This window comes from Macaca nemestrina, chromosome 20 (assembly GCF_043159975.1).
Source record: "Macaca nemestrina isolate mMacNem1 chromosome 20, mMacNem.hap1, whole genome shotgun sequence".
Classification (NCBI taxonomy): Eukaryota; Metazoa; Chordata; class Mammalia; order Primates; family Cercopithecidae; genus Macaca; species Macaca nemestrina.
This window is the reverse complement of record NC_092144.1, coordinates 25,796,392-25,868,480: the sequence shown is the minus strand read 5'-3', so window position 1 is coordinate 25,868,480 and position 72,089 is coordinate 25,796,392.

Below are 72,089 nucleotides of genomic sequence, written 5' to 3'. Positions count from 1 at the left end.
CTCAGATTCCACAGAAATAAGTCTAGCAAAGAGATCCACGAAATACAGATGTAACTCTGTGAGATGAATTAACAGAACACAGCAATTTCTCAGAAAGCTTCTTTCCAGATTTCATCTGGGGATATTTCCTTTTTCACCATAGCCCTCTATGGGCTTCCAAATATCACTTTGCCAATTCCACAAGAACTGTCTTAGCGAAAGGCTTCTTGAGGGGAGAGCTCTAACTCTGTGAGATGATTTCACAGAACACAAAGAAGTTTCTCAGAAAACTTCTTTCTCTTTGTTATCGGACATTATTTCGCTTGGCCCTATAGTCTTCAATGAGATCCGAAATATCTGTTCTCAGATTCCACAGAAATAAGGCTAGCAAAGAGATCCACGAAATACAGATGTAACTCTGTGAGATGAATTAACAGAACACTAAGCAGTTTCTCAGAAAGCTTCTTTCCAGATTTCATCTGAGGATATTTCCTTTTTCATCATAGCCCTCTATGGGCTTCCAAATATCACTTTGCCAATTCCACAGGAACTGTCTTAGCGAAAGGCTTCTTGAGGGGAAAGCTGTAACTCTGTGAGATGATTTCACAGAACACAAAGAAGTTTCTCAGAAAGCTTCTTTCTCTTTTTTATCGGAGGATATTTCCTTTGGCCCTATAGTCTTCAATGGGATCCGAAATATCTGTTCTCAGATTCCACAGAAATAAGGCCAGCAAAGAGATCCACGAAATACAGATGTAACTCTGTGAGATGAATTAACAGAACACTAAGCAGTTTCTCAGAAAGTTTCTTTCCAGATTTCATCTGAGGATATTTCATTTTTCACCATAGCCCTCTATGGGCTTCCAAATATCACTTTGCCAATTCCACAAGAACTGTCTTAGCGAAAGGCTTCTTGAGGGGAAAGCTGTAACTCTGTGAGATGATTTCACAGAACACAAAGAAGTTTCTCAGAAAGCTTCTTTCTCTTTGTTATCGGAGGATATTTCCTTTGGCCCTATAGTCTTCAATGGGATCCGAAATATCTGTTCTCAGATTCCAAAGAAATAAGGCTAGCAAAGAGATCCACGAAATAACCATGTAACTCTGTGAGATGAATTAACAGAACACTAAGCAGTTTCTCAGAAAGCTTCTTTCCGGATTTCATCTGAGGATATTTCCTTTTTCACCATAGCCCTCTATGGGCTTCCAAATATCACTTGGCCAATTCCACAAGAACTGTCTTAGCGAACGGCTTCTTGAGGGGAAAGCTGTAACTCTGTGAGATGATTTCACAGAACACAAAGAAGTTTCTCAGAAAGCTTCTTTCTCTTTGTTATCGGAGGATATTTCCTTTGGCCCTATAGTCTTCAAAGGGATCCGAAATATCTGTTCTCAGATTCCACAGTAATAAGTCTAGCAAAGAGATCCACAAAATACAGATGTAACTCTGTGAGATGATTTAACAGAACACTCAGCAGTTTCTCAGAAAGCTTCCTTCCAGATTTCATCTGAGGATATTTCCTTTTTCACCATAGCCCTCTATGGGCTTCCAAATATCACTTTGCCAATTCCACAAGAACTGTCTTAGCGAAAGGCTTCTTGAGGGGAAAGCTGTAACTCTGTGAGATGATTTCACAGAACACAAAGAAGTTTCTCAGAAAGCTTCTTTCTCTTTGTTATGGGAGGATATTTCCTTTGGCCCTATAGTCCTCAATGGGATCCGAAATATCTGTTCTCAGATTCCAAAGAAATAAGGCTAGCAAAGAGATCCACGAAATACAGATTTAACTCTGTGAGATGAATTAACAGAACACTAAGCAGTTTCTCAGAAAGCTTCTTTCCAGATTTCATCTGAGGATATTTCCTTTTTCACCATAGTCCTCTAAGGGCTTCCAAATATCACTTTGCGAATTCGACAAGAACTGTCTTTGCGAAAGGCTTCTTGAGGGGAAAGCTGTAACTCTGTGAGATGATTTCACAGAACACAAAGAAGTTTCTCAGAAAGCTTCTTTCTATTTGTCATCGGAGGATATTTCCTTTGGCCCTATAGTCTTCAATGGGATCCGAAATATCTGTTCTCAGATTCCACAGAAATAAGGCTAGCAAAGAGATCCACGAAATACAGATGTAATTCTGTGAGATGAATTAACAGAACACTCAGCAGTTTCTCAGAAAGCTTCCTTCCAGATTTCATCTGAGGATATTTCCTTTTTCACCATAGCCCTCTATGGGCTTCGAAATATCACGTTGCCAATTCCACAAGAACTGTCGTAGTGAAAGGCTTCTTGAGGGGAAAGCTGTAACTCTGTGAGATGATTTCACAGAACACAAAGAAGTTTCTCAGAAAGCTTCTTTCTCTTTGTTATCGGAGGATATTTCCTTTGGCCCTATAGTCTTCAATGGGATCCGAAATATCTGTTCTCAGATTCAACAGAAATAAGGCTAGCAAAGAGATCCACGAAATACAGATGTAACTCTGTGAGTTGAATTAACAGAACACTAAGCAGTTTCTCAGAAAGCTTCTTTCCAGAATTCATCTGAGGATATTTTCTTTTTCACTGTAGCCCTCTAAGGGCTTCCAAATATCACTTTGCCAATTCCACAAGAACTGTCTTAGCGAAAGGCTTCTTGAGGGGAAAGCTGTAACTCTGTGAGATGATTTCACAGAACACAAAGAAGTTTCTCAGAAAGCTTCTTTCTCTTTGTTATCGGAGGATATTATCTTTGGCCCTATAGTCTTCAATGGGATCCGAAATATCTGTTCTCAGGTTCCACAGAAATAAGGCTAGCAAAGAGATCCACGAAATACAGATGTAACTCTGTGAGATGAATTAACAGAACACTCAGCAGTTTCTCAGAAAGCTTCTTTCCAGATTTCATCTGAGGATACTTCCTTTTTCACCATAACCCTCTATGGGCTTCCAAATATCACTTTGCCAATTCCACAAGAACTGTCTTAGCGAAAGGCTTCTTGAGGGGAAAGCTGTAACTCTGTGAGATGATTTCACAGAACACAAAGAAGTTTCTCAGAAAGCTTCTTTCTCTTTGTTATGGGAGGATATTTCCTTTGGCCCTATAGTCTTCAAAGGGATCCGAAATATCTGTTCTCAGATTCCACAGTAATAAGTCTAGCAAAGAGATCCACGAAATACAGATGTAACTCTGTGAGATGAATTAACAGAACACTCAGCAGTTTCTCAGAAAACTTCCTTCCAGATTTCATCTGAGGATATTTCCTTTTTCACCTTAGCCCTCTATGGGCTTCCAAATATCACTTTGCCAATTCCACAAGAACTGTCTTAGCGAAAGGCTTCTTGAGGGGAAAGCTGTAACTCTGTGAGATGATTTCACAGAACACAAAGAAGTTTCTCAGAAAGCTTCTTTCTCTTTGTTATGGGAGGATATTTCCTTTGGCCCTATAGTCCTCAATGGGATCCGAAATATCTGTTCTCAGATTCCAAAGAAATAAGGCTAGCAAAGAGATCCACGAAATACAGATTTAACTCTGTGAGATGAATTAACAGAACACTAAACAGTTTCTCAGAAAGCTTCTTTCCAGATTTCATCTGAGGATATTTCCTTTTTCACCATAGCCCTCTAAGGGCTTCCAAATATCACTTTGCCAATTCGACAAGAACTGTCTTTGCGAAAGGCTTCTTGAGGGGAAAGCTGTAACTCTGTGAGATGATTTCACAGAACACAAAGAAGTTTCTCAGAAAGCTTCTTTCTCTTTGTTATCGGAGGATATTTCCTTTGGCCCTATAGTCTTCAATGGGATCCGAAATATCTGTTCTCAGATTCCACAGAAATAAGGCTAGCAAAGAGATCCACGAAATACAGATGTAATTCTGTGAGATGAATTAACAGAACACTCAGCAGTTTCTCAGAAAGCTTCTTTCCAGATTTCATCTGAGGATATTTCCTTTTTCACCATAGCCCTCTATGGGCTTCGAAATATCACGTTGCCAATTCCACAAGAACTGTCGTAGCGAAAGGCTTCTTGAGGGGAAAGCTGTAACTCTGTGAGATGATTTCACAGAACACAAAGAAGTTTCTCAGAAAGCTTCTTTCTCTTTGTTATCGGAGGATATTTCCTTTGGCCCTATAGTCTTCAATGGAATCCGAAATATCTGTTCTCAGATTCAACAGAAATAAGGCTAGCAAAGAGATCCACGAAATACAGATGTAACTCTGTGAGTTGAATTAACAGAACACTAAGCAGTTTCTCAGAAAGCTTCTTTCCAGAATTCATCTGAGGATATTTCCTTTTTCACTGTAGCCCTCTAAGGGCTTCCAAATTTCACTTTGCCAATTCCACAAGAACTGTCTTAGCGAAAGGCTTCTTGAGGGGAAAGCTGTAACTCTGTGAGATGATTTCACAGAACACAAAGAAGTTTCTCAGAAAGCTTCTTTCTCTTTGTTATCGGAGGATATTATCTTTGGCCCTATAGTCTTCAATGGGATCCGAAATATCTGTTCTCAGGTTCCACAGAAATAAGGCTAGCAAAGAGATCCACGAAATACAGATGTAACTCTGTGAGATGAATTAACAGAACACTCAGCAGTTTCTCAGAAAGCTTCTTTCCAGATTTCATCTGAGTATACTTCCTTTTTCACCATAACCCTCTATGGGATTCCAAATATCACTTTGCCAATTCCACAAGAACTGTCTTAGCGAAAGGCTTCTTGAGGGGAAAGCTGTAACTCTGTGAGATGATTTCACAGAACACAAAGAAGTTTCTCAGTAATCTTCTTTCTCTTTGTTATCGGAAGATATTTCCTTTGGCCCTATAGTCTTCAATGGGATCCGAAATATCTGTTCTCAGATTCCAAAGAAATAAGGCCAGCAAAGAGATCCACGAAATACACATGTAACACTGTGAGATGAATTAACAGAACACTAAGCAGTTTCTCTGAAAGCTTCTTTCCAGATTTCATCTGAGGATATTTCCTTCTTCACCATAGCCCTCTAAGGGCTTCCAAATATCACTTTGCCAATTCCACAAGAACTGACTTAGCGAAAGGCTTCTTGAGGGGAAAGCTGTAACTCTGTGAGATGATTTCACAGAACACAAAGAAGTTTCTCAGAAAGCTTCTTTCTCTTTGTTATCGGAGGATATATCCTTTGACCCTATAGTCTTCAAAGGGATCCGAAATATCTGTTCTCAGATTCCACAGAAATAAGTCTAGCAAAGAGATCCACGAAATACAGATGTAACTCTGTGAGATGAATTAACAGAACACAGCAATTTCTCAGAAAGCTTCTTTCCAGATTTCATCTGGGGATATATCCTTTTTCACCATAGCCCTCTATGGGCTTCCAAATATCACTTTGCCAATTCCACAAGAACTGTCTTAGCGAAAGTCTTCTTGAGGGGAGAGCTCTAACTCTGTGAGATGATTTCACCGAACACAAAGAAGTTTCTCAGAAAACTTCTTTCTCTTTGTTATCGGACATTATTTCCTTTGGCCCTATAGTCTTTAATGGGATCCGAAATATCTGTTCTCAGATTCCACAGAAATAAGGCTAGCAAAGAGATCCACGAAATACAGATGTAACTCTGTGAGATGAATTAACAGAACACTCAGCAGTTTCTCAGAAAGCTTCTTTCCAGATTTCATCTGAGGATATTTCCTTTTTCACCATAGCGCTCTATGGGCTTCCAAATATCACTTTGCCAATTCCACAGGAACTGTCTTAGCGAAAGGCTTCTTGAGGGGAAAGCTGTAACTCTGTGAGATGATTTCACAGAACACAAAGAAGTTTCTCAGTAAGCTTCTTTCTCTTTGTTATCGGAGGATATTTCCTTTGGCCCTATAGTCTTCAAAGGGATCCGAAATATCTGTTCTCAGATTCCACAGAAATAAGTCTAGCAAAGAGATCCACGAAATACAGATGTAACTCTGTGAGATGAATTAACAGAACACTAAGCAGTTTCACAGAAAGCTTCTTTCCAGATTTCATCTGAGGATATTTCCTTTTTCACCATAGTCCTCTATGGGCTTCCAAATATCACTTTGCCAATTCCACAAGAACTGTCTTAGCGAAAGGCTTCTTGAGGGGAAAGCTGTAACTCTGTGAGATGATTTCACAGAACACAAAGAAGTTTCTCAGAAAGCTTCTTTCTCTTTTTTATCGGAGGATATTTCCTTTGGCCCTATAGTCTTCAATGGGATCCGAAATATCTGTTCTCAGATTCCACAGAAATAAGGCCAGCAAAGAGATCCACGAAATACATATGTAACTCTGTGAGATGAATTAACAGAACACTCAGCAGTTTCTCAGAAAGCTTCTTTCCAGATTTCATCTGAGGATATTTCCTTTTTCACCATAGCCCTCTATGGGCTTCCAAATATCACTTTGCCAATTCCACAAGAACTGTCTTAGCGAAAGGCTTCTTGAGGGGAAAGCTGTAACTCTGTGGGATGATTTCACAGAACACAAAGAAGTTTCTCAGAAAGCTTCTTTCTCTTTGTTATGGGAGGATATTTCCTTTGGCCCTATAGTCTTCAATGGGATCCGAAATATCTGTTCTCAGATTCCACAGAAATAAGGCTAGCAAAGAGATCCACGAAATACAGATGTAACTCTGTGAGATGAATTAACAGAACACTAAGCAGTTTCTCAGAAAGCTTCTTTCCAGATTTCATCTGAGGATATTTCCTTTTTCACCGTAGCCCTCTATGGGCTTCCAAATATCGCTTTGCCAATTCCACAAGAACTGTCTTAGCGAAAGGCTTCTTGAGGGGAAAGCTGTAACTCTGTGAGATGATTTCACAGAACACAAAGAAGTTTCTCAGAAAGCTTCTTTCTCTTTGTTATCGGAGGATATTTCCTTTGGCCCTACCGTCTTCAATGGGATCCGAAATATCTGTTCTCAGATACCACAGGAATAAGGCTAGCAAAGAGATCCAAGAAATACAGATGTAACTCTGTGAGATGAATTAACAGAACACTCAGCAGTTTCTCAGAAAGCTTCCTTCCAGGTTTCATCTGAGGATATTTCCTTTTTCACCATAGCCCTCTATGGGCTTCCAAATATCACCTTGCCAATTCCAAAGGAACTGTCTTAGCGAAAGGCTTCTTGAGGGGAAAACTGTAACTCTGTGAGATGATTTCACAGAACACAAAGAAGTTTCTCAGAAAGCTTCTTTCTCTTTGTTATCGGAGGATATTTCCTTTGGCCCTATAGTCTTCAAAGGGATCCGAAATATCTGTTCTCAGATTCCACAGAAATAAGGCTAGCAAAGAGATCCACGAAATACAGATGTAACTCTGTGAGATGAATTAACAGAACACTAAGCAGTTTCACAGAAAGCTTCTTTCCAGATTTCATCTGAGGATATTTCCTTTTTCACCATAGCCCTCTATGGGCTTCCAAATATCACTTTTCCAATTTCACAAGAACTGTCTTAGCGAAAGGCTTCTTGAGGGGAAAACTGTAACTCTGTGAGATGATTTCACAGAACACAAAGAAGTTTCTCAGAAAGCTTCTTTCTCTTTTTTATCGGAGGATATTTCCTTTGGCCCTATAGTCTTCAATGGGATCCGAAATATCTGTTCTCAGATTCCACAGAAATAAGGCCAGCAAAGAGATCCACGAAATACAGATGTAACTCTGTGAGATGAATTAACAGAACACTCAGCAGTTTCTCAGAAAGCTTCTTTCCAGATTTCATCTGAGGATATTTCCTTTTTCACCATAGCCCTCTATGGGCTTCAAATATCACTTTGCCAATTCCACAAGAACTGTCTTAGCGAAAGGCTTCTTGAGGGGAAAGCTGTAACTCTGTGAGATGATTTCACAGAACACAAAGAAGTTTCTCAGAAAGCTTCTTTCTCTTTGTTATCGGAGGATATTTCCTTTGGCCCTATAGTCCTCAATGGGATCCGAAATATCTGTTCTCAGATTCCAAAGAAATAAGGCTAGCAAAGAGATCCACGAAATACAGATTTAACACTGTGAGTTGAATTAACAGAACACTAAGCAGTTTCTCAGAAAGCTTCTTTCCAGATTTCATCTGAGGATATTTCCTTTTTCACCATAGCCCTATAAGGGCTTCCAAATATCACTTTGCCAATTCGACAAGAACTGTCTTTGCGAAAGGCTTCTTGAGGGGAAAGCTGTAACTCTGTGAGATGATTTCACAGAACACAAAGAAGTTTCTCAGAAAGCTTCTTTCTCTTTGTTATCGGAGGATATTTCCTTTGGCCCTATAGTCTTCAATGGGATCCGAAATATCTGTTCTCAGATTCCACAGAAATAAGGCTAGCAAAGAGATCCACGAAATACAGATGTAATTCTGTGAGATGAATTAACAGAACACTCAGCAGTTTCTCAGAAAGCTTCCTTCCAGATTTCATCTGAGGATATTTCCTTTTTCACCATAGCCCTCTATGGGCTTCGAAATATCACGTTGCCAATTCCACAAGAACTGTCGTAGCGAAAGTCTTCTTGAGGGGAAAGCTGTAACTCTGTGAGATGATTTCACAGAACACAAAGAAGTTTCTCAGAAAGCTTCTTTCTGTTTGATATAGGAGGATATTTCCTTTGGCCCTGTAGTCTTCAATGGGATCCGAAATATCTGTTCTCAGATTCAACAGAAATAAGGCTAGCAAAGAGATCCACGAAATACAGATGTAACTCTGTGAGATGAATTAACAGAACACTAAGCAGTTTCTCAGAAAGCTTCTTTCCAGAATTCATCTGAGGATATTTCCTTTTTCACTGTAGCCCTCTATGGGCTTCCAAATATCACTTTGCCAATTCCACAAGAACTGTCTTAGCGAAAGGCTTCTTGAGGGGAATGCTGTAACTCTGTGATCTGATTTCACAGAACACAAAGAAGTTTCTCAGAAAGCTTCTTTCTCTTTGTTATTGGAGGATATTTCCTTTGGCCCTGTAGTCTTCAATGGGATCCGAAATATCTGTTCTCAGATTCCAAAGAAATAAGGCCAGCAAAGAGATCCACGAAATACACATGTAACTCTGTGAGATGAATTAACAGAACACTAAGCAGTTTCTCTGAAAGCTTCTTTCCAGATTTCATCTGAGGATATTTCCTTCTTCACCATAGCCCTCTAAGGGCTTCCAAATATCACTTTGCCAATTCCACAAGAACTGACTTAGCGAAAGGCTTCTTGAGGGGAAAGCTGTAACTCTGTGAGATGATTTCACAGAACACAAAGAAGTTTCTCAGAAAGCTTCTTTCTCTTTGTTATCGGAGGATATTTCCTTTGACCCTATAGTCTTCAAAGGGATCCGAAATATCTGTTCTCAGATTCCACAGAAATAAGTCTAGCAAAGAGATCCACGAAATACAGATGTAACTCTGTGAGATGAATTAACAGAACACAGCAATTTCTCAGAAAGCTTCTTTCCAGATTTCATCTGGGGATATTTCCTTTTTCACCATAGCCCTCTATGGGCTTCCAAATATCACTTTGCCAATTCCACAAGAACTGTCTTAGCGAAAGGCTTCTTGAGGGGAGAGCTCTAACTCTGTGAGATGATTTCACAGAACACAAAGAAGTTTCTCAGAAAACTTCTTTCTCTTTGTTATCGGACATTATTTCGCTTGGCCCTATAGTCTTCAATGAGATCCGAAATATCTGTTCTCAGATTCCACAGAAATAAGGCTAGCAAAGAGATCCACGAAATACAGATGTAACTCTGTGAGATGAATTAACAGAACACTAAGCAGTTTCTCAGAAAGCTTCTTTCCAGATTTCATCTGAGGATATTTCCTTTTTCATCATAGCCCTCTATGGGCTTCCAAATATCACTTTGCCAATTCCACAGGAACTGTCTTAGCGAAAGGCTTCTTGAGGGGAAAGCTGTAACTCTGTGAGATGATTTCACAGAACACAAAGAAGTTTCTCAGAAAGCTTCTTTCTCTTTGTTATCGGAGGATATTTCCTTTGGCCCTATAGTCTTCAAAGGGATCCGAAATATCTGTTCTCAGATTCCACAGAAATAAGTCTAGCAAAGAGATCCACGAAATACAGATGTAACTCTGTGAGATGAATTAACAGAACACTAAGCAGTTTCACACAAAGCTTCTTTCCAGATTTCATCTGAGGATATTTCCTTTTTCACCATAGCCCTCTAAGGGCTTCCAAATATCACTTTGCCAATTCCACAAGAACTGTCTTAGCGAAAGTCTTCTTGAGGGCAAAGCTGTAACTCTGTGAGATGATTTCACAGAACACAAAGAAGTTTCTCAGAAAGCTTCTTTCTCTTTTTTATCGGAGGATATTTCCTTTGGCCCTATAGTCTTCAATGGGATCCGAAATATCTGTTCTCAGATTCCACAGAAATAAGGCCAGCAAACAGATCCACGAAATACAGATGTAACTCTGTGAGATGAATTAACAGAACACTCAGCAGTTTCTCAGAAAGCTTCTTTCCAGATTTCATCTGAGGATATTTCCTTTTTCACCATAGCCCTCTATGGGCTTCCAAATATCACTTTGCCAATTCCACAAGAACTGTCTTAGCGAAAGGCTTCTTGAGGGGAAAGCTGTAACTCTTTGAGATGATTTCACAGAATACAAAGAAGTTCCTCAGAAAGCTTCTTTCTCTTTGTTATGGGAGGATATTTCCTTTGGCCCTATAGTCTTCAAAGGGATCCGAAATATCTGTTCTCAGATTCCAAAGAAATAAGGCTAGCAAAGAGATCCACGAAATACGGATGTAACTCTGTGAGATGAATTAACAGAACACTAAGCAGTTTCTCAGAAAGCTTCTTTCCAGATTTCATCTGAGGATATTTCCTTTTTCACCATAGCCCTCTATGGGCTTCCAAATATCACCTTGCCAATTCCAAAGGAACTGTCTTAGCGAAAGGCTTCTTGAGGGGAAAACTGTAACTCTGTGAGATGATTTCACAGAACACAAAGAAGTTTCTCAGAAAGCTTCTTTCTCTTTGTTATCGGAGGATATTTCCTTTGGCCCTATAGTCTTCAATGGGATCCGAAATATCTGTTCACAGATTCCACAGAAATAAGGCTAGCAAAGAGATCCACGAAATACAGATGTAACTCTGTGAGATGAATTAACAGAACACTCAGCAGTTTCTCAGAAAGCTTCTTTCCAGATTTCATCTGAGGATATTTCCTTTTTCACCATAGCCCTCTATGGGCTTCCAAATATCACTTTGCCAATTCCACAAGAACTGTCTTAGCGAAAGGCTTCTTGAGGGGAAAGCTGTAACTCTGTGAGATGATTTCACAGAACACAAAGAAGTTTCTCAGAAAGCTTCTTTCTCTTTGTTATAGGAGGATATTTCCTTTGGCCCTATAGTCTTCATAGGAATGCGAAATATCTGTTCTCAGATTCCACAGAAATAAGGCTAGCAAAGAGATCCACGAAATACAGATGTAACTCTGTGAGATGAATTAACAGAACACTAAACAGTTTCTCAGAAAGCTTCTTTCCAGATTTCATCTGAGGATATTTCCTTTTTCACCATAGCCCTCTATGGGCTTCCAAATATCACTTTGCCAATTCCACAAGAACTGTCTTAGCGAAAGGATTCTTGAGGGGAAAGCTGTAACTCTGTGAGATGATTTCACAGAACACAAAGAAGTTTCTCAGAAAGCTTCTTTCTCTTTGTTATCGGACATTATTTCCTTTGGCCCTATAGTCTTCAATGGGATCCGAAATATCTGTTCTCAGATTCCAAAGAAATAAGGCTAGCAAAGAGATCCACGAAATACAGATGTAACTCTGTGAGATGAATTAACAGAACACTCAGCAGTTTCTCAGAAAGCTTCTTTCCAGATTTCATCTGAGGATATTTCCTTTTTCACCATAGCCCTCTATGGGCTTCCAAATACCGCTTTGCCAATTCCACAAGAACTGTCTTAGCGAAAGGCTTCTTGAGGGGTAAGCTGTAACTCTGTGGGATGATTTCACAGAACACAAAGAAGTTTCTCAGAAAGCTTCTTTCTCTTTGTTATCGGAGGATATTTCCTTTGACCCTATAGTCTTCAAAGGGATCCGAAATATCTGTTCTCAGATTCCACAGAAATAAGTCTAGCAAACAGATCCACGAAATACAGATGTAACTCTGTGAGATGAATTAACAAAACACTAAGCAGTTTCACACAAAGCTTCTTTCCAGATTTCATCTGAGGATATTTCCTTTTTCACCATAGCCCTCTAAGGGCTTCCAAATATCACTTTGCCAATTCCACAAGAACTGTCTTAGCGAAAGTCTTCTTGAGGGGAAAGCTGTAACTCTGTGAGATGATTTCACAGAACACAAAGAAGTTTCTCAGAAAGCTTCTTTCTCTTTTTTATCGGAGGATATTTCCTTTGGCCCTATAGTCTTCAATGGGATCCGAAATATCTGTTCTCAGATTCCACAGAAATAAGGCCAGCAAAGAGATCCACGAAATACAGATGTAACTCTGTGAGATGAATTAACAGAACACTCAGCAGTTTCTCAGAAAGCTTCTTTCCAGATTTCATCTGAGGATATTTCCTTTTTCACCATAGCCCTCTATGGGCTTCCAAATATCACTTGGCCAATTCCACAAGAACTGTCTTAGCGAAAGGCTTCTTGAGGGGAAAGCTGTAACTCTTTGAGATGATTTCACAGAATACAAAGAAGTTTCTCAGAAAGCTTCTTTCTCTTTGTTATGGGAGGATATTTCCTTTGGCCCTATAGTCTTCAATGGGATCCGAAATATCTGTTCTCAGATTCCAAAGAAATAAGGCTAGCAAAGAGATCCACGAAATACGGATGTAACTCTGTGAGATGAATTAACAGAACACTAAGCAGTTTCTCAGAAAGCTTCTTTCCAGATTTCATCTGAGGATATTTCCTTTTTCACCATAGCCCTCTATGGGCTTCCAAATATCGCTTTGCCAATTCCACAAGAACTGTCTTAGCGAAAGGCTTCTTGAGGGGAAAGCTGTAACTCTGTGAGATGATTTCACAGAACACAAAGAAGTTTCTCAGAAAGCTTCTTTCTCTTTGTTATCGGAGGATATTTCCTTTGGCCCTATAGTCTTCAATGGGATCCGAAATATCTGTTCTCAGATTCCACAGGAATAAGGCTAGCAAAGAGATCCAAGACATACAGATGTAACTCTGTGAGATGAATTAACAGAACACTCAGCAGTTTCTCAGAAAGCTTCCTTCCAGATTTCATCTGAGGATATTTCCTTTTTCACCATAGCCCTCTATGGTCTTCCAAATATCACCTTGCCAATTCCAAAGGAACTGTCTTAGCGAAAGGCTTCTTGAGGGGAAAACTGTAACTCTGTGAGATGATTTCACAGAACACAAAGTAGTTTCTCAGAAAGCTTCTTTCTCTTTGTTATCGGAGGATATTTCCTTTGGCCCTATAGTCTTCAATGGGATCCGAAATATCTGTTCTCAGATTCCACAGAAATAAGACTAGCAAAGAGATCCACGAAATACAGATGTAACTCTGTGAGATGAATTAACAGAACACTCAGCAGTTTCTCAAAAAGCTTCTTTCCAGATTTCATCTGAGGATATTTCCTTTTTCACCATAGCCCTCTATGGGCTTCCAAATACCACTTTGCCAATTCCACAAGAACTGTCTTAGCGAAAGGCTTCTTGAGGGGAAAGCTGTAACTCTGTGAGATGATTTCACAGAACACAAAGAAGTTTCTCAGAAAGCTTCTTTCTCTTTGTTATAGGAGGATATTTCCTTTGGCCCTATAGTCTTCATAGGAATGCGAAATATCTGTTCTCAGATTCCAAAGAAATAAGGCTAGCAAAGAGATCCACGAAATACAGATGTAACTCTGTGAGATGAATTAACAGAACACTAAACAGTTTCTCAGAAAGCTTCTTTCCAGATTTCATCTGAGAATATTTCCTTTTTCACCATAGCCCTCTATGGGCTTCCAAATATCAGTTTGCCAATTCCACAAGAACTGTCTTAGCGAAAGGCTTCTTGAGGGGAAAGCTGTAACTCTGTGAGATGATTTCACAGAACACAAAGAAGTTTCTCAGAAAGCTTCTTTCTCTTTGTTATCGGACATTATTTCCTTTGGCCCTATAGTCTTCAATGGGATCCGAAATATCTGTTCTCAGATTCCAAAGAAATAAGGCTAGCAAAGAGATCCACGAAATACAGATGTAACTCTGTGAGATGAATTAACAGAACACTCAGCAGTTTCTCAGAAAGCTTCTTTCCAGATTTCATCTGAGGATATTTCCTTTTTCACCATAGCCCTCTATGGGCTTCCAAATACCGCTTTGCCAATTCCACAAGAACTGTCTTAGCGAAAGGCTTCTTGAGGGGAAAGCTGTAACTCTGTGGGATGATTTCACAGAACACAAAGAAGTTTCTCAGAAAGCTTCTTTCTCTTTGTTATCGGAGGATATTTCCTTTGACCCTATAGTCTTCAAAGGGATCCGAAATATCTGTTCTCAGATTCCACAGAAATAAGTCTAGCAAACAGATCCACGAAATACAGATGTAACTCTGTGAGATGAATTAACAAAACACTAAGCAGTTTCACACAAAGCTTCTTTCCAGATTTCATCTGAGGATATTTCCTTTTTCACCATAGCCCTCTAAGGGCTTCCAAATATCACTTTGCCAATTCCACAAGAACTGTCTTAGCGAAAGTCTTCTTGAGGGGAAAGCTGTAACTCTGTGACATGATTTCACAGAACACAAAGAAGTTTCTCAGAAAGCTTCTTTCTCTTTTTTATCGGAGGATATTTCCTTTGGCCCTATAGTCTTCAATGGGATCCGAAATATCTGTTCTCAGATTCCACAGAAATAAGGCCAGCAAAGAGATCCACGAAATACAGATGTAACTCTGTGAGATGAATTAACAGAACACTCAGCAGTTTCTCAGAAAGCTTCTTTCCAGATTTCATCTGAGGATATTTCCTTTTTCACCATAGCCCTCTATGGGCTTCCAAATATCACTTGGCCAATTCCACAAGAACTGTCTTAGCGAAAGGCTTCTTGAGGGGAAAGCTGTAACTCTTTGAGATGATTTCACAGAATACAAAGAAGTTTCTCAGAAAGCTTCTTTCTTTTTGTTATGGGAGGATATTTCCTTTGGCCCTATAGTCTTCAATGGGATCCGAAATATCTGTTCTCAGATTCCAAAGAAATAAGGCTAGCAAAGAGATCCACGAAATACGGATGTAACTCTGTGAGATGAATTAACAGAACACTAAGCAGTTTCTCAGAAAGCTTCTTTCCAGATTTCATCTGAGGATATTTCCTTTTTCACCATAGCCCTCTATGGGCTTCCAAATATCGCTTTGCCAATTCCACAAGAACTGTCTTAGCGAAAGGCTTCTTGAGGGGAAAGCTGTAACTCGGTGAGATGATTTCACAGAACACAAAGAAGTTTCTCAGAAAGCTTCTTTCTCTTTGTTATCGGAGGATATTTCCTTTGGCCCTATAGTCTTCAATGGGATCCGAAATATCTGTTCTCAGATTCCACAGGAATAAGGCTAGCAAAGAGATCCAAGACATACAGATGTAACTCTGTGAGATGAATTAACAGAACACTCAGCAGTTTCTCAGAAAGCTTCCTTCCAGATTTCATCTGAGGATATTTCCTTTTTCACCATAGCCCTCTATGGTCTTCCAAATATCACCTTGCCAATTCCAAAGGAACTGTCTTAGCGAAAGGCTTCTTGAGGGGAAAACTGTAACTCTGTGAGATGATTTCACAGAACACAAAGTAGTTTCTCAGAAAGCTTCTTTCTCTTTGTTATCGGAGGATATTTCCTTTGGCCCTATAGTCTTCAATGGGATCCGAAATATCTGTTCTCAGATTCCACAGAAATAAGGCTAGCAAAGAGATCCACGAAATACAGATGTAACTCTGTGAGATGAATTAACAGAACACTCAGCAGTTTCTCAGAAAGCTTCTTTCCAGATTTCATCTGAGGATATTTCCTTTTTCACCATAGCCCTCTATGGGCTTCCAAATATCACTTTGCCAATTCCACAAGAACTGTCTTAGCGAAAGGCTTCTTGAGGGGAAAGCTGTAACTCTGTGAGATGATTTCACAGAACACAAAGAAGTTTCTCAGAAAGCTTCTTTCTCTTTGTTATAGGAGGATATTTCCTTTGGCCCTATAGTCTTCATAGGAATGCGAAATATCTGTTCTCAGATTCCACAGAAATAAGGCTAGCAAAGAGATCCACGAAATACAGATGTAACTCTGTGAGATGAATTAACAGAACACTAAACAGTTTCTCAGAAAGCTTCTTTCCAGATTTCATCTGAGGATATTTCCTTTTTCACCATAGCCCTCTATGGGCTTCCAAATATCACTTTGCCAATTCCACAAGAACTGTCTTAGCGAAAGGATTCTTGAGGGGAAAGCTGTAACTCTGTGAGATGATTTCACAGAACACAAAGAAGTTTCTCAGAAAGCTTCTTTCTCTTTGTTATCGGACATTATTTCCTTTGGCCCTATAGTCTTCAATGGGATCCGAAATATCTGTTCTCAGATTCCAAAGAAATAAGGCTAGCAAAGAGATCCACGAAATACAGATGTAACTCTGTGAGATGAATTAACAGAACACTCAGCAGTTTCTCAGAAAGCTTCTTTCCAGATTTCATCTGAGGATATTTCCTTTTTCACCATAGCCCTCTATGGGCTTCCAAATACCGCTTTGCCAATTCCACAAGAACTGTCTTAGCGAAAGGCTTCTTGAGGGGTAAGCTGTAACTCTGTGGGATGATTTCACAGAACACAAAGAAGTTTCTCAGAAAGCTTCTTTCTCTTTGTTATCGGAGGATATTTCCTTTGACCCTATAGTCTTCAAAGGGATCCGAAATATCTGTTCTCAGATTCCACAGAAATAAGTCTAGCAAACAGATCCACGAAATACAGATGTAACTCTGTGAGATGAATTAACAAAACACTAAGCAGTTTCACACAAAGCTTCTTTCCAGATTTCATCTGAGGATATTTCCTTTTTCACCATAGCCCTCTAAGGGCTTCCAAATATCACTTTGCCAATTCCACAAGAACTGTCTTAGCGAAAGTCTTCTTGAGGGGAAAGCTGTAACTCTGTGAGATGATTTCACAGAACACAAAGAAGTTTCTCAGAAAGCTTCTTTCTCTTTTTTATCGGAGGATATTTCCTTTGGCCCTATAGTCTTCAATGGGATCCGAAATATCTGTTCTCAGATTCCACAGAAATAAGGCCAGCAAAGAGATCCACGAAATACAGATGTAACTCTGTGAGATGAATTAACAGAACACTCAGCAGTTTCTCAGAAAGCTTCTTTCCAGATTTCATCTGAGGATATTTCCTTTTTCACCATAGCCCTCTATGGGCTTCCAAATATCACTTGGCCAATTCCACAAGAACTGTCTTAGCGAAAGGCTTCTTGAGGGGAAAGCTGTAACTCTTTGAGATGATTTCACAGAATACAAAGAAGTTTCTCAGAAAGCTTCTTTCTCTTTGTTATGGGAGGATATTTCCTTTGGCCCTATAGTCTTCAATGGGATCCGAAATATCTGTTCTCAGATTCCAAAGAAATAAGGCTAGCAAAGAGATCCACGAAATACGGATGTAACTCTGTGAGATGAATTAACAGAACACTAAGCAGTTTCTCAGAAAGCTTCTTTCCAGATTTCATCTGAGGATATTTCCTTTTTCACCATAGCCCTCTATGGGCTTCCAAATATCGCTTTGCCAATTCCACAAGAACTGTCTTAGCGAAAGGCTTCTTGAGGGGAAAGCTGTAACTCTGTGAGATGATTTCACAGAACACAAAGAAGTTTCTCAGAAAGCTTCTTTCTCTTTGTTATCGGAGGATATTTCCTTTGGCCCTATAGTCTTCAATGGGATCCGAAATATCTGTTCTCAGATTCCACAGGAATAAGGCTAGCAAAGAGATCCAAGACATACAGATGTAACTCTGTGAGATGAATTAACAGAACACTCAGCAGTTTCTCAGAAAGCTTCCTTCCAGATTTCATCTGAGGATATTTCCTTTTTCACCATAGCCCTCTATGGTCTTCCAAATATCACCTTGCCAATTCCAAAGGAACTGTCTTAGCGAAAGGCTTCTTGAGGGGAAAACTGTAACTCTGTGAGATGATTTCACAGAACACAAAGTAGTTTCTCAGAAAGCTTCTTTCTCTTTGTTATCGGAGGATATTTCCTTTGGCCCTATAGTCTTCAATGGGATCCGAAATATCTGTTCTCAGATTCCACAGAAATAAGACTAGCAAAGAGATCCACGAAATACAGATGTAACTCTGTGAGATGAATTAACAGAACACTCAGCAGTTTCTCAAAAAGCTTCTTTCCAGATTTCATCTGAGGATATTTCCTTTTTCACCATAGCCCTCTATGGGCTTCCAAATACCACTTTGCCAATTCCACAAGAACTGTCTTAGCGAAAGGCTTCTTGAGGGGAAAGCTGTAACTCTGTGAGATGATTTCACAGAACACAAAGAAGTTTCTCAGAAAGCTTCTTTCTCTTTGTTATAGGAGGATATTTCCTTTGGCCCTATAGTCTTCATAGGAATGCGAAATATCTGTTCTCAGATTCCAAAGAAATAAGGCTAGCAAAGAGATCCACGAAATACAGATGTAACTCTGTGAGATGAATTAACAGAACACTAAACAGTTTCTCAGAAAGCTTCTTTCCAGATTTCATCTGAGAATATTTCCTTTTTCACCATAGCCCTCTATGGGCTTCCAAATATCAGTTTGCCAATTCCACAAGAACTGTCTTAGCGAAAGGCTTCTTGAGGGGAAAGCTGTAACTCTGTGAGATGATTTCACAGAACACAAAGAAGTTTCTCAGAAAGCTTCTTTCTCTTTGTTATCGGACATTATTTCCTTTGGCCCTATAGTCTTCAATGGGATCCGAAATATCTGTTCTCAGATTCCAAAGAAATAAGGCTAGCAAAGAGATCCACGAAATACAGATGTAACTCTGTGAGATGAATTAACAGAACACTCAGCAGTTTCTCAGAAAGCTTCTTTCCAGATTTCATCTGAGGATATTTCCTTTTTCACCATAGCCCTCTATGGGCTTCCAAATACCGCTTTGCCAATTCCACAAGAACTGTCTTAGCGAAAGGCTTCTTGAGGGGAAAGCTGTAACTCTGTGGGATGATTTCACAGAACACAAAGAAGTTTCTCAGAAAGCTTCTTTCTCTTTGTTATCGGAGGATATTTCCTTTGACCCTATAGTCTTCAAAGGGATCCGAAATATCTGTTCTCAGATTCCACAGAAATAAGTCTAGCAAACAGATCCACGAAATACAGATGTAACTCTGTGAGATGAATTAACAAAACACTAAGCAGTTTCACACAAAGCTTCTTTCCAGATTTCATCTGAGGATATTTCCTTTTTCACCATAGCCCTCTAAGGGCTTCCAAATATCACTTTGCCAATTCCACAAGAACTGTCTTAGCGAAAGTCTTCTTGAGGGGAAAGCTGTAACTCTGTGACATGATTTCACAGAACACAAAGAAGTTTCTCAGAAAGCTTCTTTCTCTTTTTTATCGGAGGATATTTCCTTTGGCCCTATAGTCTTCAATGGGATCCGAAATATCTGTTCTCAGATTCCACAGAAATAAGGCCAGCAAAGAGATCCACGAAATACAGATGTAACTCTGTGAGATGAATTAACAGAACACTCAGCAGTTTCTCAGAAAGCTTCTTTCCAGATTTCATCTGAGGATATTTCCTTTTTCACCATAGCCCTCTATGGGCTTCCAAATATCACTTGGCCAATTCCACAAGAACTGTCTTAGCGAAAGGCTTCTTGAGGGGAAAGCTGTAACTCTTTGAGATGATTTCACAGAATACAAAGAAGTTTCTCAGAAAGCTTCTTTCTTTTTGTTATGGGAGGATATTTCCTTTGGCCCTATAGTCTTCAATGGGATCCGAAATATCTGTTCTCAGATTCCAAAGAAATAAGGCTAGCAAAGAGATCCACGAAATACGGATGTAACTCTGTGAGATGAATTAACAGAACACTAAGCAGTTTCTCAGAAAGCTTCTTTCCAGATTTCATCTGAGGATATTTCCTTTTTCACCATAGCCCTCTATGGGCTTCCAAATATCGCTTTGCCAATTCCACAAGAACTGTCTTAGCGAAAGGCTTCTTGAGGGGAAAGCTGTAACTCGGTGAGATGATTTCACAGAACACAAAGAAGTTTCTCAGAAAGCTTCTTTCTCTTTGTTATCGGAGGATATTTCCTTTGGCCCTATAGTCTTCAATGGGATCCGAAATATCTGTTCTCAGATTCCACAGGAATAAGGCTAGCAAAGAGATCCAAGACATACAGATGTAACTCTGTGAGATGAATTAACAGAACACTCAGCAGTTTCTCAGAAAGCTTCCTTCCAGATTTCATCTGAGGATATTTCCTTTTTCACCATAGCCCTCTATGGTCTTCCAAATATCACCTTGCCAATTCCAAAGGAACTGTCTTAGCGAAAGGCTTCTTGAGGGGAAAACTGTAACTCTGTGAGATGATTTCACAGAACACAAAGTAGTTTCTCAGAAAGCTTCTTTCTCTTTGTTATCGGAGGATATTTCCTTTGGCCCTATAGTCTTCAATGGGATCCGAAATATCTGTTCTCAGATTCCAAAGAAATAAGGCTAGCAAAGAGATCCACGAAATACGGATGTAACTCTGTGAGATGAATTAACAGAACACTAAGCAGTTTCTCAGAAAGCTTCTTTCCAGATTTCATCTGAGGATATTTCCTTTTTCACCATAGCCCTCTATGGGCTTCCAAATATCGCTTTGCCAATTCCACAAGAACTGTCTTAGCGAAAGGCTTCTTGAGGGGAAAGCTGTAACTCTGTGAGATGATTTCACAGAACACAAAGAAGTTTCTCAGAAAGCTTCTTTCTCTTTGTTATCGGAGGATATTTCCTTTGGCCCTATAGTCTTCAATGGGATCCGAAATATCTGTTCTCAGATTCCACAGGAATAAGGCTAGCAAAGAGATCCAAGACATACAGATGTAACTCTGTGAGATGAATTAACAGAACACTCAGCAGTTTCTCAGAAAGCTTCCTTCCAGATTTCATCTGAGGATATTTCCTTTTTCACCATAGCCCTCTATGGTCTTCCAAATATCACCTTGCCAATTCCAAAGGAACTGTCTTAGCGAAAGGCTTCTTGAGGGGAAAACTGTAACTCTGTGAGATGATTTCACAGAACACAAAGAAGTTTCTCAGAAAGCTTCTTTCTCTTTGTTATAGGAGGATATTTCCTTTGGCCCTATAGTCTTCATAGGAATGCGAAATATCTGTTCTCAGATTCCAAAGAAATAAGGCTAGCAAAGAGATCCACGAAATACAGATGTAACTCTGTGAGATGAATTAACAGAACACTAAACAGTTTCTCAGAAAGCTTCTTTCCAGATTTCATCTGAGGATATTTCCTTTTTCACCATAGCCCTCTATGGGCTTCCAAATATCAGTTTGCCAATTCCACAAGAACTGTCTTAGCGAAAGGCTTCTTGAGGGGAAAGCTGTAACTCTGTGAGATGATTTCACAGAACACAAAGAAGTTTCTCAGAAAGCTTCTTTCTCATTGTTATCGGACATTATTTCCTTTGGCCCTATAGTCTTCAATGGGATCCGAAATATCTGTTCTCAGATTCCAAAGAAATAAGGCTAGCAAAGAGATCCACGAAATACAGATGTAACTCTGTGAGATGAATTAACAGAACACTCAGCAGTTTCTCAGAAAGCTTCTTTCCAGATTTCATCTGAGGATATTTCCTTTTTCACCATAGCCCTCTATGGGCTTCCAAATACCGCTTTGCCAATTCCACAAGAACTGTCTTAGCGAAAGGCTTCTTGAGGGGAAAGCTGTAACTCTGTGGGGTGATTTCACAGAACACAAAGAAGTTTCTCAGAAAGCTTCTTTCTCTTTGTTATCGGAGGATATTTCCTTTGACCCTATAGTCTTCAAAGGGATCCGAAATATCTGTTCTCAGATTCCACAGAAATAAGTCTAGCAAACAGATCCACGAAATACAGATGTAACTCTGTGAGATGAATTAACAAAACACTAAGCAGTTTCACACAAAGCTTCTTTCCAGATTTCATCTGAGGATATTTCCTTTTTCACCATAGCCCTCTAAGGGCTTCCAAATATCACTTTGCCAATTCCACAAGAACTGTCTTAGCGAAAGTCTTCTTGAGAGGAAAGCTGTAACTCTGTGACATGATTTCACAGAACACAAAGAAGTTTCTCAGAAAGCTTCTTTCTCTTTTTTATCGGAGGATATTTCCTTTGGCCCTATAGTCTTCAATGGGATCCGAAATATCTGTTCTCAGATTCCACAGAAATAAGGCCAGCAAAGAGATCCACGAAATACAGATGTAACTCTGTGAGATGAATTAACAGAACACTCAGCAGTTTCTCAGAAAGCTTCTTTCCAGATTTCATCTGAGGATATTTCCTTTTTCACCATAGCCCTCTATGGGCTTCCAAATATCACTTGGCCAATTCCACAAGAACTGTCTTAGCGAAAGTCTTCTTGAGGGGAAAGCTGTAACTCTTTGAGATGATTTCACAGAATACAAAGAAGTTTCTCAGAAAGCTTCTTTCTCTTTGTTATGGGAGGATATTTCCTTTGGCCCTATAGTCTTCAATGGGATCCGAAATATCTGTTCTCAGATTCCAAAGAAATAAGGCTAGCAAAGAGATCCACGAAATACGGATGTAACTCTGTGAGATGAATTAACAGAACACTAAGCAGTTTCTCAGAAAGCTTCTTTCCAGATTTCATCTGAGGATATTTCCTTTTTCACCATAGCCCTCTATGGGCTTCCAAATATCGCTTTGCCAATTCCACAAGAACTGTCTTAGCGAAAGGCTTCTTGAGGGGAAAGCTGTAACTCTGTGAGATGATTTCACAGAACACAAAGAAGTTTCTCAGAAAGCTTCTTTCTCTTTGTTATCGGAGGATATTTCCTTTGGCCCTATAGTCTTCAATGGGATCCGAAATATCTGTTCTCAGATTCCACAGGAATAAGGCTAGCAAAGAGATCCAAGACATACAGATGTAACTCTGTTGGATGAATTAACAGAACACTCAGCAGTTTCTCAGAAAGCTTCCTTCCAGATTTCATCTGAGGATATTTCCTTTTTCACCATAGCCCTCTATGGTCTTCCAAATATCACCTTGCCAATTCCAAAGGAACTGTCTTAGCGAAAGGCTTCTTGAGGAGAAAACTGTAACTCTGTGAGATGATTTCACAGAACACAAAGAAGTTTCTCAGAAAGCTTCTTTCTCTTTGTTATAGGAGGATATTTCCTTTGTCCCTATAGTCTTCATAGGAATGCGAAATATCTGTTCTCAGATTCCAAAGAAATAAGGCTAGCAAAGAGATCCACGAAATACAGATGTAACTCTGTTTGATGAATTAACAGAACACTAAACAGTTTCTCAGAAAGCTTCTTTCCAGATTTCATCTGAGGATATTTCCTTTTTCACCATAGCCCTCTATGGGCTTCCAAATATCAGTTTGCCAATTCCACAAGAACTGTCTTAGCGAAAGGCTTCTTGAGGGGAAAGCTGTAACTCTGTGAGATGATTTCACAGAACACAAATAAGTTTCTCAGAAAGCTTCTTTCTCTTTGTTATCGGACATTATTTCCTTTGGCCCTATAGTCTTCAATGGGATCCGAAATATCTCTTCTCAGATTCCAAAGAAATAAGGCTAGCAAAGAGATCCACGAAATACAGATGTAACTCTGTGAGATGAATTAACAGAACACTCAGCAGTTTCTCAGAAAGCTTCTTTCCAGATTTCATCTGAGGATATTTCCTTTTTCACCATAGCCCTCTATGGGCTTCCAAATACCGCTTTGCCAATTCCACAAGAACTGTCTTAGCGAAAGGCTTCCTGAGGGGAAAGCTGTAACTCTGTGGGATGATTTCACAGAACACAAAGAAGTTTCTCAGAAAGCTTCTTTCTCTTTGTTATCGGAGGATATTTCCTTTGACCCTATAGTCTTCAAAGGGATCCGAAATATCTGTTCTCAGATTCCACAGAAATAAGTCTAGCAAACAGATCCACGAAATACAGATGTAACTCTGTGAGATGTATTAACAGAACACAGCAATTTTTCAGAAAGCTTCTTTCCAGATTTCATCTGAGGATATATCCTTTTTCACCATAGTCTTCTAAGGGCTTCCAAATATCACTTTTCCAATTCCACAAGAACTGTCTTAGCGAAAGGCTTCTTGAGGGGAGAGCTCTAACTCTGTGAGATGATTTCACAGAACACAAAGAAGTTTCTCAGAAGGCTTCTTTCTCTTTGTTATCGGACATTATTTCCTTTGGCCCTATAGTCTTCAAAGGGATATGAAATATCTGTTCTCAGATTCCACAGAAATAAGGCTAGCAAAGAGATCCACGAAATACAGATGTAACTCTGTGAGATGAATTAACAGAACACTAAGCAGTTTCTCAGAAAGCTTCTTTCCAGATTTCTTCTGAGGATATTTCCTTTTTCACCATAGCCCTCTATGGGCTTTCAAATATCGCTTTGCCAATTCCACAAGAACTGTCTTAACGAAAGGCTTCTTGAGGGGAAAGCTGTAACTCTGTGAGATGATTTCACAGAACCCAAAGAAGTTTCTCAGAAAGCTTCTTTCTCTTTGTTATCGGAGGATATTTCCTTTGGCCCTATAGTCTTCAATGGGATCCGAAATATCTGTTCTCAGATTCCACAGGAATAAGGCTAGCAAAGAGATCCAAGAAATACAGATGTAACTCTGTGAGATGAATTAACAGAACACTCAGCAGTTTCTCAGAAAGCTTCCTTCCAGATTTCATCTGAGGATATTTCCTTTTTCACCATAGCCCTCTATGGGCTTCCAAATATCACCTTGCCAATTCCAAAGGAACTGTCTTAGCGAAAGGCTTCTTGAGGGGAAAACTGTAACTCTGTGAGATGATTTCACAGAACACAAAGAAGTTTCTCAAAAAGCTTCTTTCTCTTTGTTATCGGAGGATATTTCCTTTGTCCCTATAGTCTTCAATGAGATCCGAAATATCTGTTCTCAGATTCCACAGAAATAAGGCTAGCAAAGAGATCCACTAAATACAGATGTAACTCTGTGAGATGAATTAACAGAACACTAAGCAGTTTCTCAGAAAGCTTCTTTCCAGATTTCATCTGAGGATATTTCCTTTTTCACCATAGCCCTCTATGGGCTTCCAAATATCACTTTGCCAATTCCACAAGAACTGTCTTAGCGAAAGGCTTCTTGAGGGGAAAGCTGTAACTCTGTGAGATGATATCACAGAACACAAAGAAGTTTCTCAGAAAGCTTCTTTCTCTTTGTTATCGGAGGATATTTCCTTTGGCCCTATAGTCTTCAATGGGATCCGAAATATCTGTTCTCAGATTCCACAGGAATAAGGCTAGCAAAGAGATCCAAGAAATACAGATGTAACTCTGTGAGATGAATTAACAGAACACTCAGCAGTTTCTCAGAAAGCTTCCTTCCAGATTTCATCTGAGGATATTTCCTTTTTCACCATAGCCCTCTATGGGCTTCCAAATATCACCTTGCCAATTCCAAAGGAACTGTCTTAGCGAAAGGCTTCTTGAGGGGAAAACTGTAACTCTGTGAGATGATTTCACAGAACACAAAGAAGTTTCTCAAAAAGCTTCTTTCTCTTTGTTATCGGAGGATATTTCCTTTGTCCCTATAGTCTTCAATGAGATCCGAAATATCTGTTCTCAGATTCCACAGAAATAAGGCTAGCAAAGAGATCCACTAAATACAGATGTAACTCTGTGAGATGAATTAACAGAACACTAAGCAGTTTCTCAGAAAGCTTCTTTCCAGATTTCATCTGAGGATATTTCCTTTTTCACCATAGCCCTCTATGGGCTTCCAAATATCACTTTGCCAATTCCACAAGAACTGTCTTAGCGAAAGGCTTCTTGAGGGGAAAGCTGTAACTCTGTGAGATGATATCACAGAACACAAAGAAGTTTCTCAGAAAGCTTCTTTCTCTTTGTTATCGGAGGATATTTCCTTTGGCCCTATAGTCTTCAATGGGATCCGAAATATCTGTTCTCAGATTCCACAGAAATAAGGCTAGCAAAGAGATCCACGAAATACAGATGTAACTCTGTGAGATGAATTAACAGAACACTCAGCAGTTTCTCAGAAAGCTTCTTTCCAGATTTCATCTGAGGATATTTCCTTTTTCACCATAGCCCTCTATGGGCTTCCAAATATCACTTTGCCAATTCCACAAGAACTGTCTTAGCGAAAGGCTTCTTGAGGGGAAAGCTGTAACTCTGTGAGATGATTTCACAGAACACAAAGAAGTTTCTCAGAAAGCTTCTTTCTCTTTGTTATCGGAGGATATTTCCTTTGGCCCTATAGTCTTCATAGGAATGCGAAATATCTGTTCTCAGATTCCAAAGAAATAAGGCTAGCAAAGAGATCCACGAAATACAGATGTAACTCTGTGAGATGAATTAACAGAACACTAAACAGTTTCTCAGAAAGCTTCTTTCCAGATTTCATCTGAGGATATTTCCTTTTTCACCATAGCCCTCCATGGGCTACCAAATATCACTTTGCCAATTCCACAAGAACTGTCTTAGCGAAAGGCTTCTTGAGGGGAAAGCTGTAACTCTGTGAGATGATTTCACAGAACACAAAGAAGTTTCTCAGAAAGCTTCTTTCTCTTTGTTATCGGACATTATTTCCTTTGGCCCTATAGTCTTCAATGGGATCCGAAATATCTGTTCTCAGACTCCAAAGAAATAATGCTAGCAAAGAGATCCACGAAATACAGATGTAACTCTGTGAGATGAATTAACAGAACACTCAGCAGTTTCTCAGAAAGCTTCTTTCCAGATTTCATCTGAGGATATTTCCTTTTTCACCATAGCCCTCTATGGGCTTCCAAATATCGCTTTGCCAATTCCACAAGAACTGTCGTAGCGAAAGGCTTCTTGAGGGGAAAGCTATAACTCTGTGGGATGATTTCACAGAACACAAAGAATTTCTCAGAAAGCTTCTTTCTCTTTGTTATCGGAGGATATTTCCTTTGACCCTATAGTCTTCAAAGGGATCCGAAATATCTGTTCTCAGATTCCACAGAAATAATCTAGCAAAGAGATCCACGAAATACAGATGTAACTCTGTGAGATGTATTAACAGAACACAGCAATTTTTCAGAAAGCTTCTTTCCAGATTTCATCTGAGGATATATCCTTTTTCACCATAGTCTTCTTAGGGCTTCCAAATATTACTTTGCCAATTCCACAAGAACTATCTTAGCGAAAGGCTTCTTGAGGGGAGAGCTCTAACTCTGTGAGGTGATTTCACAGAACACAAAGAATTTTCTCAGAAGGCTTCTTTCTCTTTGTTATCGGACATTATTTCCTTTGGCCCTATAGTCTTCAAAGGGATCCGAAATATCTGTTCTCAGATTCCACAGAAATAAGGCTAGCAAAGAGATCCACGAAATACAGATGTAACTCTGTGAGATGAATTAACAGAACACTAAGCAGTTTCACAGAAAGCTTCTTTCCAGATTTCATCTGAGGATATTTCCTTTTTCACCATAGCCCTCTATGGCCTTCCAAATATCACTTTGCCAATTCCACAACAACTGTCTTAGCGAAAGGCTTCTTGAGGAGAAAGCTCTAACTCTGTGAGATGATTTCACAGAACACAAAGAAGTTTCTCAGAAAGCTTCTTTCTCTTTGTTATCGGAGGATATTTCCTTTGGCCCTATAGTCTTCAATGGGATCCGAAATATCTGTTCTCAGATTCCAAAGAAATAAGGCTAGCAAAGAGATCCACGAAATGCAGATGTAACTCTGTGAGATGAATTAACAGAACACTAAGCAGTTTCTCAGAAAGCTTCTTTCCAGATTTCATCTGAGGATATTTCCTTTTTCACCATAGCCCTCTATGGGCTTCCAAATATCGCCTTGCCAATTCCACAAGAACTGTCTTAGAGAAAGGCTTCTTGAGGGGAAAGCTGTAACTCTGTGAGATGATTTCACAGAACACAAAGGAGTTTCTCAGAAAGCTTCTTTCTCTTTGTTATCGGAGGATATTTCCTTTGGCCCTATAGTCTTCAATGGGATCCGAAATATCTGTTCTCAGATTCCACAGAAATAAGGCTAGCAAAGAGATCCACGAAATACAGATGTAACTCTGTGAGATGAATTAACAGAACACTAAGCAGTTTCTCAGAAAGCTTCTTTCCAGAATTCATCTGAGGATATTTCCTTTTTCACCGTAGCCCTCTAAGGGCTTCCAAATATCACTTTGCCAATTCCACAAGAACTGTCTTAGCGAAAGGCTTCTTGAGGGGAAAGCTGTAACTCTGTGAGATGATTTCACAGAACACAAAGAAGTTTCTCAGAAAGCTTCTTTCTCTTTGTTATCGGACATTATTTCCTTTGGCCCTATAGTCTTCAATGGGATCCGAAATATCTGTTCTCAGATTCCAAAGAAATAAGGCTAGCAAAGAGATCCACGAAATACAGATGTAACTCTGTGAGATGAATTAACAGAACACTCAGCAGTTTCTCAGAAAGCTTCTTTCCAGATTTCATCTGAGGATATTTCCTTTTTCACCATTGCCCTCTATGGGCTTCCAAATATCGCTTTGCCAATTCCACAAGAACTGTCTTAGCGAAAGGCTTCTTGAGGGGAAAGCTGTAACTCTGTGGGATGATTTCACAGAACACAAAGAATTTCTCAGAAAGCTTCTTTCTCTTTGTTATCGGAGGATATTTCCTTTGACCCTATAGTCTTCAAAGGGATCCGAAATATCTGTTCTCAGATTCCACAGAAATAATCTAGCAAAGAGATTCACGAAATACAGATGTAACTCTGTGAGATGTATTAACAGAACACCGCAATTTTTCAGAAAGCTTCTTTCCAGATTTCATCTGAGGATATATCCTTTTTCACCATAGTCTTCTTAGGGCTTCCAAATATCACTTTGCCAATTCCACAAGAACTGTCTTAGCGAAAGGCTTCTTGAGGGGAGAGCTCTAACTCTGTGAGATGATTTCACAGAACACAAAGAAGTTTCTCAGAAGGCTTCTTTCTCTTTGTTATCGGACATTATTTCCTTTGGCCCTATAGTCTTCAAAGGGATCCGAAATATCTGTTCTCAGATTCCACAGAAATAAGGCTAGCAAAGAGATCCACGAAATACACATGTAACTCTGTGAGATGAATTAACAGAACACTAAGCAGTTTCTCAGAAAGCTTCTTTCCAGATTTCATCTGAGGATATTTCCTTTTTCACCATAGCTCTCTATGGGCTTCCAAATATCACTTTGCCAATTCCACAGGAACTGTCTTAGCGAAAGGCTTCTTGAGGGGAAAGCTGTAACTCTGTGAGATGATTTCACAGAACACAAAGAAGTTTCTCAGAAAGCTTCTTTCTCTTTGTTATCGGAGGATATTTCCTTTGGCCCTAAAGTCTTCAAAGGGATCCAAAATATCTGTTCTCAGATTCCACAGAAATAAGTCTAGCAAAGAGATCCACGAAATGCAGATGTAACTCTGTGAGATGAATTAACAGAACACTAAGCAGTTTCACAGAAAGCTTCTTTCCAGATTTCATCTGAGGATATTTCCTTTTTCACCATAGCCCTCTATGGGCTTTCAAATATCTCTTTGCCAATTCCACAAGAACTGTCTTAGCGAAAGGCTTCTTGAGGGGAAAGCTGTAACTCTGTGACATGATTTCAGAGAACACAAAGAAGTTTCTCAGAAAGCTTCTTTCTCTTTTTTATCGGAGGATATTTCCTTTGGCCCTATAGTCTTCAATGGGATCCGAAATATCTGGTCTCAGATTCCACAGAAATAAGGCTAGCAAAGAGATCCATGAAATACAGATGTAACTCTGTGAGATGAATTAACAGAACACTAAGCAGTTTCACAGAAAGCTTCTTTCCAGATTTCATCTGAGGATATTTCCTTTTTCACCATAGCCCTCTATGGCCTTCCAAATATCACTTTGCCAATTCCACAAGAACTGTCTTAGCGAAAGGCTTCTTGAGGAGAAAGCTGTAACTCTGTGAGATGATTTCACAGAACACAAAGAAGTTTCTCAGAACGCTTCTTTCTCTTTGTTATCGGAGGATATTTCCTTTGGCCCTATAGTCTTCAATGGGATCCGAAATATCTGTTCTCAGATTCCAAAGAAATAAGGCTAGCAAAGAGATCCACGAAATGCAGATGTAACTCTGTGAGATGAATTAACAGAACACTAAGCAGTTTCTCAGAAAGCTTCTTTCCAGATTTCATCTGAGGATATTTCCTTTTTCACCATAGCCCTCTATTGGCTTCCAAATATCGCTTTGCCAATTCCTCAAGAACTGTCTTAGCGAAAGGCTTCTTGAGGGAAAGATGTAACTCTGTGAGATGATTTCACAGAACACAAAGAAGTTTCTCAGAAAGCTTCTGTCTCTTTGTTATTGGGTGATATTTCCTTTGGCCCTATAGTCTTCAATGGGATCCGAAATATCTGTTCTCAGATTCCACAGGAATAAGGCTAGCAAAGAGATCCACGAAATACAGATGTAACTCTGTGAGATGAATTAACAGAACACTCAGCAGTTTCTCAGAAAGCTTCCTTCCAGATTTCATCTGAGGATATTTCCTTTTTCACCATAGCCCTCTATGGGCTTCCAAATATCACTTTGCCAATTCCACAAGAACTGTCTTAGCGAAAGGCTTCTTGAGGGGAAAGCTGTAACTCTGTGAGATGATTTCACAGAACACAAAGAAGTTTCTCAGAAAGCTTCTTTCTCTTTGTTATAGGAGGATATTTTCTTTGGCCCTATAGTCTTCATAGGAATGCGAAATATCTGTTCTCAGATTCCAAAGAAATAAGGCTAGCAAAGAGATCCACGAAATACAGATGTAACTCTGTGAGATGAATTAACAGAACACTAAACAGTTTCTCAGAAAGCTTCTTTCCAGATTTCATCTGAGGATATTTCCTTTTTCACCATAGCCCTCTATGGGCTTCCAAATATCACTTTGCCAATTCCACAAGAACTGTCTTAGCGAAAGGCTTCTTGAGGGGAAAGCTGTAACTCTGTGAGATGATTTCACAGAACACAAAGAAGTTTCTCAGAAAGCTTCTTTCTCTTTGTTATCGGACATTATTTCCTTTGGCCCTATAGTCTTCAATGGGATCCGAAATATCTGTTCTCAGATTCCAAAGAAATAAGGCTAGCAAAGAGATCCACGAAATACAGATGTAACTCTGTGAGATGAATTAACAGAACACTCAGCAGTTTCTCAGAAAGCTTCTTTCCAGATTTCATCTGAGGATATTTCCTTTTTCACCATAGCCCTCTATGGGCTTCCAAATACCGCTTTGCCAATTCCACAAGAACTGTCTTAGCGAAAGGCTTCTTGAGGGGAAAGCTGTAACTCTGTGGGATGATTTCACAGAACACAAAGAAGTTTCTCAGAAGACTTCTTTCTCTTTATTATCGGACATTATTTCCTTTGGCCCTATAGTCTTCAAAGGGATATGAAATATCTGTTCTCAGATTCCACAGAAATAAGGCTAGCAAGAGATCCAAGAAATACAGATGTAACTCTGTGAGATGAATTAACAGAACACTCAGCAGTTTCTCAGAAAGCTTCCTTCCAGATTTCATCTGAGGATATATCCTTTTTCACCATAGCCCTCTATGGGCTTCCAAATATCACCTTGCCAATTCCAAAGGAACTGTCTTAGCGAAAGGCTTCTTGAGGGGAAAGCTGTAACTCTGTGAGATGATATCACAGAACACAAAGAAGTTTCTCAAAAAGCTTCTTTCTCTTTGTTATCGGAGGATATTTCCTTTGTCCCTATATTCTTCAATGGGATCCGAAATATCTGTTCTCAGATTCCACAGAAATAAGGCTAGCAAAGAGATCCACTAAATACAGATGTAACTCTGTGAGATGAATTAACAGAACACTAAGCAGTTTCTCAGAAAGCTTCTTTCCAGATTTCATCTGAGGATATTTCCTTTTTCACCATAGCCCTCTATGGGCTTCCAAATATCACTTGGCCAATTCCACAAGAACTGTCTTAGCGAAAGGCTTCTTGAGGGGAAAGCTGTAACTCTGTGAGATGATTTCACAGAACACAAAGAAGTTTCTCAGAAAGCTTCTTTCTCTTTGTTATCGGAGGATATTTCCTTTGGCCCTATAGTCTTCAATGGGATCCGAAATATCTGTTCTCAGATTCCACAGGAATAAGGCTAGCAAAGAGATCCACGAAATACAGATGTAACTCTGTGAGATGAATTAACAGAACACTCAGCAGTTTCTCAGAAAGCTTCCTTCCAGATTTCATCTGAGGATATTTCCTTTTTCACCATAGCCCTCTATGGGCTTCCAAATATCACTTTGCCAATTCCACAAGAACTGTCTTAGCGAAAGGCTTCTTGAGGGGAAAGCTGTAACTCTGTGAGATGATTTCACAGAACACAAAGAAGTTTCTCAGAAAGCTTCTTTCTCTTTGTTATAGGAGGATATTTTCTTTGGCCCTATAGTCTTCATAGGAATGCGAAATATCTGTTCTCAGATTCCAAAGAAATAAGGCTAGCAAAGAGATCCACGAAATACAGATGTAACTCTGTGAGATGAATTAACAGAACACTAAACAGTTTCTCAGAAAGCTTCTTTCCAGATTTCATCTGAGGATATTTCCTTTTTCACCATAGCCCTCTATGGGCTTCCAAATATCACTTTGCCAATTCCACAAGAACTGTCTTAGCGAAAGGCTTCTTGAGGGGAAAGCTGTAACTCTGTGAGATGATTTCACAGAACACAAAGAAGTTTCTCAGAAAGCTTCTTTCTCTTTGTTATCGGACATTATTTCCTTTGGCCCTATAGTCTTCAATGGGATCCGAAATATCTGTTCTCAGATTCCAAAGAAATAAGGCTAGCAAAGAGATCCACGAAATACAGATGTAACTCTGTGAGATGAATTAACAGAACACTCAGCAGTTTCTCAGAAAGCTTCTTTCCAGATTTCATCTGAGGATATTTCCTTTTTCACCATAGCCCTCTATGGGCTTCCAAATACCGCTTTGCCAATTCCACAAGAACTGTCTTAGCGAAAGGCTTCTTGAGGGGAAAGCTGTAACTCTGTGGGATGATTTCACAGAACACAAAGAAGTTTCTCAAAAGACTTCTTTCTCTTTATTATCGGACATTATTTCCTTTGGCCCTATAGTCTTCAAAGGGATATGAAATATCTGTTCTCAGATTCCACAGAAATAAGGCTAGCAAGAGATCCAAGAAATACAGATGTAACTCTGTGAGATGAATTAACAGAACACTCAGCAGTTTCTCAGAAAGCTTCCTTCCAGATTTCATCTGAGGATATATCCTTTTTCACCATAGCCCTCTATGGGCTTCCAAATATCACCTTGCCAATTCCAAAGGAACTGTCTTAGCGAAAGGCTTCTTGAGGGGAAAACTGTAACTCTGTGAGATGATATCACAGAACACAAAGAAGTTTCTCAAAAAGCTTCTTTCTCTTTGTTATCGGAGGATATTTCCTTTGTCCCTATATTCTTCAATGGGATCCGAAATATCTGTTCTCAGATTCCACAGAAATAAGGCTAGCAAAGAGATCCACTAAATACAGATGTAACTCTGTGAGATGAATTAACAGAACACTAAGCAGTTTCTCAGAAAGCTTCTTTCCAGATTTCATCTGAGGATATTTCCTTTTTCACCATAGCCCTCTATGGGCTTCCAAATATCACTTGGCCAATTCCACAAGAACTGTCTTAGCGAAAGGCTTCTTGAGGGGAAAGCTGTAACTCTGTGAGATGATTTCACAGAACACAAAGAAGTTTCTCAGAAAGCTTCTTTCTCTTTGTTATCGGAGGATATTTCCTTTGGCCCTATAGTCTTCAATGGGATCCGAAATATCTGTTCTCAGATTCCACAGAAATAAGGCTAGCAAAGAGATCCACGAAACACAGCTGTAACTCTGTGAGATGAATTAACAGAACACTCAGCAGTTTCTCAGAAAGCTTCTTTCCAGATTTCATCTGAGGATATTTCCTTTTTCACCATAGCCCTCTATGGGCTTCCAAATATCACTTTGCCAATTCCACAAGAACTGTCTTAGCGAAAGGCTTCTTGAGGGGAAAGCTGTAACTCTGTGAGATGATTTCACAGAACACAAAGAAGTTTCTCAGAAAGCTTCTTTCTCTTTGTTATCGGAGGATATTTCCTTTGGCCCTATAGTCTTCATAGGAATGCGAAATATCTGTTCTCAGATTCCAAAGAAATAAGGCTAGCAAAGAGATCCACGAAATACAGATGTAACTCTGTGAGATGAATTAACAGAACACTAAACAGTTTCTCAGAAAGCTTCTTTCCAGATTTCATCTGAGGATATTTCCTTTTTCACCATAGCCCTCCATGGGCTACCAAATATCACTTTGGCAATTGCACAAGAAGTGTCTTAGCGAAAGGCTTCTTGAGGGGAAAGCTGTAACTCTGTGACATGATTTCACAGAACACAAAGAAGTTTCTCAGAAAGCTTCTTTCTCTTTGTTATCGGACATTATTTCCTTTGGCCCTATAGTCTTCAATGGGATCCGAAATATCTGTTCTCAGATTCCAAAGAAATAAGGCTAGCAAAGAGATCCACGAAATACAGATGTAACTCTGTGAGATGAATTAACAGAACACTCAGCAGTTTCTCAGAAAGCTTCTTTCCAGATTTCATCTGAGGATATTTCCTTTTTCACCATAGCCCTCTATGGGCTTCCAAATATCGCTTTGCCAATTCCACAAGAACTGTCTTAGCGAAAGGCTTCTTGAGGGGAAAGCTGTAACTTTGTGGGATGATTTCACAGAACATAAAGAATTTCTCAGAAAGCTTGTTTCTCTTTGTTATCGGAGGATATTTCCTTTGACCCTATAGTCTTCAAAGGGATCCGAAATATCTGTTCTCAGATTCCACAGAAATAATCTAGTAAAGAGATCCACGAAATACAGATGTAACTCTGTGAGATGTATTAACAGAACACAGCAATTTTTCAGAAAGCTTCTTTCCAGATTTCATCTGAGGATATATCCTTTTTCACCATAGTCTTCTTAGGGCTTCCAAATATAACTTTGCCAATTCCACAAGAACTGTCTTAGCGATAGGCTTCTTGAGGGGAAAGCTGTAACTCTGTGAGATGATTTCACAGAACACAAAGAAGTTTCTCAGAAAGCTTCTTTCTCTTTGTTATCGGAGGATATTTCCTTTGGCCCTAAAGTCTTCAAAGGGATCCGAAATATCTGTTCTCAGATTCCACAGAAATAAGTCTAGCAAAGAGATCCACGAAATGCAGATGTAACTCTGTGAGATGAATTAACAGAACACTAAGCAGTTTCACAGAAAGCTTCTTTCCAGATTTCCTCTGAGGATATTTCCTTTTTCACCATAGCCCTCTATGGGCTTCCAAATATCGCTTTGCCAATTCCACAAGAACTGTCTTAGCGAAAGGCTTCTTGAGGGGAAAGCTGTAACTTTGTGGGATGATTTCACAGAACATAAAGAATTTCTCAGAAAGCTTGTTTCTCTTTGTTATCGGAGGATATTTCCTTTGACCCTATAGTCTTCAAAGGGATCCGAAATATCTGTTCTCAGATTCCACAGAAATAATCTAGTAAAGAGATCCACGAAATACAGATGTAACTCTGTGAGATGTATTAACAGAACACAGCAATTTTTCAGAAAGCTTCTTTCCAGATTTCATCTGAGGATATATCCTTTTTCACCATAGTCTTCTTAGGGCTTCCAAATATAACTTTGCCAATTCCACAAGAACTGTCTTAGCGATAGGCTTCTTGAGGGGAAAGCTGTAACTCTGTGAGATGATTTCACAGAACACAAAGAAGTTTCTCAGAAAGCTTCTTTCTCTTTGTTATCGGAGGATATTTCCTTTGGCCCTAAAGTCTTCAAAGGGATCCGAAATATCTGTTCTCAGATTCCACAGAAATAAGTCTAGCAAAGAGATCCACGAAATGCAGATGTAACTCTGTGAGATGAATTAACAGAACACTAAGCAGTTTCACAGAAAGCTTCTTTCCAGATTTCATCTGAGGATATTTCCTTTTTCACCATAACCCTCTATGGGCTTCCAAATATCTCTTTGCCAATTCCACAAGAACTGTCTTAGCGAAAGGCTTCTTGAGGGGAAAGCTGTAACTCTGTGACATGATTTCACAGAACACAAAGAAGTTTCTCAGAAAGCATCTTTCTCTTTTTTATCGGAGGATATTTCCTTTGGCCCTATAGTCTTCAATGGGATCCGAAATATCTGGTCTCAGATTCCACAGAAATAAGGCTAGCAAAGAGATCCATGAAATACAGATGTAACTCTGTGAGATGAATTAACAGAACACTAAGCAGTTTCACAGAAAGTTTCTTTCCAGATTTCATCTGAGGATATTTCCTTTTTCACCATAGCCCTCTATGGCCTTCCAAATATCACTTTGCCAATTCCACAACAACTGTCTTAGCGAAAGGCTTCTTGAGGGGAAAGCTGTAACTCTGTGAGATGATTTCACAGAACACAAAGAAGTTTCTCAGAAAGCTTCTTTCTCTTTGTTATCGGAGGATATTTCCTTTGGCCCTGTAGTCTTCAATGGGATCCGAAATATCTGTTCTCAGATTCCAAAGAAATAAGGCTAGCAAAGAGATCCACGAAATGCAGATGTAACTCTGTGGGATGAATTAACAGAACACTAAGCAGTTTCTCAGAAAGCTTCTTTCCAGATTTCATCTGAGGATATTTCCTTTTTCACCATAGCCCTCTATGGGCTTCCAAATATCGCCTTGCCAATTCCACAAGAACTGTCTTAGCGAAAGGCTTCTTGAGGGGAAAGCTGTAACTCTGTGAGATGATTTCACAGAACACAAAGAAGTTTCTCAGAAAGCTTCTGTCTCTTTGTTATTGGAGGATATTTCCTTTGGCCCTATATTCTTCAAAGGGATCCGAAATATCTGTTCTCAGATTCCACAGGAATAAGGCTAGCAAAGAGATCCACGAAATACAGTTGTAACTCTGTGAGATGAATTAACAGAACACTCAGCAGTTTCTCAGAAAGCTTCCTTCCAGATTTCATCTGAGGATATTTCCTTTTTCACCATAGCCCTCTAAGGGCTTCCAAATATCACTTTGCCAATTCCACAAGAACTGTCTTAGCGAAAGGCTTCTTGAGGGGAAAGCTGTAACTCTGTGAGATGATTTCACAGAACACAAAGAAGTTTCTCAGAAAGCTTCTTTCTCTTTGTTATCGGAGGATATTTCCTTTGGCCCTATAGTCTTAAATGGGATCCGAAATATCTGTTCTCAGATTCCACAGAAATAAGGCTAGCAAAGAGATCCACGAAATACAGATGTAACTCTGTGAGATGAATTAACAGAACACTAAGCAGTTTCTCAGAAAGCTTCTTTCCAGAATTCATCTGAGGATATTTCCTTTTTCACCGTAGCCCTCTAAGGGCTTCCAAATATCACTTTGCCAATTCCACAAGAACTGTCTTAGCGAAAGGCTTCTTGAGGGGAAAGCTGTAACTCTGTGAGATGATTTCACAGAACACAAAGAAGTTTCTCAGAAAGCTTCTTTCTCTTTGTTATCGGACATTATTTCCTTTGGCCCTATAGTCTTCAATGGGATCCGAAATATCTGTTCTCAGATTCCAAAGAAATAAGGCTAGCAAAGAGATCCACGAAATACAGATGTAACTCTGTGAGATGAATTAACAGAACACTCAGCAGTTTCTCAGAAAGCTTCTTTCCAGATTTCATCTGAGGATATTTCCTTTTTCACCATAGCCCTCTATGGGCTTCCAAATATCGCTTTGCCAATTCCACAAGAACTGTCTTAGCGAAAGGCTTCTTGAGGGGAAAGCTGTAACTCTGTGGGATGATTTCACAGAACACAAAGAATTTCTCAGAAAGCTTCTTGCTCTTTGTTATCGGAGGATATTTCCTTTGACCCTATAGTCTTCAAAGGGATCCGAAATATCTGTTCTCAGATTCCACAGAAAAAATCTAGCAAAGAGATCCACGAAATTCAGATGTAACTCTGTGAGATGTATTAACAGAACACAGCAATTTTTCAGAAAGCTTCTTTCCAGATTTCATCTGAGGATATATCCTTTTTCACCATAGTCTTCTTAGGGCTTCCAAATATCACTTTGCCAATTCCACAAGAACTGTCTTAGCGAAAGGCTTCTTGAGGGGAGAGCTCTAACTCTGTGAGATGATTTCACAGAACACAAAGAAGTTTCTCAGAAGGCTTCTTTCTCTTTGTTATCGGACATTATTTCCTTTGGCCCTATAGTCTTCAAAGGGATCCGAAATATCTGTTCTCAGATTCCACAGAAATAAGGCTAGCAAAGAGATACACGAAATACAGATGTAACTCTGTGAGATGAATTAACAGAACACTAAGCAGTTTCTCAGAAAGCTTCTTTCCAGATTTCATCTGAGGATATTTCCTTTTTCACCATAGCTCTCTATGGGCTTCCAAATATCACTTTGCCAATTCCACAGGAACTGTCTTAGCGAAAGGCTTCTTGAGGGGAAAGCTGTAACTCTGTGAGATGATTTCACAGAACACAAAGAAGTTTCTCAGAAAGCTTCTTTCTCTTTGTTATCGGAGGATATTTCCTTTGGCCCTAAAGTCTTCAAAGGGATCCGAAATATCTGTTCTCAGATTCCACAGAAATAAGTCTAGCAAAGAGATCCACGAAATGCAGATGTAACTCTGTGAGATGAATTAACAGAACACTAAGCAGTTTCACAGAAAGCTTCTTTCCAGATTTCATCTGAGGATATTTCCTTTTTCACCATAGCCCTCTATGGGCTTCCAAATATCTCTTTGCCAATTCCACAAGAACTGTCTTAGCGAAAGGCTTCTTGAGGGGAAAGCTGTAACTCTGTGACATGATTTCACAGAACACAAAGAAGTTTCTCAGAAAGCTTCTTTCTCTTTTTTATCGGAGGATATTTCCTTTGGCCCTATAGTCTTCAATGGGATCCGAAATATCTGGTCTCAGATTCCACAGAAATAAGGCTAGCAAAGAGATCCATGAAATACAGATGTAACTCTGTGAGATGAATGAACAGAACACTAAGCAGTTTCACAGAAAGCTTCTTTCCAGATTTCATCTGAGGATATTTCCTTTTTCACCATAGCCATCTATGGCCTTCCAAATATCACTTTGCCAATTCCACAAGAACTGTCTTAGCGAAAGGCTTCTTGAGGAGAAAGCTGTAACTCTGTGAGATGATTTCACAGAACACAAAGAAGTTTCTCAGAAAGCTTCTTTCTCTTTGTTATCGGAGGATATTTCCTTTGGCCCTATAGTCTTCAATGGGATCCGAAATATCTGTTCTCAGATTCCAAAGAAATAAGGCTAGCAAAGAGATCCACGAAATGCAGATGTAACTCTGTGAGATGAATTAACAGAACACTAAGCAGTTTCTCAGAAAGCTTCTTTCCAGATTTCATCTGAGGATATTTCCTTTTTCACCATAGCCCTCTATGGGCTTCCAAATATCGCTTTGCCAATTCCACAAGAACTGTCTTAGCGAAAGGCTTCTTGAGGGAAAGATGTAACTCTGTGAGATGATTTCACAGAACACAAAGAAGTTTCTCAGAAAGCTTCTGTCTCTTTGTTATTGGAGGATATTTCCTTTGGCCCTATAGTCTTCAATGGGATCCGAAATATCTGTTCTCAGATTCCACAGGAATAAGGCTAGCAAAGAGATCCACGAAATACAGATGTAACTCTGTGAGATGAATTAACAGAACGCTCAGCAGTTTCTCAGAAAGCTTCCTTCCAGATTTCATCTGAGGATATTTCCTTTTTCACCATAGCCCTCTATGGGCTTCCAAATATCACCTTGCCAATTCCACAAGAACTGTCTTAGCGAAAGGCTTCTTGAGGGGAAAGCTGTAACTCTGTGAGATGATTTCACAGAACACAAAGAAGTTTCTCAGAAAGCTTCTTTCTCTTTGTTATCGGAGGATATTTCCTTTGGCCCTATAGTCTTCAATGGGATCCGAAATATCTGTTCTCAGATTCCAAAGAAATAAGGCTAGCAAAGAGATCCACGAAATACAGATGTAACTCTGTGAGATGAATTAACAGAACACTAAGCAGTTTCTCAGAAAGCTTCTTTCCAGATTTCATCTGAGGATATTTCCTTTTTCACCGTAGCCCTCTAAGGGCTTCCAAATATCACTTTGCCAATTCCACAAGAACTGTCTTAGCGAAAGGCTTCTTGAGGGGAAAGCTGTAACTCTGTGAGATGATTTCACAGAACACAAAGAAGTTTCTCAGAAAGCTTCTTTCTCTTTGTTATCGGAGGATATTATCTTTGGCCCTATAGTCTTCAATGGGATCCGAAATATCTGTTCTCAGATTCCACAGAAATAAGGGTAGCAAAGAGATCCACGAAATACAGATGTAACTCGGTGAGATGAATTAACAGAACACTCAGCAGTTTCTCAGAAAGCTTCTTTCCAGATTTCATCTGAGGATATTTCCTTTTTCACCATAACCCTCTATGGGCTTCCAAATATCACATTGCCAATTCCACAAGAACTGTCTTAGCGAAAGGCTTCTTGAGGGGAAAGCTGTAACTCTGTGAGATGATTTCACAGAACACAAAGAAGTTTCTCAGAAAGCTTCTTTCTCTTTGTTATCGGAGGATATTTCCTTTGGCCCTATAGTCTTCAATGGGATCCGAAATATCTGTTCTCAGATTCCAAAGAAATAAGGCTAGCAAAGAGATCCACGAAATACAGATGTAACTCTGTGAGATGAATTAACAGAACACTAAGCAGTTTCTCAGAAAGCTTCTTTCCAGATTTCATCTGAGGATATTTCCTTTTTCACCATAGCCCTCTATGGGCTTCCAAATATCACTTTGCCAATTCGACAAGAACTGTCTTTGCGAAAGGCTTCTTGAGGGGAAAGCTGTAACTCTGTGAGATGATTTCACAGAACACAAAGAAGTTTCTCAGAAAGCTTCTTTCTCTTTGTTGTCGGAGGATATTTCCTTTGGCCCTGTAGTCTTCAAAGGGATCCGAAATATCTGTTCTCAGATTCCACAGAAATAAGGCTAGCAAAGAGATCAACGAAATACAGATGTAATTCTGTGAGATGAATTAAAAGAACACTCAGCAGTTTCTCAGAAAGCTTCCTTCCAGATTTCATCTGAGGATATTTCCTTCTTCACCATAGCCCTCTATGGGTTTCCAAATATCACTTTGCCAATTCCACAAGAACTGTCTTAGCGAAAGGCTTCTTGAGGGGAAAGCTGTAACTCTGTGAGATGATTTCACAGAACACAAAGAAGTTTCTCAGAAAGCTTCTTTCTCTTTGTTATCGGAGGATATTTCCTTTGGCCCTATAGTCTTCAATGGGATCCGAAATATCTGTTCTCAGATTCCACAGAAATAAGGCTAGCAAAGAGATCCACGAAATACAGATGTAACTCTGTGAGATGAATTAACAGAACACTAAGCAGTTTCTCAGAAAGCTTCTTTCCAGAATTCATCTGAGGATATTTCCTTTTTCACCGTAGCCCTCTAAGGGCTTCCAAATATCACTTTGCCAATTCCACAAGAACTGTCTTAGCGAAAGGCTTCTTGAGGGGAAAGCTGTAACTCTGTGAGATGATTTCACAGAACACAAAGAAGTTTCTCAGAAAGCTTCTTTCTCTTTGTTATCGGAGGATATTATCTTTGGCCCTATAGTCTTCAAAGGGATCCGAAATATCTGTTCTCAGGTTCCACAGAAATAAGGGTAGCAAAGAGATCCACGAAATACAGATGTAACTCTGTGAGATGAATTAACAGAACACTCAGCAGTTTCTCAGAAAGCTTCTTTCCAGATTTCATCTGAGGATATTTCCTTTTTCACCATAACCCTCTATGGGCTTCCAAATATCACTTGGCCAATTCCACAAGAACTGTCTTAGCGAAAGGCTTCTTGACGGGAAAGCTGTAACTCTGTGAGATGATTTCACAGAACACAAAGAAGTTTCTCAGAAAGCTTCTTTCTCTTTTTTATCGGAGGGTATTTCCTTTGGCCCTATAGTCTTCAATGGGATCCGAAATATCTGGTCTCAGATTCCACAGAAATAAGGCTAGCAAAGAGATCCATGAAATACAGATGTAACTCTGTGAGATGAATTAACAGAACACTAAGCAGTTTCACAGAAAGCTTCTTTACAGATTTCATCTGAGGATATTTCCTTTTTCACCATAGCCCTCTATGGCCTTCCAAATATCACTTTGCCAATTCCACAAGAACTGTCTTAGCGAAAGGCTTCTTGAGGAGAAAGCTGTAACTCTGTGAGATGATTTCACAGAACACAAAGAAGTTTCTCAGAAAGCTTCTTTCTCTTTGTTATCGGAGGATATTTCCTTTGGCCCTATAGTCTTCAATGGGATCCGAAATATCTGTTCTCAGATTCCAAAGAAATAAGGCTAGCAAAGAGATCCACGAAATGCAGATGTAACTCTGTGAGATGAATTAACAGAACACTCAGCAGTTTCTCAGAAAGCTTCTTTCCAGATTTCATCTGAGGATATTTCCTTTTTCACCATAGCCCTCTATGGGCTTCCAAATATCGCTTTGCCAATTCCACAAGAACTGTCTTAGCGAAAGGCTTCTTGAGGGGAGAGCTCTAACTCTGTGAGATGATTTCACAGAACACAAAGAAGTTTCTCAGAAGGCTTCTTTCTCTTTGTTATCGGACATTATTTCCTTTGTCCCTATAGTCTACAAAGGGATCCGAAATATCTGTTCTCAGATTCCACAGAAATAAGGCTAGCAAAGAGATCCACGAAATACAGATGTAACTCTGTGAGATGAATTAACAGAACACTAAGCAGTTTCTCAGAAAGCTTCTTTCCAGATTTCATCTGAGGATATTTCCTTTTTCACCATAGCTCTCTATGGGCTTCCAAATATCACTTTGCCAATTCCACAGGAACTGTCTTAGCGAAAGGCTTCTTGAGGGGAAAGCTGTAACTCTGTGAGATGATTTCACAGAACACAAAGAAGTTTCTCAGAAAGCTTCTTTCTCTTTGTTATCGGAGGATATTTCCTTTGGCCCTAAAGTCTTCAAAGGGATCCGAAATATCTGTTCTCAGATTCCACAGAAATAAGTCTAGCAAAGAGATCCACGAAATGCAGATGTAACTCTGTGAGATGAATTAACAGAACACTAAGCAGTTTCACAGAAAGCTTCTTTCCAGATTTCATCTGAGGATATTTCCTTTTTCACCATAGCCCTCTATGGGCTTCCAAATATCTCTTTGCCAATTCCACAAGAACTGTCTTAGCGAAAGGCTTCTTGAGGGGAAAGCTGTAACTCTGTGACATGATTTCACAGAACACAAAGAAGTTTCTCAGAAAGCTTCTTTCTCTTTTTTATCGGAGGATATTTCCTTTGGCCCTATAGTGTTCAATGGGATCCGAAATATCCGGTCTCAGATTCCACAGAAATAAGGCTAGCAAAGAGATCCATGAAATACAGATGTAACTCTGTGAGATGAATTAACAGAACACTAAGCAGTTTCGCAGAAAGCTTCTTTCCAGATTTCATCTGAGGATATTTCCTTTTTCACCATAGCCCTCTATGGCCTTCCAAATATCACTTTGCCAATTCCACAAGAACTGTCTTAGCGAAAGGCTTCTTGAGGAGAAAGCTGTAACTCTGTGAGATGATTTCACAGAACACAAAGAAGTTTCTCAGAAAGTTTCTTTCTCTTTGTTATCGGAGGATATTTCCTTTGGCCCTATAGTCTTCAATGGGATCCGAAATATCTGTTCTCAGATTCCAAAGAAATAAGGCTAGCAAAGAGATCCACGAAATGCAGATGTAACTCTGTGAGATGAATTAACAGAACACTAAGCAGTTTCTCAGAAAGCTTCTTTCCAGATTTCATCTGAGGATATTTCCTTTTTCACCATAGCCCTCTATGGGCTTCCAAATATCGCTTTGCCAATTCCACAAGAACTGTCTTAGCGAAAGGCTTCTTGAGGGAAAGATGTAACTCTGTGAGATGATTTCACAGAACACAAAGAAGTTTCTCAGAAAGCTTCTGTCTCTTTGTTATTGGAGGATATTTCCTTTGGCCCTATAGTCTTCAATGGGATCCGAAATATCTGTTCTCAGATTCCACAGGAATAAGGCTAGCAAAGAGATCCACGAAATACAGATGTAACTCTGTGAGATGAATTAACAGAACACTCAGCAGTTTCTCAGAAAGCTTCCTTCCAGATTTCATCTGAGGATATTTCCTTTTTCACCATAGCCCTCTATGGGCTTCCAAATATCACTTTGCCAATTCCACAAGAACTGTCTTAGCGAAAGGCTTCTTGAGGGGAAAGCTGTAACTCTGTGAGATGATTTCACAGAACACAAAGAAGTTTCTCAGAAAGCTTCTTTCTCTTTGTTATCGGAGGATATTTCCTTTGGCCCTATAGTCTTCAATGGGATCCGAAATATCTGTTCTCAGATTCCAAAGAAATAAGGCTAGCAAAGAGATGCACGAAATACAGATGTAACTCTGTGAGATGAATTAACAGAACACTAAGCAGTTTCTCAGAAAGCTTCTTTCCAGATTTCATCTGCGGATATTTCCTTTTTCACCGTAGCCCTCTAAGGGCTTCCAAATATCACTTTGCCAATTCCACAAGAACTGTCTTAGCGAAAGGCTTCTTGAGGGGAAAGCTGTAACTCTGTGAGATGATTTCACAGAACACAAAGAAGTTTCTCAGAAAGCTTCTTTCTCTTTGTTATCGGAGGATATTATCTTTGGCCCTATAGTCTTCAATGGGATCCGAAATATCTGTTCTCAGATTCCACAGAAATAAGGGTAGCAAAGAGATCCATGAAATACAGGTGTAACTCGGTGAGATGAATTAACAGAACACTCAGCAGTTTCTCAGAAAGCTTCTTTCCAGATTTCATCTGAGGATATTTCCTTTTTCACCATAACCCTCTATGGGCTTCCAAATATCACATTGCCAATTCCACAAGAACTGTCTTAGCGAAAGGCTTCTTGAGGGGAAAGCTGTAACTCTGTGAGATGATTTCACAGAACACAAAGAAGTTTCTCAGAAAGCATCTTTCTCTTTGTTATCGGAGGATATTTCCTTTGCCCCTATAGTCTTCATAGGAATCCGAAATATCTGTTCTCCGATTCCAAAGAAATAAGGCTAACAAAGAGATCCACGAAATACAGATGTAACTCTGTGATATGAATTAACAGAACACTAAGGAGTTTCTGAGAAAGCTTCTTTCCAGATTTCATCTGAGGATATTTCCTTTTTCACCATAGCCCTCTATGGGCTTCCAAATATCACTTTGCCAATTCCACAAGAACTGTCTTAGCGAAAGGCTTCTTGAGGGGAAAGCTGTAACTCTGTGAGCTGATTTCACAGAACACAAAGAAGTTTCTCAGAAAGCTTCTTTCTCTTTGTTATCGGAGGATATTTCCTTTGGCCCTATAGTCTTCAAAGGGATCCGAAATATCTGTTCTCAGATTCCACAGAAATAAGGCTAGCAAAGAGATCCACGAAATACAGATGTAACTCTGTGAGATGAATTAACAGAACACTAAGCAGTTTCTCAGAAAGCTTCCTTCCAGATTTCATCTGAGGATATTTCCTTTTTCACCATAGCCCTCTATGGGCTTCCAAATATCACCTTGCCAATTCCACAAGAACTGTCTTAGCGAAAGGCTTCTTGAGGGGAAAGCTGTAACTCTGTGAGATGATTTCACAGAACACAAAGAAGTTTCTCAGAAAGCTTCTTTCTCTTTGTTATCGGAGGATATTTCCTTTGGCCCTATAGTCTTCAATGGGATCCGAAATATCTGTTCTCAGATTCCACAGAAATAAGGCCAGCAAAGAGATCCACGAAATACAGATGTAACTCTGTGAGATGAATTAACAGAACACTCAGCAGTTTCTCAGTAAGTTTCTTTCCAGATTTCATCTGAGGATATTTCCTTTTTCACCATAGCCCTCTATGGGCTTCCAAATATCACTTGGCCAATTCCACAAGAACTGTCTTAACGAAAGGCTTCTTGACGGGAAAGCTGTAACTCTGTGAGATGATTTCACAGAACACAAAGAAGTTTCTCAGAAAGCTTCTTTCTCTTTGTTATCGGAGGATATTTCCTTTGGCCCTATAGTCGTCAATGGGATCCGAAATATCTGTTCTCAGATTCCACAGAAATAAGGCTAGCAAAGAGATCCACGAAATACAGATGTAACTCTGTGAGATGAATTAACAGAACACTCAGCAGTTTCTCAGAAAGCTTCCTTCCAGATTTCATCTGAGGATATTTCCTTTTTCACCGTAGCCCTCTATGGGCTTCCAAATATCACTTTGCCAATTCCACAAGAACTGTCTTAGCGAAAGGCTTCTTGAGGGGAAAGCTGTAACTCTGTGAGATGATTTCACAGAACACAAAGAAGTTTCTCAGAAAGCTTCTTTCTCTTTGTTATCGGAGGATATTTCCTTTGGCCTTATAGTCTTCAATGGGATCCGAAATATCTGTTCTCAGATTCCAAAGAAATAAGGCTAGCAAAGAGATGCACGAAATACAGATGTAACTCTGTGAGATGAATTAACAGAACACTAAGCAGTTTCTCAGAAAGCTTCTTTCCAGATTTCATCTGAGGATATTTCCTTTTTCACCATAGCCCTCTATGGGCTTCCAAATATCACTTTGCCAATTCGACAAGAACTGTCTTTGCGAAAGGCTTCTTGAGGGGAAAGCTGTAACTCTGTGAGATGATTTCACAGAACACAAAGAAGTTTCTCAGAAAGCTTCTTTCTCTTTGTTATCGGAGGATATTTCCTTTGGCCCTGTAGTCTTCAATGGGATCCGAAATATCTGTTCTCAGATTCCACAGAAATAAGACTAGCAAAGAGATCAACGAAATACAGATGTAATTCTGTGAGATGAATTAAAAGAACACTCAGCAGTTTCTCAGAAAGCTTCCTTCCAGATTTCATCTGAGGATATTTCCTTCTTCACCATAGCCCTCTATGGGTTTCCAAATATCACTTTGCCAATTCCACAAGAACTGTCTTAGCGAAAGGCTTCTTGAGGGGAAAGCTGTAACTCTGTGAGATGATTTCACAGAACACAAAGAAGTTTCTCAGAAAGCTTCTTTCTCTTTGTTATCGGAGGATACTTCCTTTGGCCCTATAGTCTTCAATGGGATCCGAAATATCTGTTCTCAGATTCCACAGAAATAAGGCTAGCAAAGAGATCCACGAAATACAGATGTAACCCTGTGAGATGAATTAACAGAACACTAAGCAGTTTCTCAGAAAGCTTCTTTCCAGATTTCATCTGAGGATATTTCCTTTTTCACCGTAGCCCTCTAAGGGCTTCCAAATATCACTTTGCCAATTCCACAAGAACTGTCTTAGCGAAAGGCTTCTTGAGGGGAAAGCTGTAACTCTGTGAGATGATTTCACAGAACACAAAGAAGTTTCTCAGAAAGCTTCTTTCTCTTTGTTATCGGAGGATATTATCTTTGGCCCTATAGTCTTCAATGGGATCCGAAATATCTGTTCTCAGGTTCCACAGAAATAAGGGTAGCAAAGAGATCCACGAAATACAGATGTAACTCGGTGAGATGAATTAACAGAACACTCAGCAGTTTCTCAGAAAGCTTCTTTCCAGATTTCATCTGAGGATATTTCCTTTTTCACCATAACCCTCTATGGGCTTCCAAATATCACTTGGCCAATTCCACAAGAACTGTCTTAGCGAAAGGCTTCTTGGCGGGAAAGCTGTAACTCTGTGAGATGATTTCACAGAACACAAAGAAGTTTCTCAGAAAGCTTCTTTCTCTTTTTTATCGGAGGGTATTTCCTTTGGCCCTATAGTCTTCAATGGGATCCGAAATATCTGGTCTCAGATTCCACAGAAATAAGGCTAGCAAAGAGATCCATGAAATACAGATGTAACTCTGTGAGATGAATTAACAGAACACTAAGCAGTTTCACAGAAAGCTTCTTTCCAGATTTCATCTGAGGATATTTCCTTTTTCACCATAGCCCTCTATGGCCTTCCAAATATCACTTTGCCAATTCCACAAGAACTGTCTTAGCGAAAGGCTTCTTGAGGAGAAAGCTGTAACTCTGTGAGGTGATTTCACAGAACACAAAGAAGTTTCTCAGAAAGCTTCTTTCTCTTTGTTATAGGAGGATATTTCCTTTGGCCCTATAGTCTTCAATGGGATCCGAAATATCTGTTCTCAGATTCCAAAGAAATAAGGCTAGCAAAGAAATCCACGAAATGCAGATGTAACTCTGTGAGATGAATTAACAGAACACTCAGCAGTTTCTCAGAAAGCTTCTTTCCAGATTTCATCTGAGGATATTTCCTTTTTCACCATAGCCCTCTATGGGCTTCCAAATATCGCTTTGCCAATTCCACAAGAACTGTCTTAGCGAAAGGCTTCTTGAGGGGAGAGCTCTAACTCTGTGAGATGATTTCACAGAACACAAAGAAGTTTCTCAGAAGGCTTCTTTCTCTTTGTTATCGGACATTATTTCCTTTGGCCCTATAGTCTTCAAAGGGATCAGAAATATCTGTTCTCAGATTCCACAGAAATAAGGCTAGCAAAGAGATCCACGAAATACAGATGTAACTCTGTGAGATGAATTAACAGAACACTAAGCAGTTTCTCAGAAAGCTTCCTTCCAGATTTCATCTGAGGATATTTCCTTTTTCACCATAGCCCTCTATGGGCTTCCAAATATCACCTTGCCAATTCCACAAGAACTGTCTTAGCGAAAGGCTTCTTGAGGGGAAAGCTGTAACTCTGTGAGATGATTTCACAGAACACAAAGAAGTTTCTCAGAAAGCTTCTTTCTCTTTGTTATCGGAGGATATTTCCTTTGTCCCTATAGTCTTCAATGGGATCCGAAATATCTGTTCTCAGATTCCACAGAAATAAGGCCAGCAAAGAGATCCACGAAATACAGAGGTAACTCTGTGAGATGAATTAACAGAACACTCAGCAGATTCTCAGTAAGTTTCTTTCCAGATTTCATCTGAGGATATTTCCTTTTTCACCATAGCCCTCTATGGGCTTCCAAATATCACTTGGCCAATTCCACAAGAACTGTCTTAACGAAAGGCTTCTTGACGGGAAAGCTGTAACTCTGTGAGATGATTTCACAGAACACAAAGAAGTTTCTCAGAAAGCTTCTTTCTCTTTGTTATCGGAGGATATTTCCTTTGGCCCTATAGTCTTCAATGGGATCCGAAATATCTGTTCTCAGATTCCAAAGAAATAAGGCTAGCAAAGAGATCCACGAAATGCAGATGTAACTCTGTGAGATGAATTAACAGAACACTCAGCAGTTTCTCAGAAAGCTTCTTTCCAGATTTCATCTGAGGATATTTCCTTTTTCACCATAGCCCTCTATGGGCTTCCAAATATCGCTTTGCCAATTCCACAAGAACTGTCTTAGCGAAAGGCTTCTTGAGGGAAAGATGTAACTCTGTGAGATGATTTCACAGAACACAAAGAAGGTTCTCAGAAAGCTTCTGTCTCTTTGTTATTGGAGGATATTTCCTTTGGCCCTATAGTCTTCAATGGGATCCGAAATATCTGTTCTCAGATTCCACAGAAATAAGGCTAGCAAAGAGATCCACGAAATACAGATGTAACCCTGTGAGATGAATTAACAGAACACTAAGCAGTTTCTCAGAAAGCTTCTTTCCAGAATTCATCTGAGGATATTTCCTTTTTCACCGTAGCCCTCTAAGGGCTTCCAAATATCACTTTGCCAATTCCACAAGAACTGTCTTAGCGAAAGGCTTCTTGAGGGGAAAGCTGTAACTCTGTGAGATGATTTCACAGAACACAAAGAAGTTTCTCAGAAAGCTTCTTTCTCTTTGTTATCGGAGGATATTATCTTTGGCCCTATAGTCTTCAATGGGATCCGAAATATCTGTTCTCAGGTTCCACAGAAATAAGGGTAGCAAAGAGATCCACGAAATACAGATGTAACTCGGTGAGATGAATTAACAGAACACTCAGCAGTTTCTCAGAAAGCTTCTTTCCAGATTTCATCTGAGGATATTTCCTTTTTCACCATAACCCTCTATGGGCTTCCAAATATCACTTGGCCAATTCCACAAGAACTGTCTTAGCGAAAGGCTTCTTGACGGGAAAGCTGTAACTCTGTGAGATGATTTCACAGAACACAAAGAAGTTTCTCAGAAAGCTTCTTTCTCTTTTTTATCGGAGGGTATTTCCTTTGGCCCTATAGTCTTCAATGGGATCCGAAATATCTGGTCTCAGATTCCACAGAAATAAGGCTAGCAAAGAGATCCATGAAATACAGATGTAACTCTGTGAGATGAATTAACAGAACACTAAGCAGTTTCACAGAAAGCTTCTTTCCAGATTTCATCTGAGGATATTTCCTTTTTCACCATAGCCCTCTATGGCCTTCCAAATATCACTTTGCCAATTCCACAAGAACTGTCTTAGCGAAAGGCTTCTTGAGGAGAAAGCTGTAACTCTGTGAGATGATTTCACAGAACACAAAGAAGTTTCTCAGAAAGCTTCTTTCTCTTTGTTATAGGAGGATATTTCCTTTGGCCCTATAGTCTTCAATGGGATCCGAAATATCTGTTCTCAGATTCCAAAGAAATAAGGCTAGCAAAGAAATCCACGAAATGCAGATGTAACTCTGTGAGATGAATTAACAGAACACTCAGCAGTTTCTCAGAAAGCTTCTTTCCAGATTTCATCTGAGGATATTTCCTTTTTCACCATAGCCCTCTATGGGCTTCCAAATATCGCTTTGCCAATTCCACAAGAACTGTCTTAGCGAAAGGCTTCTTGAGGGGAGAGCTCTAACTCTGTGAGATGATTTCACAGAACACAAAGAAGTTTCTCAGAAGGCTTCTTTCTCTTTGTTATCGGACATTATTTCCTTTGGCCCTATAGTCTTCAAAGGGATCCGAAATATCTGTTCTCAGATTCCACAGAAATAAGGCTAGCAAAGAGATCCACGAAATACAGATGTAACTCTGTGAGATGAATTAACAGAACACTAAGCAGTTTCTCAGAAAGCTTCTTTCCAGATTTCATCTGAGGATATTTCCTTTTTCACCATAGCTCTATATGGGCTTCCAAATATCACTTTGCCAATTCCACAGGAACTGACTTAGCGAAAGGCTTCTTGAGGGGAAAGGTGTAACTCTGTGAGATGATTTCACAGAACACAAGAAGTTTCTCAGAAAGCTTCTTTCTCTTTGTTATCGGAGGATATTTCCTTTGGCCCTAAAGTCTTCAAAGGGATCCGAAATATCTGTTCTCAGATTCCACAGAAATAAGTCTAGCAAAGAGATCCACGAAATGCAGATGTAACTCTGTGAGATGAATTAACAGAACACTAAGCAGTTTCACAGAAAGCTTCTTTCCAGATTTCATCTGAGGATATTTCCTTTTTCACCATAGCCCTCTATGGCCTTCCAATTATCACTTTGCCAATTCCACAAGAACTGTCTTAGCGAAAGGCTTCTTGAGAAGAAAGCTGTAACTCTGTGAGATGATTTCACAGAACACAAAGAAGTTTCTCAGAAAGGTTCTTTCTCTTTGTTATCGGAGGATATTTCCTTTGGCCCTATAGTCTTCAATGGGATCCGAAATATCTGTTCTCAGATTCCAAAGAAATAAGGCTAGCAAAGAGATCCACGAAATGCAGATGTAACTCTGTGAGATGAATTAATAGAACACTAAGCAGTTTCTCAGAAAGCTTCTTTCCAGATTTCATCTGAGGATATTTCCTTTTTCACCATAGCCCTCTATGGGCTTCCAAATATCGCTTTGCCAATTCCACAAGAACTGTCTTAGCGAAAGGCTTCTTGAGGGAAAGATGTAACTCTGTGAGATGATTTCACAGAACACAAAGAAGTTTCTCAGAAAGCTTCTGTCTCTTTGTTATTGGAGGATATTTCCTTTGGCCCTATAGTCTTCAATGGGATCCGAAATATCTGTTCTCAGATTCCACAGGAATAAGGCTAGCAAAGAGATCCACGAAATACAGATGTAACTCTGTGAGATGAATTAACAGAACACTCAGCAGTTTCTCAGAAAGCTTCCTTCCAGATTTCATCTGAGGATATTTCCTTTTTCACCATAGCCCTCTATGGGCTTCCAAATATCACTTTGCCAATTCCACAAGAACTGTCTTAGCGAAAGGCTTCTTGAGGGGAAAGCTGTAACTCTGTGAGATGATTTCACAGAACACAAAGAAGTTTCTCAGAAAGCTTCTTTCTCTTTGTTATCGGAGGATATTTCCTTTGCCCCTATAGTCTTCATAGGAATCCGAAATATCTGTTCTCAGATTCCAAAGAAATAAGGCTAGCAAAGAGATCCACGAAATACAGATGTAACTCTGTGATATGAATTAACAGAACACTAAGGAGTTTCTGAGAAAGCTTCTTTCCAGATTTCATCTGAGGATATTTCCTTTTTCACCATAGCCCTCTATGGGCTTCCAAATATCACTTTGCCAATTCCACAAGAACTGTCTTAGCGAAAGGCTTCTTTAGGGGAAAGCTGTAACTCTGTGAGCTGATTTCACAGAACACAAAGAAGTTTCTCAGAAAGCTTCTTTCTCTTTGTTATCGGAGGATATTTCCTTTGGCCCTATAGTCTTCAAAGGGATCCGAAATATCTGTTCTCAGATTCCACAGAAATAAGGCTAGCAAAGAGATCCACGAAATACAGATGTAACTCTGTGAGATGAATTAACAGAACACTAAGCAGTTTCTCAGAAAGCTTCCTTCCAGATTTCATCTGAGGATATTTCCTTTTTCACCATAGCCCTCTATGGGCTTCCAAATATCACATTGCCAATTCCACAAGAACTGTCTTAGCGAAAGGCTTCTTGAGGGGAAAGCTGTAACTCTGTGAGATGATTTCACAGAACACAAAGAAGTTTCTCAGAAAGCTTCTTTCTCTTTGTTATCGGAGGATATTTCCTTTGTCCCTATAGTCTTCAATGGGATCCGAAATATCTGTTCTCAGATTCCACAGAAATAAGGCCAGCAAAGAGATCCACGAAATACAGAGGTAACTCTGTGAGATGAATTAACAGAACACTCAGCAGTTTCTCAGTAAGTTTCTTTCCAGATTTCATCTGAGGATATTTCCTTTTTCACCATAGCCCTCTATGGGCTTCCAAATATCACTTGGCCAATTCCACAAGAACTGTCTTAACGAAAGGCTTCTTGACGGGAAAGCTGTAACTCTGTGAGATGATTTCACAGAACACAAAGAAGTTTCTCAGAAAGCTTCTTTCTCTTTGTTATCGGAGGATATTTCCTTTGGCCCTATAGTCTTCAATGGGATCCGAAATATCTGTTCTCAGATTCCAAAGAAATAAGGCTAGCAAAGAGATCCACGAAATGCAGATGTAACTCTGTGAGATGAATTAACAGAACACTCAGCAGTTTCTCAGAAAGCTTCTTTCCAGATTTCATCTGAGGATATTTCCTTTTTCACCATAGCCCTCTATGGGCTTCCAAATATCGCTTTGCCAATTCCACAAGAACTGTCTTAGCGAAAGGCTTCTTGAGGGAAAGATGTAACTCTGTGAGATGATTTCACAGAACACAAAGAAGGTTCTCAGAAAGCTTCTGTCTCTTTGTTATTGGAGGATATTTCCTTTGGCCCTATAGTCTTCAATGGGATCCGAAATATCTGTTCTCAGATTCCACAGAAATAAGGCTAGCAAAGAGATCCACGAAATACAGATGTAACTCTGTGAGATGAATTAACAGAACACTCAGCAGTTTCTCAGAAAGCTTCCTTCCAGATTTCATCTGAGGATATTTCCTTTTTCACCGTAGCCCTCTATGGGTTTCCAAATATCACTTTGCCAATTCCACAAGAACTGTCTTAGCGAAAGGCTTCTTGAGGGGAAAGCTGTAACTCTGTGAGATGATTTCACAGAACACAAAGAAGTTTCTCAGAAAGCTTCTTTCTCTTTGTTATCGGAGGATATTTCCTTTGGCCCTATAGTCTTCAATGGGATCCGAAATATCTGTTCTCAGATTCCACAGAAATAAGGCTAGCAAAGAGATCCACGAAATACAGATGTAACTCTGTGAGATGAATTAACAGAACACTAAGCAGTTTCTCAGAAAGCTTCTTTCCAGAATTCATCTGAGGATATTTCCTTTTTCACCGTAGCCCTCTAAGGGCTTCCAAATATCACTTTGCCAATTCCACAAGAACTGTCTTAGCGAAAGGCTTCTTGAGGGGAAAGCTGTAACTCTGTGAGATGATTTCACAGAACACAAAGAAGTTTCTCAGAAAGCTTCTTTCTCTTTGTTATCGGAGGATATTATCTTTGGCCCTATAGTCTTCAATGGGATCCGAAATATCGGTTCTCAGGTTCCACAGAAATAAGGGTAGCAAAGAGATCCACGAAATACAGATGTAACTCGGTGAGATGAATTAACAGAACACTCAGCAGTTTCTCAGAAAGCTTCTTTCCAGATTTCATCTGAGGATATTTCCTTTTTCACCATAACCCTCTATGGGCTTCCAAATATCACTTGGCCAATTCCACAAGAACTGTCTTCGCGAAAGGCTTCTTGACGGGAAAGCTGTAACTCTGTGAGATGATTTCACAGAACACAAAGAAGTTTCTCAGAAAGCTTCTTTCTCTTTTTTATCGGAGGGTATTTCCTTTGGCCCTATAGTCTTCAATGGGATCCGAAATATCTGGTCTCAGATTCCACAGAAATAAGGCTAGCAAAGAGATCCATGAAATACAGATGTAACTCTGTGAGATGAATTAACAGAACACTAAGCAGTTTCACAGAAAGCTTCTTTCCAGATTTCATCTGAGGATATTTCCTTTTTCACCATAGCCCTCTATGGCCTTCCAAATATCTCTTTGCCAATTCCACAAGAACTGTCTTAGCGAAAGGCTTCTTGAGGAGAAAGCTGTAACTCTGTGAGATGATTTCACAGAACACAAAGAAGTTTCTCAGAAAGCTTCTTTCTCTTTGTTATCGGAGGATATTTCCTTCGGCCCTATAGTCTTCAATGGGATCCGAAATATCTGTTCTCAGATTCCAAAGAAATAAGGCTAGCAAAGAGATCCACGAAATGCAGATGTAACTCTGTGAGATGAATTAACAGAACACTCAGCAGTTTCTCAGAAAGCTTCTTTCCAGATTTCATCTGAGGATATTTCCTTTTTCACCATAGCCCTCTATGGGCTTCCAAATATCGCTTTGCCAATTCCACAAGAACTGTCTTAGCGAAAGGCTTCTTGAGGGGAGAGCTCTAACTCTGTGAGATGATTTCACAGAACACAAAGAAGTTTCTCAGAAGGCTTCTTTCTCTTTGTTATCGGACATTATTTCCTTTGTCCCTATAGTCTTCAAAGGGATCCGAAATATCTGTTCTCAGATTCCACAGAAATAAGGCTAGCAAAGAGATCCACGAAATACAGATGTAACTCTGTGAGATGAATTAACAGAACACTAAGCAGTTTCTCAGAAAGCTTCTTTCCAGATTTCATCTGAGGATATTTCCTTTTTCACCATAGCTCTCTATGGTCTTCCAAATATCACTTTGCCAATTCCACAGGAACTGTCTTAGCGAAAGGCTTCTTGAGGGGAAAGCTGTAACTCTGTGAGATGATTTCACAGAACACAAAGAAGTTTCTCAGAAAGCTTCTTTCTCTTTGTTATCGGAGGATATTTCCTTTGGCCCTAAAGTCTTCAAAGGGATCCGAAATATCTGTTCTCAGATTCCACAGAAATAAGTCTAGCAAAGAGATCCACGAAATGCAGATGTAACTCTGTGAGATGAATTAACAGAACACTAAGCAATTTCACAGAAAGCTTCTTTCCAGATTTCATCTGAGGATATTTCCTTTTTCACCATAGCCCTCTATGGGCTTCCAAATATCTCTTTGCCAATTCCACAAGAACTGTCTTAGCGAAAGGCTTCTTGAGGGGAAAGCTGTAACTCTGTGACATGATTTCACAGAACACAAAGAAGTTTCTCAGAAAGCTTCTTTCTCTTTTTTATCGGAGGATATTTCCTTTGGCCCTATAGTCTTCAATGGGATCCGAAATATCTGGTCTCAGATTCCACAGAAATAAGGCTAGCAAAGAGATCCATGAAATACAGATGTAACTCTGTGAGATGAATTAACAGAACACTAAGCAGTTTCACAGAAAGCTTCTTTCCAGATTTCATCTGAGGATATTTCCTTTTTCACCATAGCCCTCTATGGCCTTCCAAATATCACTTTGCCAATTCCACAAGAACTGTCTTAGCGAAAGGCTTCTTGAGGAGAAAGCTGTAACTCTGTGAGATGATTTCACAGAACACAAAGAAGTTTCTCAGAAAGGTTCTTTCTCTTTGTTATCGGAGGATATTTCCTTTGGCCCTATAGTCTTCAATGGGATCCGAAATATCTGTTCTCAGATTCCAAAGAAATAAGGCTAGCAAAGAGATCCACGAAATGCAGATGTAACTCTGTGAGATGAATTAACAGAACACTAAGCAGTTTCTCAGAAAGCTTCTTTCCAGATTTCATCTGAGGATATTTCCTTTTTCACCATAGCCCTTTATGGGCTTCCAAATATCGCTTTGCCAATTCCACAAGAACTGTCTTAGCGAAAGGCTTCTTGAGGGAAAGATGTAACTCTGTGAGATGATTTCACAGAACACAAAGAAGTTTCTCAGAAAGCTTCTGTCTCTTTGTTATTGGAGGATATTTCCTTTGGCCCTATAGTCTTCAATGGGATCCGAAATATCTGTTCTGAGATTCCACAGGAATAAGGCTAGCAAAGAGATCCACGAAATACAGATGTAACTCTGTGAGATGAATTAACAGAACACTCAGCAGTTTCTCAGAAAGCTTCCTTCCAGATTTCATCTGAGGATATTTCCTTTTTCACCATAGCCCTCTATGGGCTTCCAAATATCACTTTGCCAATTCCACAAGAACTGTCTTAGCGAAAGGCTTCTTGAGGGGAAAGCTGTAACTCTGTGAGATGATTTCACAGAACACAAAGAAGTTTCTCAGAAAGTTTCTTTCTCTTTGTTATCGGAGGATATTTCCTTTGGCCCTATAGTCTTCAATGGGATCCGAAATATCTGTTCTCAGATTCCAAAGAAATAAGGCTAGCAAAGAGATCCACGAAATACAGATGTAACTCTGTGAGATGAATTAACAGAACACTAAGCAGTTTCTCAGAAAGCTTCTTTCCAGATTTCATCTGCGGATATTTCCTTTTTCACCGTAGCCCTCTAAGGGCTTCCAAATATCACTTTGCCAATTCCACAAGAACTGTCTTAGCGAAAGGCTTCTTGAGGGGAAAGCTGTAACTCTGTGAGATGATTTCACAGAACACAAAGAAGTTTCTCAGAAAGCTTCTTTCTCTTTGTTATCGGAGGATATTATCTTTGGCCCTATAGTCTTCAATGGGATCCGAAATATCTGTTCTCAGATTCCACAGAAATAAGGGTAGCAAAGAGATCCATGAAATACAGATGTAACTCGGTGAGATGAATTAACAGAACACTCAGCAGTTTCTCAGAAAGCTTCTTTCCAGATTTCATCTGAGGATATTTCCTTTTTCACCATAACCCTCTATGGGCTTCCAAATATCACATTGCCAATTCCACAAGAACTGTCTTAGCGAAAGGCTTCTTGAGGGGAAAGCTGTAACTCTGTGAGATGATTTCACAGAACACAAAGAAGTTTCTCAGAAAGCTTCTTTCTCTTTGTTATCGGAGGATATTTCCTTTGCCCCTATAGTCTTCATAGGAATCCGAAATATCTGTTCTCCGATTCCAAAGAAATAAGGCTAACAAAGAGATCCACGAAATACAGATGTAACTCTGTGATATGAATTAACAGAACACTAAGGAGTTTCTGAGAAAGCTTCTTTCCAGATTTCATCTGAGGATATTTCCTTTTTCACCATAGCCCTCTATGGGCTTCCAAATATCACTTTGCCAATTCCACAAGAACTGTCTTAGCGAAAGGCTTCTTGAGGGGAAAGCTGTAACTCTGTGAGCTGATTTCACAGAACACAAAGAAGTTTCTCAGAAAGCTTCTTTCTCTTTGTTATCGGAGGATATTTCCTTTGGCCCTATAGTCTTCAAAGGGATCCGAAATATCTGTTCTCAGATTCCACAGAAATAAGGCTAGCAAAGAGATCCACGAAATACAGATGTAACTCTGTGAGATGAATTAACAGAACACTAAGCAGTTTCTCAGAAAGCTTCCTTCCAGATTTCATCTGAGGATATTTCCTTTTTCACCATAGCCCTCTATGGGCTTCCAAATATCACCTTGCCAATTCCACAAGATCTGTCTTAGCGAAAGGCTTCTTGAGGGGAAAGCTGTAACTCTGTGAGATGATTTCACAGAACACAAAGAAGTTTCTCAGAAAGCTTCTTTCTCTTTGTTATCGGAGGATATTTCCTTTGTCCCTATAGTCTTCAATGGGATCCGAAATATCTGTTCTCAGATTCCACAGAAATAAGGCCAGCAAAGAGATCCACGAAATACAGATGTAACTCTGTGAGATGAATTAACAGAACACTCAGCAGTTTCTCAGTAAGTTTCTTTCCAGATTTCATCTGAGGATATTTCCTTTTTCACCATAGCCCTCTATGGGCTTCCAAATATCACTTGGCCAATTCCACAAGAACTGTCTTAACGAAAGGCTTCTTGACGGGAAAGCTGTAACTCTGTGAGATGATTTCACAGAACACAAAGAAGTTTCTCAGAAAGCTTCTTTCTCTTTGTTATCGGAGGATATTTCCTTTGGCCCTATAGTCTTCAATGGGATCCGAAATATCTGTTCTCAGATTCCACAGAAATAAGGCTAGCAAAGAGATCCACGAAATACAGATGTAACTCTGTGAGATGAATTAACAGAACACTCAGCAGTTTCTCAGAAAGCTTCCTTCCAGATTTCATCTGAGGATATTTCCTTTTTCACCGCAGCCCTCTATGGGCTTCCAAATATCACTTTGCCAATTCCACAAGAACTGTCTTAGCGAAAGGCTTCTTGAGGGGAAAGCTGTAACTCTGTGAGATGATTTCACAGAACACAAAGAAGTTTCTCAGAAAGCTTCTTTCTCTTTGTTATCGGAGGATATTTCCTTTGGCCCTATAGTCTTCAATGGGATCCGAAATATCTGTTCTCAGATTCCAAAGAAATAAGGCTAGCAAAGAGATCCACGAAATACAGATGTAACTCTGTGAGATGAATTAACAGAACACTAAGCAGTTTCTCAGAAAGCTTCTTTCCAGATTTCATCTGAGGATATTTCCTTTTTCACCATAGCCCTCTATGGGCTTGCAAATATCACTTTGCCAATTCGACAAGAACTGTCTTTGCGAAAGGCTTCTTGAGGGGAAAGCTGTAACTCTGTGAGATGATTTCACAGAACACAAAGAAGTTTCTCAGAAAGCTTCTTTCTCTTTGTTATCGGAGGATATTTCCTTTGGCCCTGTAGTCTTCAATGGGATCCGAAATATCTGTTCTCAGATTCCACAGAAATAAGACTAGCAAAGAGATCAACGAAATACAGATGTAATTCTGTGAGATGAATTAAAAGAACACTCAGCAGTTTCTCAGAAAGCTTCCTTCCAGATTTCATCTGAGGATATTTCCTTCTTCACCATAGCCCTCTATGGGTTTCCAAATATCACTTTGCCAATTCCACAAGAACTGTCTTAGCGAAAGGCTTCTTGAGGGGAAAGCTGTAACTCTGTGAGATGATTTCACAGAACACAAAGAAGTTTCTCAGAAAGCTTCTTTCTCTTTGTTATCGGAGGATATTTCCTTTGGCCCTATAGTCTTCAATGGGATCCGAAATATCTGTTCTCAGATTCCACAGAAATAAGGCTAGCAAAGAGATCCACGAAATACAGATGTAACCCTGTGAGATGAATTAACAGAACACTAAGCAGTTTCTCAGAAAGCTTCTTTCCAGAATTCATCTGAGGATATTTCCTTTTTCACCGTAGCCCTCTAAGGGGTTCCAAATATCACTTTGCCAATTCCACAAGAACTGTCTTAGCGAAAGGCTTCTTGAGGGGAAAGCTGTAACTCTGTGAGATGATTTCACAGAACACAAAGAAGTTTCTCAGAAAGCTTCTTTCTCTTTGTTATCGGAGGATATTATCTTTGGCCCTATAGTCTTCAATGGGATCCGAAATATCTGTTCTCAGGTTCCACAGAAATAAGGGTAGCAAAGAGATCCACGAAATACAGATGTAACTCGGTGAGATGAATTAACAGAACACTCAGCAGTTTCTCAGAAAGCTTCTTTCCAGATTTCATCTGAGGATATTTCCTTTTTCACCATAGCCCTCTATGGGCTTCCAAATATCGCTTTGCCAATTCCACAAGAACTGTCTTAGCGAAAGGCTTTTTGAGGGGAGAGCTCTAACTCTGTGAGATGATTTCACAGAACACAAAGAAGTTTCTCAGAAGACTTCTTTCTCTTTGTTATCGGACATTATTTCCTTTGGCCCTATAGTCTTCAAAGGGATCCGAAATATCTGTTCTCAGATTCCACAGAAATAAGGCTAGCAAAGAGATCCACGAAATACAGATGTAACTCTGTGAGATGAATTAACAGAACACTAAGCAGTTTCTCAGAAAGCTTCTTTCCAGATTTCATCTGAGGATATTTCCTTTTTCACCATAGCTCTATATGGGCTTCCAAATATCACTTTGCCAATTCCACAGGAACTGTCTTAGCGAAAGGCTTCTTGAGGGGAAAGCTGTAACTCTGTGAGATGATTTCACAGAACACAAGAAGTTTCTCAGAAAGCTTCTTTCTCTTTGTTATCGGAGGATATTTCCTTTGGCCCTAAAGTCTTCAAAGGGATCCGAAATATCTGTTCTCAGATTCCACAGAAATAAGTCTAGCAAAGAGATCCACGAAATGCAGATGTAACTCTGTGAGATGAATTAACAGAACACTAAGCAGTTTCACAGAAAGCTTCTTTCCAGATTTCATCTGAGGATATTTCCTTTTTCACCATAGCCCTCTATGGCCTTCCAATTATCACTTTGCCAATTCCACAAGAACTGTCTTAGCGAAAGGCTTCTTGAGGAGAAAGCTGTAACTCTGTGAGATGATTTCACAGAACACAAAGAAGATTCTCAGAAAGGTTCTTTCTCTTTGTTATCGGAGGATATTTCCTTTGGCCCTATAGTCTTCAATGGGATCCGAAATATCTGTTCTCAGATTCCAAAGAAATAAGGCTAGCAAAGAGATCCACGAAATGCAGATGTAACTCTGTGAGATGAATTAACAGAACACTAAGCAGTTTCTCAGAAAGCTTCCTTCCAGATTTCATCTGAGGATATTTCCTTTTTCACCATAGCCCTCTATGGGCTTCCAAATATCACCTTGCCAATTCCACAAGAACTGTCTTAGCGAAAGGCTTCTTGAGGGGAAAGCTGTAACTCTGTGAGATGATTTCACAGAACACAAAGAAGTTTCTCAGAAAGCTTCTTTCTCTTTGTTATCGGAGGATATTTCCTTTGTCCCTATAGTCTTCAATGGGATCCGAAATATCTGTTCTCAGATTCCACAGAAATAAGGCCAGCAAAGAGATCCACGAAATACAGAGGTAACTCTGTGAGATGAATTAACAGAACACTCAGCAGTTTCTCAGTAAGTTTCTTTCCAGATTTCATCTGAGGATATTTCCTTTTTCACCATAGCCCTCTATGGGCTTCCAAATATCACTTGGCCAATTCCACAAGAACTGTCTTAGCAAAAGGCTTCTTGAGGGGAAAGCTGTAACTCTGTGAGATGATTTCACAGAACACAAAGAAGTTTCTCAGAAAGCTTCTTTCTCTTTGTTATTGGAGGATATTTCCTTTGGCCCTATAGTCTTCAATGGGATCCGAAATATCTGTTCTCAGATTCCACAGAAATAAGGCTAGCAAAGAGATCCACGAAATACAGATGTAACTCTGTGATATGAATTAACAGAACACTAAGGAGTTTCTGAGAAAGCTTCTTTCCAGATTTCATCTGAGGATATTTCCTTTTTCACCATAGCCCTCTATGGGCTTCCAAATATCACTTTGCCAATTCCACAAGAACTGCCTTAGCGAAAGGCTTCTTGAGGGGAAAGCTGTAACTCTGTGAGCTGATTTCACAGAACACAAAGAAGTTTCTCAGAAAGCTTCTTTCTCTTTGTTATCGGAGGATATTTCCTTTGGCCCTATAGTCTTCAAAGGGATCCGAAATATCTGTTCTCAGATTCCACAGAAATAAGGCTAGCAAAGAGATCCACGAAATACAGATGTAACTCTGTGAGATGAATTAACAGAACACTAAGCAGTTTCTCAGAAAGCTTCCTTCCAGATTTCATCTGAGGATATTTCCTTTTTCACCATAGCCCTCTATGGGCTTCCAAATATCACCTTGCCAATTCCACAAGAACTGTCTTAGCGAAAGGCTTCTTGAGGGGAAAGCTGTAACTCTGTGAGATGATTTCACAGAACACAAAGAAGTTTCTCAGAAAGCTTCTTTCTCTTTGTTATCGGAGGATATTTCCTTTGTCCCTATAGTCTTCAATAGGATCCGAAATATCTGTTCTCAGATTCCACAGAAATAAGGCCAGCAAAGAGATCCACGAAATACAGATGTAACTCTGTGAGATGAATTAACAGAACACTCAGCAGTTTCTCAGTAAGTTTCTTTCCAGATTTCATCTGAGGATATTTCCCTTTTCACCATAGCCCTCTATGGGCTTCCAAATATCACTTGGCCAATTCCACAAGAACTGTCTTAGCGAAAGGCTTCTTGACGGGAAAGCTGTAACTCTGTGAGATGATTTCACAGAACACAAAGAAGTTTCTCAGAAAGCTTCTTTCTCATTTTTATCGGAGGATATTTCCTTTGGCCCTATAGTCTTCAATGGGATCCGAAATATCTGGTCTCAGATTCCACAGAAATAAGGCTAGCAAAGAGATCCATGAAATACAGATGTAACTCTGTGAGATGAATTAACAGAACACTAAGCAGTTTCACAGAAAGCTTCTTTCCAGATTTCATCTGAGGATATTTCCTTTTTCACCATAGCCCTCTATGGCCTTCCAAATATCACTTTGCCAATTCCACAAGAACTGTCTTAGCGAAAGGCTTCTTGAGGAGAAAGCTGTAACTCTGTGAGATGATTTCACAGAACACAAAGAAGTTTCTCAGAAAGCTTCTTTCTCTTTGTTATCGGAGGATATTTCCTTTGGCCCTATAGTCTTCAATGGGATCCGAAATATCTGTTCTCAGATTCCAAAGAAATAAGGCTAGCAAAGAGATCCACGAAATGCAGATGTAACTCTGTGAGATGAATTAACAGAACACTCAGCAGTTTCTCAGAAAGCTTCTTTCCAGATTTCATCTGAGGATATTTCCTTTTTCACCATAGCCCTCTATGGGCTTCCAAATATCGCTTTGCCAATTCCACAAGAACTGTCTTAGCGAAAGGCTTCTTGAGGGAAAGCTGTAACTCTGTGAGATGATTTCACAGAACACAAAGAAGGTTCTCAGAAAGCTTCTGTCTCTTTGTTATTGGAGGATATTTCCTTTGGCCCTATAGTCTTCAATGGGATCCGAAATATCTGTTCTCAGATTCCACAGAAATAAGGCTAGCAAAGAGATCCACGAAATACAGATGTAACTCTGTGAGATGAATAAACAGAACACTAAGCAGTTTCTCAGAAAGCTTCCTTCCAGAATTCATCTGAGGATATTTCCTTTTTCACCGTAGCCCTCTAAGGGGTTCCAAATATCACTTTGCCAATTCCACAAGAACTGTCTTAGCGAAAGGCTTCTTGAGGGGAAAGCTGTAACTCTGTGAGATGATTTCACAGAACACAAAGAAGTTTCTCAGAAAGCTTCTTTCTCTTTGTTATCGGAGGATATTATCTTTGGCCCTATAGTCTTCAATGGGATCCGAAATATCTGTTCTCAGGTTCCACAGAAATAAGGGTAGCAAAGAGATCCACGAAATACAGATGTAACTCGGTGAGATGAATTAACAGAACACTCAGCAGTTTCTCAGAAAGCTTCTTTCCAGATTTCATCTGAGGATATTTCCTTTTTCACCATAGCCCTCTATGGGCTTCCAAATATCGCTTTGCCAATTCCACAAGAACTGTCTTAGCGAAAGGCTTCTTGAGGGGAGAGCTCTAACTCTGTGAGATGATTTCACAGAACACAAAGAAGTTTCTCAGAAGGCTTCTTTCTCTTTGTTATCGGACATTATTTCCTTTGGCCCTATAGTCTTCAAAGGGATCCGAAATATCTGTTCTCAGATTCCACAGAAATAAGGCTAGCAAAGAGATCCACGAAATACAGATGTAACTCTGTGAGATGAATTAACAGAACACTAAGCAGTTTCTCAGAAAGCTTCTTTCCAGATTTCATCTGAGGATATTTCCTTTTTCACCATAGCTCTATATGGGCTTCCAAATATCACTTTGCCAATTCCACAGGAACTGTCTTAGCGAAAGGCTTCTTGAGGGGAAAGCTGTAACTCTGTGAGATGATTTCACAGAACACAAGAAGTTTCTCAGAAAGCTTCTCTCTCTTTGTTATCGGAGGATATTTCCTTTGGCCCTAAAGTCTTCAAAGGGATCCGAAATATCTGTTCTCAGATTCCACAGAAATAAGACTAGCAAAGAGATCCACGAAATGCAGATGTAACTCTGTGAGATGAATTAACAGAACACTAAGCAGTTTCACAGAAAGCTTCTTTCCAGATTTCATCTGAGGATATTTCCTTTTTCACCATAGCCCTCTATGGCCTTCCAATTATCACTTTGCCAATTCCACAAGAACTGTCTTAGCGAAAGGCTTCTTGAGGAGAAAGCTGTAACTCTGTGAGATGATTTCACAGAACACAAAGAAGTTTCTCAGAAAGGTTCTTTCTCTTTGTTATCGGAGGATATTTCCTTTGGCCCTATAGTCTTCAATGGGATCCGAAATATCTGTTCTCAGATTCCAAAGAAATAAGGCTAGCAAAGAGATCCACGAAATGCAGATGTAACTCTGTGAGATGAATTAACAGAACACTAAGCAGTTTCTCAGAAAGCTTCCTTCCAGATTTCATCTGAGGATATTTCCTTTTTCACCATAGCCCTCTATGGGCTTCCAAATATCACCTTGCCAATTCCACAAGAACTGTCTTAGCGAAAGGCTTCTTGAGGGGAAAGCTGTAACTCTGTGAGATGATTTCACAGAACACAAAGAAGTTTCTCAGAAAGCTTCTTTCTCTTTGTTATCGGAGGATATTTCCTTTGTCCCTATAGTCTTCAATGGGATCCGAAATATCTGTTCTCAGATTCCACAGAAATAAGGCCAGCAAAGAGATCCACGAAATACAGAGGTAACTCTGTGAGATGAATTAACAGAACACTCAGCAGTTTCTCAGTAAGTTTCTTTCCAGATTTCATCTGAGGATATTTCCTTTTTCACCATAGCCCTCTATGGGCTTCCAAATATCACTTGGCCAATTCCACAAGAACTGTCTTAACGAAAGGCTTCTTGACGGGAAAGCTGTAACTCTGTGAGATGATTTCACAGAACACAAAGAAGTTTCTCAGAAAGCTTCTTTCTCTTTGTTATCGGAGGATATTTCCTTTGGCCCTATAGTCTTCAATGGGATCCGAAATATCTGTTCTCAGATTCCAAAGAAATAAGGCTAGCAAAGAGATCCACGAAATACAGATGTAACTCTGTGATATGAATTAACAGAACACTAAGGAGTTTCTGAGAAAGCTTCTTTCCAGATTTCATCTGAGGATATTTCCTTTTTCACCATAACCCTCTATGGGCTTCTAAATATCACATTGCCAATTCCACAAGAACTGTCTTAGCGAAAGGCTTCTTGAGGGGAAAGCTGTAACTCTGTGAGATGATTTCACAGAACACAAAGAAGTTTCTCAGAAAGCTTCTTTCTCTTTGTTATCGGAGGATATTTCCTTTGCCCCTATAGTCTTCATAGGAATCGGAAATATCTGTTCTCAGATTCCAAAGAAATAAGGCTAGCAAAGAGATCCACGAAATACAGATGTAACTCTGTGATATGAATTAACAGAACACTAAGGAGTTTCTGAGAAAGCTTCTTTCCAGATTTCATCTGAGGATATTTCCTTTTTCACCATAGCCCTCTATGGGCTTCCAAATATCACTTTGCCAATTCCACAAGAACTGTCTTAGCGAAAGGCTTCTTGAGGGGAAAGCTGTAACTCTGTGAGCTGATTTCACAGAACACAAAGAAGTTTCTCAGAAAGCTTCTTTCTCTTTGTTATCGGAGGATATTTCCTTTGGCCCTATAGTCTTCAAAGGGATCCGAAATATCTGTTCTCAGATTCCACAGAAATAAGGCTAGAAAAGAGATCCACGAAATACAGATGTAACTCTGTGAGATGAATTAACAGAACACTCAGCAGTTTCTCAGAAAGCTTCCTTCCAGATTTCATCTGAGGATATTTCCTTTTTCACCATAGCCCTCTATGGGCTTCCAAATATCACCTTGCCAATTCCACAAGAACTGTCTTAGCGAAAGGCTTCTTGAGGGGAAAGCTGTAACTCTGTGAGATGATTTCACAGAACACAAAGAAGTTTCTCAGAAAGCTTCTTTCTCTTTGTTATCGGAGGATATTTCCTTTGGCCCTAAAGTCTTCAAAGGGATCCGAAATATCTGTTCTCAGATTCCACAGAAATAAGTCTAGCAAAGAGATCCACGAAATGCAGATGTAACTCTGTGAGATGAATTAACAGAACACTAAGCAGTTTCACAGAAAGCTTCTTTCCAGATTTCATCTGAGGATATTTCCTTTTTCACCATAGCCCTCTATGGGCTTCCAAATATCTCTTTGCCAATTCCACAAGAACTGTCTTAGCGAAAGGCTTCTTGAGGGGAAAGCTGTAACTCTGTGACATGATTTCACAGAACACAAAGAAGTTTCTCAGAAAGCTTCTTTCTCTTTTTTATCGGAGGATATTTCCTTTGGCCCTATAGTCTTCAATGGGATCCGAAATATCTGGTCTCAGATTCCACAGAAATAAGGCTAGCAAAGAGATCCATGAAATACAGATGTAACTCTGTGAGATGAATTAACAGAACACTAAGCAGTTTCACAGAAAGCTTCTTTCCAGATTTCATCTGAGGATATTTCCTTTTTCACCATAGCCCTCTATGGCCTTCCAAATATCACTTTGCCAATTCCACAAGAACTGTCTTAGCGAAAGGCTTCTTGAGGAGAAAGCTGTAACTCTGTGAGATGATTTCACAGAACACAAAGAAGTTTCTCAGAAAGGTTCTTTCTCTTTGTTATCGGAGGATATTTCCTTTGGCCCTATAGTCTTCAATGGGATCCGAAATATCTGTTCTCAGATTCCAAAGAAATAAGGCTAGCAAAGAGATCCACGAAATGCAGATGTAACTCTGTGAGATGAATTAACAGAACACTAAGCAGTTTCTCAGAAAGCTTCTTTCCAGATTTCATCTGAGGATATTTCCTTTTTCACCATAGCCCTCTAGGGGTTCCAAATATCGCTTTGCCAATTCCACAAGAACTGTCTTAGCGAAAGGCTTCTTGAGGGAAAGATGTAACTCTGTGAGATGATTTCACAGAACACAAAGAAGTTTCTCAGAAAGCTTCTGTCTCTTTGTTATTGGAGGATATTTCCTTTGGCCCTATAGTCTTCAATGGGATCCGAAATATCTGTTCTCAGATTCCACAGGAATAAGGCTAGCAAAGAGATCCACGAAATACAGATGTAACTCTGTGAGATGAATTAACAGAACACTCAGCAGTTTCTCAGAAAGCTTCCTTCCAGATTTCATCTGAGGATATTTCCTTTTTCACCATAGCCCTCTATGGGCTTCCAAATATCACTTTGCCAATTCCACAAGAACTGTCTTAGCGAAAGGCTTCTTGAGGGGAAAGCTGTAACTCTGTGAGCTGATTTCACAGAACACAAAGAAGTTTCTCAGAAAGCTTCTTTCTCTTTGTTATCGGAGGATATTTCCTTTGGCCCTATAGTCTTCAAAGGGATCCGAAATATCTGTTCTCAGATTCCACAGAAAGAAGGCTAGCAAAGAGATCCACGAAATACAGATGTAACTCTGTGAGATGAATTAACAGAACACTAAGCAGTTTCTCAGAAAGCTTCCTTCCAGATTTCATCTGAGGATATTTCCTTTTTCACCATAGCCCTCTATGGGCTTCCAAATATCACCTTGCCAATTCCACAAGAACTGTCTTAGCGAAAGGCTTCTTGAGGGGAAAGCTGTAACTCTGTGAGATGATTTCACAGAACACAAAGAAGTTTCTCAGAAAGCTTCTTTCTCTTTGTTATCGGAGGATATTTCCTTTGTCCCTATAGTCTTCAATGGGATCCGAAATATCTGTTCTCAGATTCCACAGAGATAAGGCCAGCAAAGAGATCCACGAAATACAGATGTAACTCTGTGAGATGAATTAACAGAACACTCAGCAGTTTCTCAGTAAGTTTCTTTCCAGATTTCATCTGAGGATATTTCCTTTTTCACCATAGCCCTCTATGGGCTTCCAAATATCACTTGGCCAATTCCACAAGAACTGTCTTAGCGAAAGGCTTCTTGACGGGAAAGCTGTAACTCTGTGAGATGATTTCACAGAACACAAAGAAGTTTCTCAGAAAGCTTCTTTCTCTTTGTTATCGGAGGATATTTCCTTTGGCCCTATAGTCTTCAAAGGGATCCGAAATATCTGTTCTCAGATTCCACAGTAATAAGTCTAGCAAAGAGATCCACGAAATACAGATGTAACTCCGTGAGATGAATTAACAGAACACTCAGCAGTTTCTCAGAAAGCTTCCTTCCAGATTTCATCTGAGGATATTTCCTTTTTCACCATAGCCCTCTATGGGCTTCCAAATATCACTTTGCCAATTCCACAAGAACTGTCTTAGCGAAAGGCTTCTTGAGGGGAAAGCTGTAACTCTGTGAGATGATTTCACAGAACACAAAGAAGTTTCTCAGAAAGCTTCTTTCTCTTTGTTATGGGAGGATATTTCCTTTGGCCCTATAGTCCTCAATGGGATCCGAAATATCTGTTCTCAGATTCCAAAGAAATAAGGCTAGCAAAGAGATCCACGAAATACAGATTTAACTCTGTGAGTTGAATTAACAGAACACTAAGCAGTTTCTCAGAAAGCTTCTTTCCAGATTTCATCTGAGGATATTTCCTTTTTCACCATAGCCCTCTAAGGGCTTCCAAATATCACTTTGCCAATTCCACAGGAACTGTCTTAGCGAAAGGCTTCTTGAGGGGAAAGCTGTAACTCTGTGAGATGATTTCACAGAACACAAAGAAGTTTCTCAGTAAGCTTCTTTCTCTTTGTTATCGGAGGATATTTCCTTTGGCCCTATAGTCTTCAATGGGATCCGAAATATCTGTTCTCAGATTCCACAGAAATAAGTCTAGCAAAGAGATCCACGAAATACAGATGTAACTCTGTGAGATGAATTAACAGAACGCTAAGCAGTTTCTCAGAAAGCTTCTTTCCAGATTTCATCTGAGGATATTTCCTTTTTCACCATAGCCCTCTATGGGCTTCCAAATATCGCTGCCAATTCCACAAGAACTGTCTTAGCGAAAGGCTTCTTGAGGGAAAGATGTAACTCTGTGAGATGATTTCACAGAACACAAAGAAGGTTCTCAGAAAGCTTCTGTCTCTTTGTTATTGGAGGATATTTCCTTTGGCCCTATAGTCTTCAATGGGATCCGAAATATCTGTTCTCAGATTCCACAGAAATAAGGCTAGCAAAGAGATCCACGAAATACAGATGTAACTCTGTGAGATGAATTAACAGAACACTCAGCAGTTTCTCAGAAAGCTTCCTTCCAGATTTCATCTGAGGATATTTCCTTTTTCACCGTAGCCTTCTATGGGCTTCCAAATATCACTTTGCCAATTCCACAAGAACTGTCTTAGCGAAAGGCTTCTTGAGGGGAAAGCTGTAACTCTGTGAGATGATTTCACAGAACACAAAGAAGTTTCTCAGAAAGCTTCTTTCTCTTTGTTATCGGAGGATATTTCCTTTGGCCCTATAGTCTTCAATGGGATCCGAAATATCTGTTCTCAGATTCCAAAGAAATAAGGCTAGCAAAGAGATCCACGAAATACAGATGTAACTCTGTGAGATGAATTAACAGAACACTAAGCAGTTTCTCAGAAAGCTTCTTTCCAGATTTCATCTGAGGATATTTCCTTTTTCAGCATAGCCCTCTAAGGGCTTCCAAATATCACTTTGCCAATTCGACAAGAACTGTCTTTGCGAAAGGCTTCTTGAGGGGAAAGCTGTAACTCTGTGAGATGATTTCACAGAACACAAAGAAGTTTCTCAGAAAGCTTCTTTCTCTTTGTTATCGGAGGATATTTCCTTTGGCCCTGTAGTCTTCAAAGGGATCCGAAATATCTGTTCTCAGATTCCACAGAAATAAGTCTAGCAAAGAGATCCACGAAATACAGATGTAACTCTGTGAGATGAATTAACAGAACACTAAGCAATTTCACAGAAAGCTTCTTTCCAGATTTCATCTGAGAATATTTCCTTTTTCACCATAGCCCTCTATGGGCTTCCAAATATCACTTTGCCAATTCCACAAGAACTGTCTTAGCGAAAGGCTTCTTGAGGGGAAAGCTGTAACTCTGTGAGATGATTTCACAGAACACAAAGAAGTTTCTCAGAAAGCTTCTTTCTCTTTTTTATCGGAGGATATTTCCTTTGGCCCTATAGTCTTCAATGGGTTCCGAAATATCTGTTCTCAGATTCCACAGAAATAAGGCCAGCAAAGAGATCCACGAAATACAGATGTAACTCTGTGAGATGAATTAACAGAACACTCAGCAGTTTCTCAGAGAGCTTCTTTCCAGATTTCATCTGAGGATATTTCCTTTTTCACCATAGCCCTCTATGGGCTTCCAAATATCACTTTGCCAATTCCACAAGAACTGTCTTAGCGAAAGGCTTCTTGAGGGTAAAGCTGTAACTCTGTGAGATGATTTCACAAAATACAAAGAAGTTTCTCAGAAAGCTTCTTTCTCTTTGTTATGGGAGGATATTTCCTTTGGCCCTATAGTCTTCAAAGGGATCCGAAATATCTGTTCTCAGATTCCACAGAAATAAGGCTAGCAAAGAGATCCACGAAATACAGATGTAACTCTGTGAGATGAATTAACAGAACGCTAAGCAGTTTCTCAGAAAGCTTCTTTCCAGATTTCATCTGAGGATATTTCCTTTTTCACACTAGCCCTCTATGGGCTTCCAAATATCACTTTGCCAATTCCACAAGAACTGGCTTAGCGAAAGGCTTCTTGAGGGGAAAGCTGTAACTCTGTGACATGATTTCACAGAACACAAAGAAGTTTCTCTGAAAGCTTCTTTCTCTTTTTTATCGGAGGGTATTTCCTTTGGCCCTATAGTCCTCAAAGGGATCTGAAATATCTGTTCTCAGATTCCGCAGAAATAAGTCTAGCAAAGTGATCCACGAAATACAGATGTAACTCGGTGAGATGAATTAACAGAACACTCAGCAGTTTCTCAGAAAGCTTCTTTCCAGATTTCATCTGAGGATATTTCCTTTTTCACCATAACCCTCTATGGGCTTCCAAATATCACTTGGCCAATTCCACAAGAACTGTCTTAGCGAAAGGCTTCTTGACGGGAAAGCTGTAACTCTGTGAGATGATTTCACAGAACACAAAGAAGTTTCTCAGAAAGCTTCTTTCTCTTTTTTATCGGAGGGTATTTCCTTTGGCCCTATAGTCTTCAATGGGATCCGAAATATCTGGTCTCAGATTCCACAGAAATAAGGCTAGCAAAGAGATCCATGAAATACAGATGTAACTCTGTGAGATGAATTAACAGAACACTAATCAGTTTCACAGAAAGCTTCTTT